This window comes from Sminthopsis crassicaudata, chromosome 3 (genome assembly GCF_048593235.1).
Source record: "Sminthopsis crassicaudata isolate SCR6 chromosome 3, ASM4859323v1, whole genome shotgun sequence".
Taxonomy (NCBI): Eukaryota; Metazoa; Chordata; class Mammalia; order Dasyuromorphia; family Dasyuridae; genus Sminthopsis; species Sminthopsis crassicaudata.
Window position 1 is genome coordinate 534,165,401 of NC_133619.1, and position 72,089 is coordinate 534,237,489.

Here is a 72,089-nt window from a genome sequence, read left to right on the forward strand (position 1 = left end):
CAATAGCAGCCTACTTAATTAACAAACAGATTTCTGTTTCTTGGCTCAAACCAAAGGCCAGAAGTTTCAACATGTTATACATACTTAGCAATGGCATAAATATACATACACTGTACATACACACACACACACACATACACACACAGATACATAAATATATGTATATATGTATACATAATTAATTAATGTATATTGCTCATTTCTTTCCTAATTTTAGAACTGTTTATTTTTTTTTTCTATTCTTGGACTATTCAAGTTTTTCTTGTAATTCTGCTGCCATGAAATGAAGGTTGTAATGATTAGAATATGATAATGCTATTACTTTATGCTATAAATTTCTGAACCTGTTGAAACAGATGTTCATATGAGAGCACAGAGAAAACTACTGCAAATTCAGAGTGAGGCACTGTAAAGAGCACTAGACTTACAGGGATAAAAATAAATTCAATTTACTTCAGTTCAGTTAAGTTGGAGAGCAATTTGAAGTACTTATTATGTGCAAGGAACTCTAAACACAAAAAGGAAACAGCCCCTGCTCTTGAGGAGCTTACATTTTATTTGGGAGGAATAATATGGATACAGATAAGAAAATTCAAAATGAACTAACAACAACTCTCAAAAGACAAACAACTTTAAAAGTTGGAAAAAAACCTATGTCTCTCTTCAAAGAACATAGATTTAGGTAGATATTACAAACATGTTCATGGCAAGTTTTTTTTTTTTTTTTTTGGTGGCAAAAAAAAAGAAAATTAAAAGGATTAGCAACAAATGAATAACATCTTAATAAATTGTGATATGTGAATATGATAGAATACTATTTTGATGTAAGAAATAAGGAAATTGATGGTTTCCAAATGACAAACACATGAAATGATGTAATGTAAAGAGTAAAAATAACTGTAATGCCTCAATTTCCCTGAATTGAAATATTTCAGTTTCCCTTCTTCATTTTCACTGAATTGTTCTGCTGCAGATTCCCTGGTGGATACCCCCCTTCCTAGCCATTAAGATTGGGAGAATTAGGGCCTCTGAGGCTCTGGCCTCTCTCTCATTCCAAAGAGTCATAAAACTCCATATGGCTTATCTCAAATCTTGGATACCACCTAATCTCAGACTTCCTGTCTCCTGATCGACCATCTTCTTGACCCTCAATCTGTCATAATTAAAAAAGATATGGTCCTTTCCTGGAATTGCAATTCATCCAGTGCTCTGCCCTGCCTTGCCTTTGTTTCTCTGATTGCTGGAGCCCTATAAAAGTCTTTGGAATTACTTGCTGATTGCTGGATGCTTTGAGACAAGAGTCCCATTCAGCCAGACTGAGGGGTCAGTATTGAGTCCTGTTTGGCCTCTAATCCAAATTCTCCACTATTAAAATATTAAAAACCCTAATCTCTTCTTGCCTTAGTATTTCAGGCATTTAAAGAACTATTTGTTCTATGATATCAATGTTGTAAAAAATGAACAATTTTTGAGAACTTATAAACTGAAGAAGAATGAAATGAGAAGATTAAGAACAACAATATATGGCACAGAGTTCTGGACATGGATTCATACTCTCCAAGCTAAATATTCACATTCCACTAAAGTAACAGCCCTAGTGCAAAATGACTACTAGGAGACAAAAAGTGAAAAGGTGAGAATGCTTCTCTGAGTGGGAGCAGTTTATTGCTAACTTGGAGGGAAAGTTCAGAAAATACATGATTGGTAACAATGGAGAATAAAATGAGTGAGCATCTTTCAGGATTTTGGTGTATAGCATTGCATTTGCTCATATGGGTAAGAATATTAGTAAATATCAAGATTGTTTTGAATTAAATGGTGAAAATGAAAATGAAATAAAAAATAAGAACTCCACAGGAAGTACCTACAGGATAATATATCCTTCTCTAAGAAGCAGTGTTAGGTTCTTACTAAGTGCTAATGAGATAATGAGATATTAGGTTCTTACTAAGAGCTAAGTCGGTACTTAACAATTCTCTAGTTCCGGCCTTTAGGGGAGTTTTACTCCTGTGAACTCCTGGGGAGGAGCTTGCATGTTTAGGAGGAGCAAGTTCATTGGTTGAAGTAATTTTTCCCAGAAGCCCTTGGGTTATCCCACACCCATTCTCTGGGAGGATAAAAGAGGGTGGCACTTGAGAGATTGAGAGTCTTGTCTGGGCCAGACCTGGGGCGGCTCTCTGGAGGAAAAAAAGGTCTCTACACGAGGTCAGAGTTGGTGGCAGTTGAGACAGCAGATCTCCTTCCAGAGAGCAATCAGCAGTCTCTGGAGACAACAGCACGTTACATATTGGCATCCACAACATGGGGCAAGGACTTTTGCTTATCCTGACAAGGACTTATTCTGAGCCCTTCAGAGGAGCTAGACCGGACCTTTGCAATTTGGCGCCTGAACAGGGACAGATACAATCCTGATTCCAGTGGAAAAACCTCCAATTCAGATTCCAGTGGAAAAGACTTTCTGACACAGAAATAACCATGAGTAACAAGGAAACTTTGTTAAAGATTAAGTGAGCATTCTAATAGACAAATAAGGAACTTAACTTGTTAAGGGCTAAACCAGCAATCTCTTATAGCTGAAATGGGGCAGATGTTAGCTAAAGACAATCCCTCGACCTCAGCCAACTCAGCCCCAGCACCAGCGGCAGCCTCAGCTCCACTCCCAATCAGGAGTGGTACTATAGAGAGTATAATTAAGATAATTGAGAAGCAGAGTTTACTTATAACCTGGGTACAGATTGCTAAACTCTTGGCTGCATTAAGACACACGTCCCCTTGGTTCTTAGAGGAAGAAAAAATAGATGTAGATAACTGGAAGCTAGTGGGATTTGAAATGCAAGAATTTCACACAAAAAAATGGGCCTTGTTCAATTTCTGCTGAGGTATTTTATATCTACAACATAGTTCAATTAGCCTTAAACTATCAAACAAATTGTAGGAGAAGGAAAAGTTTTAAAAATGAACAGAGGAGGAAGTGTGAGGAAACTGGGACACTAATACATTGTTGCTGGAGTTGTAAAGTGATCCAACCATTCTGGAGAACATTTAAGAGCTATGCACAAAAGGCTATAAAACTCTGCATAGTCTTTGATTTATTTAGCAATGTTTTATTGGGCCTGTATCCCAAAGGATCATGAAAAAGTAAAAAGAATTTATGTATGAAAAAAATGTTTGACGCATCCCTGGCAAGCATGTGGAAACTAAGTGGATACTCATCAGTTGGACAATGGCTGAATAAGTTATGGTATATTGTAATGTTCTGTTGCTCCAGAGACTGTTGATTGCTCTCTGGTAGGAGATCTGCTGTCTCAACTGCCACCAACTCTGACCTCGTGTAGAGACCCTTTTTTCCTCCAGAGAGCCGCCCCAGGTCTGGCCCAGACAAGACTCTCAATCTCTCAAGTGCCACCCTCTTTTATCCTCCCAGAGAATGGGTGTGGGATAACCCAAGGGCTTCTGGGAAAAATTACTTCAACCAATGAACTTGCTTCTCCTAAGCATGCAAGCTCCTCCCCAGGAGTTCACAGGAGTAAAACTCCCCTAAAGGCCGGAACTAGAGAATTGTTAAGTACCAACTTAGCACTTAGTAAGAACCTAATATCTCATTATCTCATTAGCACTTAGTAAGAATCTAACAAAGCAGCATTTAGATTCATTAAATCAAATTACAAAAAACTTTGAGGTACCCCCTCACACTTCTTAAAGTGGCTAAAATGACAAGAAGCTATAATGATAAATGTTGGAGGGGATGTGGGAAAACTGGTACATTAATGCATTGTTGGGGAAGTTTTAAAACTCCAGTCTGGAGAGTAATTTGGAATTATCCAAAGACTATAAATCCTTTGATCTAGTAATGTCATTACTGGGTCTATATCCCAAAGAAATCATAAAAGTGGGGAAAGGACCTACATGTGTAAAAATGTTTAAAGCATCTCTTTGCATCTCTTTTTGTGGTGGCAAAGAATTGGAAAATGAATAAATGCTCATCAATCAGAGAATGACTTAATAAGTTATGGTATATGAAAGTAAAGGGATATTGTTCTCTTTAAAAAATGATGAACAAATTACTTTTAGAAAGACTTGGAAAGATTCACAAAGAACTGATGCTCAGTAAAACAAGTAGAACCAGTAATACACTGTACATACACAGTGACAGCAAGATTTTGTGTTGACCAACTATGATAGACTTGGTTCTTCTCAGTGATTCAATGATCCAAGACAATCGCAAGAAAATTTGGTTGGAAAGTGTCTTCCACATCCAGAGAGAGAACTATGAAGAAGAAATTTAAGTCAACCCATGCTATGTTCACTTTTTTCGTCCTTTCTGTTTTATTTTTCTCTGGTGTTTTTTTTTTCTTCTTGTTCTGATTTTTCAGAATGAAGGAAAGAAAGAAAGGAAGGAATGAACAAACAAACAAAAAAATACATGTAAAACCACAAACAGGAAAAAAAAAGAGGGGGACAAGCAAAATACAGGTGAAGCTTAGAAGATATAAAATGCTTGGTTTAATAATAAAGAAGATGAAATTCAGTTTTATGCTGATAATAACAATCTCTTTTATCAGGCTCTGAAAGCTATTTAGGGGTGAGAGAAAACAGTGCATCTCAACTACTCAGTACTGATGGAGCCACATTGATTAGTGATAAGGACATTATTGAGGAGAAATTGTCTGAATACTTCAGTAATATTCTCAATATATCACCATTAATTAATTCTGAAGTCCTGACCATTTATCTCAAGTTAAATTCAAACCTTCTCTAAACAAATGTCCAATTGAAGAAGGGATTTTAATGCCATTAAGGTGTTTCACCACCTGGGGCTGAGATTTACTCAAAGTGAGCTTGGGGGAGTGAAGAGGATCCATTGCTCTTACAAAAGCTGACTCAAATTTTCTGGGTTACATGGTAAGAGAAAGTTTTCCACAGGAATTCAAGGATGGCACCATTGTTGATCTCTATAAAGGTAAAGGTAATATATTGTCCCATGACAATCACAGGGGGATTGCTGTCTTTGTCATTGCTGACAAGATTCTCGCCAGTATCCTCCTCAATAGGTTGAACCTTCACCTGGAAGATGATAGTCTCTTCAAGAGCCAGTAAAGCTTCAGAAATGGCCACGGAATAGTTGATAACATGTTTGCTGCCCAACAACTTCAGGGGAAATGCCAAAAGAAGAACCTTGATAAATCTGATCAAAACTTTTGATACTGTCAGTTGTGAGGGCTTATGGAAAATTATGTCAAAATTTGGTTGTCCAGGGAGGTTCATCAATACTATATGTATATGTAAGCTTCATTCTTGCCTAGATTCAGAATAAGGGATGATCCTTTCAGACTTTCTGAGTGACCAACAGCTTTGAGCTTGCCCCCATGTTTTTTTTGTTTTAATCACGATGTTTTCAGTGATGTTGTTAACCAGATTTAATGAGGATGAACATGGCTTCAAGATCAGCTACCATGGTGATGTCAAATGTTTCAACTTGAAAAAGCTACAAGCCTAAACTTAAGTGGACAGTCTTGTTGCATGATTTTTTGTTTGCATATAATTGTGCACTCAGTGCAACCTCTGAAGCTGAGATGCAACAAAGTATGAATCAATTATCTGCTGTTTGTGTTAATTTTAGCCTAACCAAAGGAAAAAATGGAAGAATGAAATGAGCACTATCAGGAAGAGAATGTTGTGAACAGTAATATTAATATTTTAAGAACAACTTTGAATAATTAAGTCATTTTGACTATCATAAATACCCAAATTAACTTCTCATGAAGGAAAATGCTATCTATATCAACAGAAAGAATAGAAGTATGGAATAATTTTACATATACATGGATACACATATATGCATATCCACATTATTGACCTCTCTCATTTTTATAACTATCTCCTTTAGTTTTAATGATGCTTCTCCTTCTCAGTTCTCTTTCTAATATTTATTGTTTCTTCTCAAGGTTTTTTGCTGGATCATCATTCATACCATGAACCCTAATTGTAATGTGTAATGTGATTTGAATTTCTGTTTTATGTAATCTCTCTCTCTCTCTCTCTCTCTCTCTCTCTCTCTCTCTCTCTCTCTCTCTCTCTCTCTCTCTCTCTCTCTCTCTCCTCTCCCTCTCTTCCTCTTTCCCATCCTCCATTCCTCCTCTGTTCCTTTGGGATATTCTTTCTTGGCCTCTCAGTATTTTAGTGGATCACTTTTGGCCTTTCTCCTACTTAGGGATGTATTTTTGAAAATGCTTTTCCCAGAAAGGAACACAGTAGTCCAGATAGAGTATAGTCAGGGCAGAGAATAGACTGTTACTTTGTCAATAGGAAGAAGGGCAGATTAAAATAAACAGTGCACTGTGAATGACCTCTCCACTACATTCATAGTTTGACAAGACATTATGTTTTCTTGGCACTAAAAACTGCAAGCTACCAAGGTTTCATCTTGCTGTTTATGCTGAAGAATTCTTTCAGAATTTGACCTGTTCAGTCGATCCCTTGATGCCAGGGTTGCATTTGACTATTAGTCATAACATTTTGAATAAAAGAATGCCTTTGGAATTACTCCTACTGATTTTTAATTCAGTGAGTGAAAGTTCTCTTTCCCAGGTCATTAACTTTAGTAGGAGTCATGCAAATATTTTGGAGGGCAGAATTAGAGTCACAAAATCTCAGAGATGAAAGTTATTTGAATCTAACTCCTCAAAACCTTTGTCTGAACAAAAATCTTCTCCACTTGGTATCTGACAAGGAATCATCCAGCTTTTGCTTAAAGACCTGAAGGGAAGAGTATCTCATTGTCAGCAATTCACTTCAGAAAAGCTATAATTGCCCCCATCCCCTCCATAAAATCTAAATTTGTCTCTTAAGAACTTCAACTTATCTTCTGGTTTTGTTCTCTGAGGCTAAGGGGAAAAATAAATATTTTGTTGCCTGTTCATTTACATAATTCTTCAAACATTTTGAAGACTCTTGTATTATTCTCCCAAGTGTTCTCCTACAGGCTGAATAGTCAATGTTCCTTAAATTAATGAAAATATAGCACATTCCAAATTTCCTTGTTTTGTTTTTTTTGGTTGTTTGTTTTTTATATTTTTCTGGCTATAAAATTATGTGGCTAAAAGTTCAGGGGAGATAACATACATACAGAGTTTTACAAATGTTAAAGTACTGTGCAAATGCTAATTATTTTTATTACTATTTTTATCATCTAAGACTTAAAACTCCATTTCTGACTAGGTTAAGAAGAAAAAAATAGTAACAAAATTCTTATTTCTATGTAGTCTGCCTCTCTAAATGTTGATTAAGTTTGCATTAGTTGTTGTTAAGAAATTTCTCTACTAACTCAAATGAAGCTTCAATTTTATTAAAACTTCAATATTATTTTCCATTTTTAAGCTTTTAAAATTATTTATTTATCTTGTGAATTTTAAAAATAAAGCAAGCATTTCTAAGATATAATTAAACAGAAAAAAATAAGGTGACTGTACATGGAACTCCAACTCTCTCCTACAACCCTGCCAATTCCTTTTAAATATATAATAAACTTATCATGTAGCTTTTTTATTTTTTTCTTTATCTTTTCCCTATTTGAGAGATAATTAACATTATGCACAAATATGTATGCATGTAAGTATATACAGATATATGTAAAGCAATTCTTTACATATTTCTACTTATTTCTTTCTCTGATTGCAGATATAATATCTTCCTTCCTTTGTAATTAATTTGAGTATTCATAATAGTCAAAATTGTTCAAAGTTAAGAACAAATATGATTTCATCAATGGCAACAACATTAAAGAAGATATGCTACCCCTTGCTACTGCAATTGAAGAATCATGGGACCTTTTTATTGAATCTCAGATGAAACTTCCAATTTTATATTATTCCCCATTGCAGATCTCTTAATAAGAACTAAATTCACTTTTCTATTTGTATACCCAGCATTTAGCAAAGAATTTTGCCCATAACAAAGCATTTAATAATTATTTTCATTCATCCATTTATTCTTTTAATACTTTATAATCATGGCTAATTTCTATCAAATGGATAATTTGGATCAGAATCAGTGTCAATAGTTATACTTAATGTGAAGTCTTAATATCTTAACCCCATGAATAGTTAGATAACTTCCTTCTTTAGGTATTCAACATAGCCAGACAAAAGGTTTCATGCAATACTATTGATGCAGTTAGTGGCAGTGCAGGGAGTTTAAGTGTGAGAATTCCCCTTCTGATCAGCGCAGGTTCAACTTGAAAGAATTCACAAATCCAAAATATTAGACTGTCAAAAAGGAAGTTTATTGGCACTGAAAAATCTGTACTGGCAGAGAGATAAAGGTCTTAACAGAGAAATCCTACCAGAGAAATAAACAAGGTGTTAACACTGAGAAGAGGTATCTCTTCACAATAGGCAAGGGTCCTAGTAAGCAGCTGTGCCATTTCTGACTTGTGCAAATTATGAGTTTAAAATTGCCCTTTTTTATAAGACATCAATTGAATGGAATTCCTTCAATGTTGTCACTGCCCCCAGGCCTAGATTTCCAATTGAATGAGACCACTTAAGTTTGAGGAGTGGTTCTGGACTCAACTCAATAGAGGGTATAGCTAGTCTCACCAAGATAACAGAATGAAACCACTTTATCTGGATTTCCTAAGGTGGATCTCTCCCAGAGGAGAGTTTCTCAAGAGTTCAAGAACAGCTTCTCCCCCTGACCCCCGTCAAAGCCAGAGGACAGTTTCAGGGTTCCCTCCATTATCATGAGGGTACAGAACAAAAATATTAAGCAAAAACATTCTTTATCATTATTCCAGGTGCAAATAGCATTTTGATGCTTTCCTCATATTTAATAAAGATGAAATCTTTTGTTTTGTTTTTTCAAATGGTGGGGTAATAAATGAATGCTGAAGCTACATAACCTAATAAATAATTAGCTAACAATTCACTAAACATGCTTCAGCAATCTTAATACATATAGAATGACATTAGCATCCACTCCATTAAGATGACATCAACATATTTTATTATTTTCTAAATATGCCTTTGAAAATTATTTTTAAGTATTAGAAAAGATTTTTAAAATACTTTAGATAAGGATTTAGTATCGCTGAATATTCAAGTGGGGAAATTGTTAGGATAATGTAATCTTCACATCATTATATCATCAATGTTTGTACAAGTACATGCTAAATGTTTATTAAATTGAGCCAAGTAATTTTACTATATAATTTATTTATTTTTTAAATTAAAATATCTGCTTAATTGGCTAAGACAACAGAAAAGATAATGATAAATGTTGGAAGGGATGTGGGAAAATTATTGCACTAATACATTGTTGGTGGATTTGTGAATTGGAGAGCATTCTATAGAGCAATTTAGAACTATGCCCAAAGGGCCATCAGGCTGTGCATGCATTTTGATCCAGCAATGTCTCTACTGGATCTATCCCAAAGAAGTCAGCAGAAAGGGAAAAGGACCCACATTTGCAAAATGTCTATGGCAACCCTTTTTGTACTGGCAAGAAACTAGAAGCTGAGAGGATGCCCATCACTTGGGAAATGGTTGAATAAATTATTATATGTGAATATTATGGAATATTATTGTTCAATAATAAATGCTCAACAGCATGATTTCATAAAGGCCTGGAGAGACTTACATGAACTGATGCTAAATGAAGTGAATAGAGAACATTGTAGACAGCAACAAGAGGATTATGTGATGATCAACTCTGAAGCATGTGGTTCTTTTCAACAATGAAGTGATTCAGGTCAATTCCAATGGACTTCTGATGGAGAGAGCCATCTGCACCAAGAGAGGGAACTGTGGGGACTGAATGTGGTTCACAACATATTATTTGAAGCTTTTTTGTTGTTGTTTGCTTGCTTTTTTTTCTTTATTTCTTCTTTTTTTTTTGATATGATTTTTCTTCTGCAGCATGATAAATTTGGGAATATATATAAAAGAATTGCATGTGTTTAACCTATATTGGATTACCTGCTGTCTATAAAAAGGGGGAAGGGAGGAGGGAAGGAGAAAAACTTGGAAACCAAGTTGCAAAGGTGAATGCTAAAAACTATTTTTGCATCTATCTTGAAAATTAAAAGCTATTATTAATAAAATACAATATCTGCTTGAGGATGATGACAAATATTCTTTTAAAATTGTGTTGAATTTGTACCATATTTGTATCATAAATCACTATAATTGGCTAAGTCACAATCAGAGCAGATTGTCTATTAATAATCTGAGTGGCAATAGGGAATATGAATAGGAATAGCATTGACATGTCTGGAGGTGATACCAGGATTGACATTAATTACAATATTAGAGGGACAATTACCAAATGTGTTCATAACAGAAGTGGATAGTTAATGTTATTAATTTATTTGTATTAATTAATTTATTGACCTGGTCACTGATTTCTAAGATAACAGAATTTATTACCCTGATGATTCTAGATTACCTTTAAATTTGCTCTTACCCATTATTATGCAAATAATAATAGATGACAAAGATAAAATGTATATGTGGTGCTTTAAGGTTCATATATGTTATATTATTTTATGTTTTACAATGACTATGATTTATATGCCATGATATGCTACCTTTACAGATGAAAATAGACATTACACTGCAATACTTCATGCAGAAGTTAAAAGGTTTTTATATTGCCAAAAACTAAAATGGCCTTCAATAAAATGTCAAGATAGATAAAATAGTAGAGAGAGATATGGATGAGTTCAACTACCAGGTTGCTTTTAAATTTATATGCAGCATGGTATAATGAATGACTAGATTGGAAATCAAGAGGGACTGGATTCAAATCCTCCTTTAGATGCATATTAGCCACACATCTCTAGACAAGTCACTTTGCATTTGTTAGCTTTTTCTATTTCTTTATCTCTAACTTGTTTTATGGTCCCTAATCCCATTATATAAATATCACTTTTTAAAGCAACACTTTGAATTTACATATTAACTAATCCTTTGAATTGATAATCATATTGTCTATTTTAATGCTCATAAAAATCCATTCTTTTCACTGGAAATATTTTAAACAGATTGTAAGCTTTATTTCCTGTAAAAATCAAATCCTCTTGACAATCCCCCAAAGTTATTGTGAGGATCAAATGGATAATATTTGTAAAAAGCTCTCAGCACAGTGACTGAGAAATAGTAAGAGCTTAATAAATAATTGTTTCCTTCCCCTTCTCTTCTGACACTGGACCACACATGTGACTATGGGTTAGTTATTAACCTCTCCTTTACTCAGATAACTTCCTAGAACTTATCAACTAAACTATAGATAGAAGGAGTAGAGAAGATTCTTGTTACTAAGAGTTGCTTGCACTGCAAAAATCAAAGATCCTTCTCCTAAATCATGCAACTATTGATGTAGCAATTACTGTCCTCAAAGATAGATAGATAGGTATAAATATAGGAAAGTCTTTAAGTGTGTATATATATATATATATGCCTACCTAATTTTAAATTAAATTAAAATAAATATATACACCCCCTATGTGTATATATAGTCTTTATATATGATGCAAACGTATATATTTAAATTATATATAATATATATGTATATATATATATATAATTTATGTATGCATATGAATACATATAGATCTTTTAAAAGGTCATTAAATATACATAATAAAATACACAAATATATTAAATAAAGTCTTTAAAAACTTTATATATATATATATATGTGCAGATATGAATATTTATATTTAGGTGTATATATATGTGTGTTGTCAGTTGATTGGTTCTTTTTAATTATCAAAGAGAACAAAAATAACATTATTATGTAGGGTCAAGATACAGTGTGACCAGCTGTGCCTGATCAGATCAATGATAGCTTAGAAGAGTCTACCACAGGTTGGGCACAAATAGTCCATCTGAGCATTTGGAGTGGAGATGTCTCTAAATGTATGTCTCATGTTTCTTTTGAGCTCCTATAATCTTGATTTACTAATTCAGTATAATACCTTCTTTGATGGTGATAGCATGCCAGGTAGTCCTCTGTCTCCCATGGATTCCAAACTTCTTTAGTAACACCTTGAGAGTGTCTTTATATCTCTTCTTCTGACCTCCATTTAAGTGCTTGTTTTGTGTAAGTTCTCTGTAAAATATTATATTAGGCAAATATTCCTTTGATATTTGAATATGACCAGCTCATTGGAATTGTACTCCCTATAACAGAGTTTGAATGTTTAGCAATATAACTCAAGAAAGGACTTTAATGTCTGATACTTTGTCTTTCCAGGCGATCTTCAGAATCATCCTAAGCCAATTCAAATGAAAGTGATTTTCTTTCCTTTCATGTCACTAGTAAACTGTCCAGGTTTTACCCGCATACAAAAATTAGGTCAATATAACAGATCTTCATTTGATAGTCAGTCTAATACTTCTCTTTCCTTTTTTTTTAATAATTTTATTATATTTTTATAATATTATCCCTTGTATTCATTTTTCCAAATTATCTCCCCCTCCCTCTACTCCCTCCCCCCGATGACAAGCAATCCCTTACATTTTACTTGTGTTACAATATAACCTAGATACAATACATGTGTGTAAATACCATTTTCTTGTTGCACAATAAGCATTAGATTCCGAAGGTACATGTAACCTGGGCAGACAGATATTAGTGCTAACAATTTACATTCATTTCCCAGTGTTTCTTCTCTGGGTGTAGCTACCTCTGTCCATCATTGATCAACTGGAAGTGAGTTGGCTCTTCTTTATGTTGAAGATATCCACTTCCATCAGAATACATCCTCATACAGTATTGTTTTTGAAGTGTACAGTGATCTTCTGGTTCTGCTCATTTCACTCAGCATCAGTTGATGTAAGTCTCTGCAAGCCTCTCTGTATTCCTCCTGCTGGTCATTTCTTACAGAGCAATAATATTCCATAACCTTCATATACCATAATTTACCCAACCATTCTCCAATTGATGGACATCCATTCGACTTCCAGTTTCTAGCTACAACAAAAAGAGCTGCCACAAACATTTTGGCACATACAGGTCCCTTTCCGCTCTTTAGTATTTCTTTGGGATATAAGCCCAGTAGTAGCACTGCTGGGTCAAAGGGTATGCACAGTTTGATAACTTTTTGGGCATAGTTCCAAATTGCTCTCCAGAATGGCTGGATTCTTTCACAACTCCACCAACAATGTATCAGTGTCCCAGTTTTCCCACATCCCCTCCAACATTCATCATTATTTGTTCCTGTCACCTTAGCCAATCTGACAGGTGTGTAGTGGTATCTCAGAGTTGTCTTAATTTGCATTTCTCTAATCAGTAGTGATTTGGAACACTCTTTCATGTGAGTGGATATAGTTTCAATTTCTTCATCTGAGAATTGTCTGTTCATATCCTTTGACCATTTATCAATTAGAGAATGGTTCGGTTTCTTATAAATTAGGATCAGTTCTCTATATATTTTGGAAATGAGACCTTTGTCAGAACCTTTGTTTTTAAAAATATTTTCCCAGTTTGTTACTTCCCTTCTAATCTTGTTTGCATTAGTATTGTTTGTACAGAAACTTTTTAGTTTGATGTAATTGAAATCTTCTATTTTGTGATCAATAATGATCTCTAGTTCTCCTCTGGTCATAAATTTCTTTCTCCTCCATAGGTCTGAGAAGTAGACTATCCTCTGTTCCTCTAATCTATTTATTATCTCCCTCTTTATGCCTAAATCATGGACCCATTTTGATCTTATCTTGGTATATGGTGTTAAGTGTGGATCCATATATAATTTCTGCCATATTAATTTACAGTTTTCCCAACAGGTTTTTCCAAATAATGAATTTTTATCCCTAATGTTGGTATCTTTCGGTTTGTCAAAGATTAGATTGCTATAGATGTACCCTTTTTTGTCCTTTGTATCTAATCTGTTCCACTGATCTACCGGTCAATTTCTTAGCCAATACCAAATGGTTTTGGTGACTGCTGCTATATAATATAGCTTTAGATCAGGTACACTTAGACCGCCTTCCTCTGAGTTTTTTTTTTCATTAGATCCCTTGCAATTCTCCACCTTTTATTCATCCATATGAATTTTGTTGTTATTTTTTCTAGGTCATTGAAATAGTTTCTTGGGAGTCTGATTGGTATAGCACTAAATAAATAGATTAGTTTGGGGAGTATTGTCATCATTATTATATTCGCTCGGCCTATCCAAGAGCACTGAATGTCTTTCCAGTTATTTAAATCTGACTGTATTTTTGTGGCAAGTGTTTTGTAATTTTTCTCATGTAACTCCTGACTTTTCTTTGGTAGATGGATTCCCAAATACTTTATACTCTCAACATTTGTTTGGAATGGAATTTCTCTTTGTATCTCTTGCTGTTGCATTTTGTTAGTGATATACAAAAATGCCGAGGATTTATGTGGATTTATTTTGTACCCTGCCATTTTGCTGAAATTTTGAATTATTTCTAGTAGCTTTTTAGCAGAGTCTTTGGGGTTCTCTAAGTATACCATCATGTCATCTACAAAGAGTGATAGTTTGATTTCCTCATTTCCTACTCTAATTCCTTGAATCTCTTTCTCGGCTCTTATTGCCGAGGCTAGCGTTTCTAGTACTATATTGAATAGTAATGGCGATAGTGGGAAACCTTGTTTCACTCCTGATCTTACTGGGAAAGGTTGTAGTTTATTTCTATTGCATATTATGCTTACTGAAGGTCTTAAATATATGCTCCTGATTATTCTAAGGAATAGTCCATTTATTCCTATACTCTCAAGAGTTTTTAGTAGGAATGGATGTTGGATTTTGTCAAATGCTTTTTCTGCATCTATTGAGATGATCATATGGTTCTTATTAATTTGATTATTAATATGGTCAATTATATTAATAGTTTTCCTAATATTAAACCAGCCCTGCATTCCTGGTATGAATCCTACTTGATCAAAGTGTATTATCCTGGAGATGATTTTCTGAAGTCTTTTTGCTAATATCTTATTTAAGATTTTAGCATCAATATTTATTAAGGAAATTGGTCTATAATTTTCTTTCTCAGTTTTTTGCTCTACCTGGTTTAGGTATCAGTACCATGTCTGTGTAATAAAAGGAGTTTGGTAGGACTCCTTCGTCCCCTATTTTTTCAAATAATTTATATAACATTGGGGCTAATTGTTCTTTAAATGTTTGGTAGAATTCACATGTGAATCCATCTGGCCCTGGGGATTTTTTCCTGGGGAGTTGATTAATAGCTTGTTCTATTTCTTTTTCTGAAATGGGACTATTTAAGCAATTTATTTCCTCCTCTGTTTATCTAGGAAGCCTATATTTTTGGAGGAAGTCATCCATTTCGCTTAAGTTATCAAATTTATTGGCATAAAATTGGGCAAAGTAACTCCTTATTATTTCTCTAATTTCCTCTTCATTGGTGGAAAGATCCCCCTTTTCATTTGTAAGACTAACAATTTGATTTTCCTCTTTCTTTTTTCTGATCAGATTTACCAAAGGTTTATCTACTTTATATGGCTTTTTCATAAAACCAACTCTTGGTTTTATTTATTAATTCAATAGTTTTTTTTACTTTCAATATTATTGATTTCTCCTTTTAATTTTTGTATTTCAAGTTTAATATTTGGTTGGGGGTTTTTAATTTGGTCTTTTTCTAGCCTTTTAAGTTGCAAGCCCAATTCGTTAATCTTCTCTTTCTCTATTTTCTTCAAATAAGCCTCTAAAGATATAAAATTTCCCCTTATTACTGCTTTACCTGCATCCCACAGATTTTGGTATGATGTCTCATCATTGTCATTATCTTGGGTGAAATTATTAATTGTTTCTATAATTTGCTCTTTCACCCAGTCATTCTTTAAGATGAGATTATTCAGTTTCCAATTACTTTTTGGTCTATTTATCCCTAATTTTTTAATGAATGTAGCTTTTATTGCATTGTGGTCTGAGAAGAAGGCATTTATTATTTCTGCCTTCCTACATTTAATTTTGAGATCTTTATGTCCTAATATATGGTCAATTTTTGTATAGGATCCATGAACTGCTGAGAAGAAAGTATATTCCTTTCTATTGCCATTCAGTTTTCTCCAAAGGTCTATCATACCTAGTTTTTCTAATGTTCTGTTTACTTTTTTAATTTCTTTCTTGTTGGTTTTGTGGTTTGATTTGTCTAAATCTGAGAGTGCAAGGTTGAGATCTCCCACTATTATAGTTTTACTGTCTATTTCTTCTTGCAACTCTCTTAACTTTTCCTTTAGAAAGTTAGATGCTATACCACTTGGTGCATATATGTTTAGTATCTATATGGTTTCATTATTTATGCTAGCTTTCAGCAGGATATAGTTTCCTTCCTTATCTCTTTTAATTAGATCAACTTCTGCTTTTGCTTGATCTGAGATAAGGATAGCTACCCCTGCTTTTTTGGCTTTACCTGAAGCATAATAGATTCTGCTCCAACCTTTTACCTTTACTCTGTATGTATCTCCCTGCTTTAAGTGTGTTTCCTGCAGACAACATATTGTAGGGTTCTGATTTTTGATCCAATCTGCTATCCGTCTGCGTTTGATGGGATTGTTCATCCCATTCACATTTAAAGTTAAAATTACTAATTCTGTATTTCCTGCCATCATATTATCCCCAGATTATGCTTTTTCCCTTGACCCCCCTGATCCCCCTCCCTGATATTTAATTTACAGACCCCCCTTGTGACACGCAACTCTCCCTTTTTTTTAGTATCCCTCCCCCCTTCCTCCAAGTCCCTTCACTTATTCTCCTTTTCCTTTTCCCTTTTCCTCTCCCCCCTTTTAATGAGGTGAGAGAAAATTCTCTGAAAAACCAATATGTTAATTATTTACTCTTTGAGCCTCTTCTGATGAGAGTAAGATTCACACAATGATTCTCCCCCTCACCAAATTCCCTCAGATATGGTGTATTTTCTATGCCTCTTCCTGGGATGTAGTTTCCCTCTTTTTATCACTCCCTCCCCTTTTTCTGATACTACCCCCTTCCCTTTACTACACCCCCTTTTTTTCTTTTACATCAGTAAAATCAAATTATGCATGCATACTTTTTATATACCCACAACAGAGATATAGTTCTCAAGGGTTCTGTGTACCTTTTTCTCTTTCTCTTCAGTCTTGTGGATGTAGATCAAATTTTTTGTTTAAGTCTGGTTTTTTTCTTAGAAACATATGGAATTCCTCTATTTCATTGAATGACCATCTTCTTCCATGGAAAAAGATGCTAAACTTAGCTGGGTAGTTCATTCTTGGTTGCAGTCCTTGATCTTTTGCCTTACGGAATATCAGGTTCCAGGCCCTTCTATCTTTTAATGTGGAGGCAGCCAGATCTTGAGTGACCCTTATTGTGGCACCTTGGTATTTAAATTGTTTTTTTCTAGCTGCTTGCAGGATTTTCTCCTTTGTGTGGTAATTCTGCAGCTTAGCCACTATATTCTGTGGTGTTCTTTTTTTAGGGTCTACTTCAGAAGGAGTTTGATGAATTCTTTCCACATCTACTTTCCCTTCTGTTTCTATTATCTCTGGACAGTTCTCTTTGATAATTTCCTGTAAAATAGAATCCAGGCTCTTTTATTGGTCATAGTTTTCGGGAAGTCCAATGATCCACAGATTTTCTCTCCTAGATCTATTTTCCAGGTCTATAGATTTTCCCAGTAAGTATTTGACGTTGTTCTCCAGCTTCTCATTTTTTTTTATTTTGTTTGACTGATTCTTGGGTTCTCTGTGAGTCATTCATTTCTATTTGTTCCATCTTCCTTTTAAGGAGTTATTTTCTTCTTTCACAGTTTTTAGTTCTTTTTGTAAATGCTCAATTTCATTTTTAAATGAATTATTTTGCTCTATTGAATTTTTTTCCATTTCCCTAATTTTTTTTGAGAATTATTTTCTTTTTCCAATTCAGAAATTCTATTTTCTTGAGACTTTTTTATCTTCTCCAATTCAGAAATCCTACTTTCCTGTGATTTTTTAAGCTTTTCTAATTCACAAATTTTGTTTCCCTGCATCTCTTGTGAATTCTTTATTTTTTCCAACTCCAATTTCAGGATGTTGTTATTCTCTATCATTGTTTCCCTTTCCTTTCCCCATTTTTCTTCAAAATATCTTAACTTTTTAATAGTCTCTTCTAGGAGAGAGTTATGTGATGGGGGGCAGGAATCGTTCCACTTTAGGTTGTTATCTGATGATTCTTTGCTGTTAACTTCCACGGGGTTGGATACCCACTCTTTCTCTGTGTAGAAAGAATCTATAGTTTTCCTGGCTTTTTTGTTCATATTTTAAAAATCTTTTGGGGTCTGTCCCTGGGGTAGGAAATTATTTATTTACATCTTTACCAGCTTCCTCCCAGAACGGATGGATGCAGAGGCTCTTGGGCCTGAGCTAAGATAGAGCTCTGCGAGAGAGTTCCCCACCCCCTCCCTAGAATTGCCTCAGAGGTGACTAGCACTGCTGTGCCTTGAGGGCGTTGTGTTCTAGAGGCTTCCCTGACTTTTGAGATTGAAGTAAAGAAGGCACAAAGCCCAGCCTATGCTTCCTGGTGGGGCGTGGATGTCTGCAGCAGGTGACGTGAAAAGCCCCTGTGCTCAAACTGGAAGTGTCTGCCTGAAACTGTGGCCCCTAGCTCAAAGGTTCCGCTTCTCTGGGACTTCCGGAAGTGAGTTCCGCACCTGAGTTCCACCCCCTCCAGCTAAACTAGGCAGTGTGTGTTGCCTTGGGCCGTATCCGCCCACTTGTCAATCTCTTAACTAGTCTTAGGTGGGGGCTGAGGCCACACCCCCTGGTGCCGAGATCTGCTGAGTCACCCCCAGGATCAGGGGAAAATCTAATCTATCTGAATTTTTAAAGTGTTTAGATTTCCCTTCTGAACTTCTATATTATAAGCAGAGAAGAGCTAACAGCCTGTGCCAGATTCCTTTATCTCAGTGGCTTCTCTGATCCCAGAGCCCTTCCCAGCACAATGGGTGTAGTATGCGAGCACCCAGCCGTCTGTGCTGGCCTCTCTTCTTCCTCCTCTGGGAACTGACCTTTTCTGTTGAAACTCCAGATTCTCTTCAGCTGGTAAGTCGTGCTTCCAGTCCTTGTGGTATCTATCAGTCCAGCGCTATTTCTGAGGCTGATTTATCTAATTGGTTGTAAGGGAGTGAGGACGTTCACAGAGTTGTGTGTTTCTTCTCTGCCATCTTGGCTCCGCCTCACTTCTCTTTCCTTTTGAGTCTCCCACATATTGAGCTAACTCTGGCAACGCACATATACACTTCATCATCCATGTATGCACTCCTGGAAAGTGTACTGAAAAAAATTAAGTGAACTTATCCTCAATATTAAAAAATTTGTCCATTTGCTGTAACCAATATTTCCACAAATGGATGGTGTAGTGCTGGCTGATGGCTCATCTGTGGTTTTTTTGGTGTCAATTATTAGGATAAAATTAACACTAGCAACAGAAAATTAATCCATATGTCCTTACATTTTAGCTTCAGAGGCTACATTGAATCCACAATCATCTGTGAACAGGAAGCTATACACCAACTCTCCCTCCACTTTAATCTTGGCTTGTAGTCCTTTAAAGTTAAATAATTTACCATCAAAGCAGTAGCCAACTTTGATGCTGTTTCATTCTCAGTGAAGGTATCTGACAAAAATGCTAAAAACATCATGCTTAAAAATATATGAGTACAGTCCTACTTCACTGTTTTGGTGACTGGGAAAGTTTGATTGCATTGTCCATTATCCAGAATTAGACATTCATGACATGAAATTCATGTACAATACTAATGTCTATCTCATTTAATCTCCTAACAACCTTGAGATAGATGTTATTGTTAGTCCCATTTTATGATTAAGAAGACTTAAGGGCAAGGAGGTAACAGAAAAGTTACTCTTTTTTCTTAGGTTCCTATAGCTAAAAAGTTTCTAAGGCAGATTTGCATGCAGGTTGTTCTGATTCTAAGTCCAGCACACTATTTACTGTCACCTACATACCTATGAAATACCTTTGTATATATAACTATGTGTGTATTTAGTTTGTAGCTGCAAGGAGAGGGGAGTACAGAGGAGGAAAAAAAGGAAAGAAATTAACTACTATGGAATGTTGACCCTAATCTAATATTGGTTTCTTTTTCTGTTGTTCATTTTTTGCTGAAGTTATAGGAACTGCTACATATGAAATATATCTCCCATTGTTGTCATAAACTAATAACAAATAAGAAAATAAAAATGAATTGAACATGGCTTATTCTGATAAAGAACTTTTTGACACTGAAAAAATGAGGTTATTTTTCTCATTAAAGTGTTATTCACTAACCTGGATAATAATATTTTTCAGAGAAAAAAATACCTTTATGAGAAAAAATTGACTGAAATAAACCCCAAACTCTTGCTTTTCTATATGGATAATATAGGAGATTGCCAAAAAATACTCTGCAGAATTTTTATTAATGAACTTTTGTTCTACATTTCTTTCAGGTGCATTTCTATCTGTATGTTCCCCCCAAAAATTATTAAGTGACTATTGTGTGTCAAACACTATTTCAGGTAGTCTGAAATATAATACATGATATATTTCTTGTCTTCACTGCCGACTGAAAACTTATATGGATACCTAAAAATACTATGATTGAACATATTAGGAGATTTGGTCATAGTTTTATATAATTACTATCAAGTAGTGTATACATGCATGGCATTTGAAATTTTTCAGTGTCCTTTGGCTAATTCTGATTCATTAAAATCTTTCTATAAAATAAAAAAATACAGAGACTAAAACCAATGACATCACTTCATCAAAGTGCCACAACTACTTGGTTCATGTTACTTCTTAGATGTATCTGCTGTCAACTCTAAAATCAGATTAGAGGAGTTGGAATTCTTCCTATCCAATTTGTATTATCCCCAAGCCAAATAGTTCACATAATCATGCAATTTCAGAGTTGAAATGGATGCCTAGTCCAAAATATTCATTAACAATTAGCTCTCATGCAATTACTATTAAGGAAACATTCAGATTTGTTTACAGACATTAATTGTGAGATATTCCATTATATTCCTTCTGTGTAGTCCATTCCACTTTGGACAACTAGAATTCTTTGGAAGTCCTACTTATGTCAGATTCTTTATTTTAGCCCCAATTTATACCCACCAGTATCAAGTGAAATTCTCTATTTTTAGCTCAAATAGGTTTGTATACTTATTCATACCCAACATTTTAAAGTTCCTGTCTGTGAATGCAACTTCATGACCTTTCCAAAACAAAGAGAAACATGATCCTTTCTCGTCACTAACCATTTAATATCCTGATTGAAAAAAAATAGATTTTCCTAGGGACAAATACTTTAGGATTAAAACTCCAATTCTTTTAAAAGTCCTTTAAATCACTGGCTTAAAACTTTATATATGTTTTACTTTTCTTTTTGCTTAAGAAATGCAGTATCTTGATTGTTATAAACCACCATGGCACTTTTGACACCTAAACCATTGTATAATTTGCAAAAAAAAAAAAAAAAAAAAAAAAAAAAAAAAAAGTTTTTCTTGAGATCATTGTCTCTGACAATTTGCACTAAGTGAATCCATTTCCTTGAGATAACTAATCATAAGTACCAGAATGATAGTACATAGGTAAGAACATACACATACACATACACACACACACACACACAAACAGACAAATAGATCTCTTCTTAATGATGTCCTTTCACTTAAATAAATATTCTAGGCAGAATATCAATCTTGTATTTTAAAATGAATTTGCTTTCAAATACCTTATATGCTTTTGAATTTTTGCAACTACAACATATTTGATAAACATATATTGTTTTCATTCTTATCATTCATCATTTCCACATTCATACAACATATAGCAGAATACTACCAGCAATGGGTGGCACAATGGATAAAAATGCTGATCCTGAAATCTAAAAGACCTGTGTTCATATCTTGTCTGTAATACTTAATAGCTATATGTATCAAGAAAATTCAGTTAACCTCTGTCTGCCTCAGTTCCCTAAACTGTAAAACAGAGATAATAATTGCACTTACATCAGGGGGTTGTTATGAGGATCAAATGAGATAATATTTACAAAATACTGGTTACACTGAAACATAGTGGTCACAATATACATGTATGTTTGCTTTCCTTTCATTCTAGGCTCATAATAGATGTACTACAAATATTGCTTTAGATTTTTATAGCAGCAAAAGTCAAAATAGCTTATGACTGGAACTGAAACAGGATGGCTACCAATTCCCAACACTCTTTTTCATGGAGGATTATATAGAGTCAGAAGTCAAAGTGACCTTAGAAACCATTTAGTCCAATGAATAACCAATTATCTTTGGTTTCAGATTTTAAAGTAATTAACTTCTTTCCTAGTTAATACATTTAGTTCAGCCACCTCATTTCACAAATGAGGGAAATGAGTCTCAAAAAAAATTAAACTTGTCAAAACCCAGGGGAGTTTTGTATTTCCATTGATCCACATTCTCTAGTCTCATGCTGAAACCTTATCAAAGATATATTATTCTAACTGAACACGTCAGTGAGTAAGATTTTTATTTCATTTTATAGAGCAATGTACCATCATTTACAGTATGGATTCTGAACTAGAATCCACAAGGAGACTGAATATATTTCAGTGAGTCAATGAACTTCAAAAGTAAAAATATATATATATATATATATATATATATATATATATATATATATATATATATATATATGCATTTTTCACTAATCTCTGTTTCCTTTGTAATTCTATGATTTTCAATTAGAAACATTATTCTTAAGAATTGGTCATCAGCTTTACTAGCTTGTAAAAGTGCCCATGACCCACAATAAAGGTTAAAATAATTTGTTATAAGAGAATACTAAACAGACAAGAATTATTGGCACTGTACGCACACTAAAGTAGGAAAATGTCTTTATCAAATTCCCATAATCCCCAGCCCTAAATGTCTCCATTGAGAGCTATAATGATGAGAAATAAATGTCAGGAAAAAAGGCCCATGTATACTTTAAGAACTCTGGATCCAATCACCATGTATATGGCCTCCTTCTATACAGATTATAGCCCTACTACACATTGATAGACTGTCAGAACTTGCCATGACTAAAAGAAAAAAAAAAAAAAAAGCAACTAGCATCTGTCTGCCACCTTGTAACTTAAATTAAGCTAAAATGATTTTTGTAAAAAAAAAAAAAGCTAATCTATGACTCATTTAAGCCCAACGTCTTTATAGTTTGGTAGGGCCTGAAACAGTTTGTGTTCCCTGGTACCATGTTAGAAAACTCAATGTCATCTCTGATGATGAGGTGAAGTAAGATTTAAATGGATATAATTTTATCAGTAATGGCAAAACTATTGGAAATATGAAGTTGTTAAATCTGTTTTAGAAAAAAGAAGATGCCAAAAGGCAAGTTCAAAAGTTAGTATAGAGAGGGGGTAGAGCCAAGAGGGTGGAAAGGACACAAGCTTCATTCTGCTCCCCCTTTTACCCTTACTTACTAATTACCTAATTCAGCATCAGAAATATCCCTTGACTGGTAAAATCCACAAGTATTGGGAGTACAAGAGATTACCAGCCAAAGAGAATCTGGAAGATCACCGGAAAAGGTCTATGTTGATGAGGCAGAGAGGCAGAACAAGGAAGTTAGCATACTGAGCCGACCATAATTTTTACAATGTCCAATAATCTTCAGATTATCCAATGTCCAATAATCTTCAGATTATTTCTCCTAGATCTATTTTCCAGATTTGTTGTTTGTTCGAGGATATATTTAACCTTTTTTCTATTTTTTCATTTTTTGGTTTTGCTTGACTGATTCTTGATGTCTCAATGAATCATGCATTTATCTTTGTTCAGTTCTAATTTTTATTGAGTTATTTTCTTCATTTTTAACTTCTTTTTGTATATGTTCAATTGAGTTTTTAAATGTGTTGTTTTGGTCTATGGACTAAATTATATGTTTCCCTTATTTTTCTGTATTCCTTTCTATTTAGCTTTCTCTATTCCTTTTCCCTTTCCCTCTCCCACTTTTTAATGAGGTGAGAGAAATTTCTCTGTAAACCAAATATTTCTAATATTTTCTTTTTGAGCCAAATTTGATGAGAATGAGATTCACACAATATTCCCCCCCCTCCATTAGTTCCCTCATATGATAGTGGCTTTGAACTTGCTACCAGAAACAAGTGATGTTATCCAAATTCCTTTACCCCTCTGGTCTTTCATTTCCTCATTTGTGAATTGAAATGGTTGTCTAAATGATAACTGAAGTTTTTTGTTTTTTTGTTTTTTTTCCTTCCCCATCATAGAATAATTCAATAAAACATGTGTCAGAGTTGAAAATTTGATAAGTTCTAGTTCTGGAATACCTTCCATAGAATTCTCTTCAATTTAGTTGCAAGATGACGAGATAAGTCAGGGCAGTTCCTATGATCTTGTGATGAAGGGAGCCATCTGTCCCCAAAAACAGTACAGTGAGAACTGAATATGGATCACAACATAGTATTTTCGCTCTTATTTGTTGATTGATTGCTTTTTTGTTGTCTTGCTCATTTTTATAATTTTTAACTGATTTTTCTTGTATAACATGATAATTGTGGAAATATGTGTAGAATAATTGTACATATTTAACATATATTGCATTATTTCCCCATCTAGGGAAATCTAAGTTTTGCAAAGTTTTCCAAGGGCGAATCTTAAAAATTATTGATTCATATTGTAGCGAGCTGTCGTTTCCAGAAGCTGCCGGATCGCTCTCTGGGAAGAGATCTGCTGTGTTTACTCAAATCTCTCAGACAGATTCTTCTTCCTGTAGAGAACCGTTGTCTCCAAGCAGTTGCCGTTAACTCTTGTCCAGAGAAGTGACTTCCCTTCCTGCAGAGAGCCCCGTCAGGCCTGATGTAATGCAGAGACTTCTTGAATGCTGGCTCTGAATCTCCTCCAGCTCTTGTCCTTCCCCAGGCAGACTACTCTCCAGGCCCAATGTTGCCTCTTTTATCCTCCCAGAGAATGGGTGTGGGATAATGCAAGGGCTTCTGGGAAGAACCACTTCAACCAATGAGCTTGCTCCTTCTAGGATTCCTAAGGTGTAAACTCCCTTTACAGGTCTGAGCCAGAGAACTGTCAAGTCAACCTGAGTTCTCACCTTGTAATTGTCCAGACAACCTGAATTCTCACCTTGTCACTGTCCAGACAACCTGAGTTCTCACCTGGTAATCCTAACATCATATATTTTGAAAATAAAAAGCTTTAATAATAAAAAACACCAACATTGTAGGAAGATCAACTATGACAGCCTTAGTTAGCTCTTCTCAGTAAAATAATGATCCAAGACAATTCTAAAAGACTCAAAATAGAAAATGTTCTTCATGTCAACAGCAAGAAAAAACTTGGGTTTTTTTTGTGATTTCCACTTTATTCTTCTGATTCTTCTTTTATAATATGAATAATATAGAAATATATTTAATATGATGGTACATATGTAATTTGTATCAAATTGCTTGCTGTCTTCGGGAAGGAAATGGGGGAAAAAGAAAAAAATTAAACTCAAAATTGTACAAAAATGAATGTTGAAAACTATTTCTACATAAAATAGCATTAAGTTAAAAAAGGATTGTATTGTAAGATATGGAGTGATATAGCATGAACAATAGAGATAGCTTTACAGTAATACTTTCTATTTAAATAAATTGTTCATTATTTTTACTTTGCAACAGTAAGCATTTAATACATATTTTTACAATCATTTACTTCATTAATTTGTTACCATTTCACTAAATCTATTTTAAGGAGTTTTCTTCAGATAATTTCTGTGTTTCCTTTTCCAAACTTTCTTGCAAAGTTAGCATTTCCTGTTAGGATTTTTACAAGGTGCTAAGTCACTGGAATGAATAGAGACAATTGATTTGATCCTACAAGGAGATGTTCTTGAGCCAGAACTTGAAACAAGGTACTTAGTAGAAGTTAGGAGACAATGATTAAATCTAACTTAGCATTGATTTAATCCTACAACAAATAATGGTTTCCTAGTGATGAAATGATGGGTGTATACTCAGTGTGCACCATATAAGCAAGAAACTCTCAGGGCCAAGCAGACAAAATCCCACAATCCTAGTCTTGGAGGCAGAATCTGATTCATTCCCAAGTCTACCTTCGTGCTAGCTAGAGACTTTAGATTCAGATTGAAGTTGGCTGAAGACATTCTGACAGGAAAAGATTCAAGACTTTGAAGGACACAATATAGGATCCAGATTTTAACTCCTGGCTGCCTTTTGGAATTATTGGAAATGAAACTGAAACTAAGGCTGGCTCCAGAAGCTCCCTCAAGAAACCTGCCCCCCAAGAGAATTATTACGATTTAGAGACAACAGAACACCACAATTTCCTTTCCTCATTTATCTTCTTATTCTCTTTTAAGATTCTTTTTTAATTCTTCTAAGAGAGCCTTTTGAGATAGGGACTGATTTATATCATTCTTTGTGGTTTCATCTGAAGAAGATTTACCTTTGGTATCCTCAGGTCTTTTCTCTATCTCCATAAAAGCTATCTATGGTCAGAGTTCTTTTTGCTTTTTTGCTCATTTTAGGGTAATTCTAAATTAATTCTAAAATTCAGAGTAATACTATGATTGGTTCATTACCCATCACCCAATTTTATGAGAATACTTTGATTTTTTAGAAACATGCAAGATATTGTAGTTATGTGAACAAATCCTAGTAATTTAGAAAGAATGAGGAAGCATGGTTTAGTGGACAGTGTTGAAATTATAATAAATAGGGGCTGAACTAAAATCTAGCATCTGTTAGCCATTTGTTATGTTGCACTAGGTAAATTACCCGAAGTCTTTGGGTATCATTATTGGATTTGATAACCTTTCAGTCTTTTCTAGCTTTAAATCTATGGTTCTATAACTATTTTGATTTCATTTAAATGTGCTGGCTTCATGAAGATAGCATCTTCATTGTTATTGTTATACCAGGGGATTTTCTTGAATTCACTATATTCACAGTGAATATGAATGAGAATGTAAACTCTGCATAAAATCAGTATATGAAGCACACATTTAGCTTGTAAAATTATCATCTAGCTGAATAGCCTGCACTTAAATGTCATGAAGTAATGAAGTTGATGCCTACTGGTTAAGACTCAAAACTTCTCTGACGTTGCTTAGCAGAGTAATTAGGTAGAATGTAGAAAGACAAAATGATCTTGTAAATGGAGTACTGAGAAGTGAAAAAGAAATTTAATTAAACTTGGCATTTATGATATCACAGCAGCTCATTATTGTTTATTATAAATTGCCATAAATGTTGACACTAGAAGGATAGGAATTTATTGTACAATTGTATAAAATATATTTTATTTGGCATTAATTAGGAATGGGATAGCTTTAAAGAGAATAAAAGCCTACCTAAAATATCCTTTCATTCAATATAATATTCTTAAAGTTTCTAACTTTTCTTAACTTGCATTAAAATTGTTGCTTTCTACCGTGTTGTATTGAAAGGGGGAGTAGGTATATCCCTCTTCATTTAGCATTGAATTTGTCCATTGGTCAATTAATAAATGTTTCAGATATTTTCCAGCTACTTGACTTAATGCTGAAAGACAGCAAAGTATGGTGGTCCTAGCAAGATGGAAATCTAGGTTCAAGTACATTTGTGTAAAATACTTTTTTTGTGAAACATATGGCAAGTCAATCAGCCTGGATTCTACTGCTAAGTGAAATGAGCAGAACTACAAGATCATTATATACAACAACAAGCATGGTCAATGATGGTCAACAATGAGATGATTCAAACTAGTTCCAGTTGTTCAATGATAAAGAGAGAGGACTGTGGGAACTGAGTGTGGCTCACAACATAACATTTTCATTTTTTCTGTTGATGTTTCCTTGCATTTTATTTTTTTCTCAGGTTTATTTCCTTTCTTTACCCAATTTTTCTTGTTCAGGAAGACAACTATAAATAAGTACATATAGATATTGGATATAACATATATTTTAACATATTTAACATGTATTAGACAACCTGCCATCTAGGGGAGGAGCTGGAAGGAAGGAGAAAAAAATTTGGAATAGAAAGTTTTGCAAGGGTCAATGCTGAAAAAAATTACACATGCACAAGTTTTGTAAAGAAAAAAAGCTTTAATAAAAAATTTTAAAATAAAAAAACAAAATAAAGAAGGTTGTTTGAAAAATAAAACCAATGCAGACAAGATTAGAAAGAAACAGAAAACTTGGAAAAATATTTATATCCGAAGGATCTGTTAAAAGGCCTTATAGCCACATTCCAATTGATAAATTGTTAAATGATATGACAGACAATTTTCAGATGAAGAAAATAAAACCATTTCTAGTTGTATGAAAGAATGCTCTAAATCACTATAGATCAGAGAAATGCAAAGTAGAATAACTCTAAGGTACCCGCTACATACCTCTCAGATTGGCTAAGATCAGAGGAAAAGGTGATGATAAATGTTGAAGGGGATGTGGGAAAACTGGAACACTAATATTGTTGGTTGAACTGTGAACTGATCCAACAATTCTGGAGAGCAATATGGAATTATGTCCAAAGGGCTATTAAACTATGTGTACCCCTTTATCCAGCAGTGTTTCTACTGGACCTGTATCTCAAAGAGATCATTTTAAAAAGGGGAAAAATCTACATTTGCAAAAATGTTTGAAACAGCCCTTTTTATAATGGCAAGGAATTGGAAACTGTATGAATACCCACCAGTTGGATCATGGCTGAATAAGTTAGGTATATGAATATTATGGAATATTATTGTTGCATAAGAAATGATCATCAGAATGATTTTATAAAGAGTTGGATAGACTTATGTGAAGTAATGCTAAGTGACATGGGTAGAAAACTAAGAGAACACTGTATACAGCAATAACGAGACTATATGATGATCTATTATGATGGACATGACTCTTCAATAGCAAAGTGATTCAGAGCAGTTCCAGTTGAGTTGTAATGGAAAGAGTCATCTGCATTCAGAAGGAGAACTGTGAGGACTGGATATGGATGACAACATAGTATTTTCACTTTTTTGTTGTTGTTGTTATTTACTTGCTTTTTGTTTTCTTTCTCATTTTTCCCTTTTGGTCTAATTTTTCTTACGCAGCAAGATATTTGGGAACGTATGTATAGAAGAATTGCACATGCTTAATGTATATTGGATTGCTTGCTATCTAGGAGAGGGGTGTGGGGAAGTGAGGAAGAAAAAGTTTGGAACTCAGTGTTTTGCAAAGATGAATGTTGTGAATTATCTATGCATGTATTTTTAAAATAAAAAGCTATTATTTTTTAAAAATAAATTTGTATCAGATTTTTTCCAGTTAAAAATCAGGAAAAGTACTTCATTAGAGGCCCCAGGCAGGTTATGCTCAGGGTTCTAAGTTTCATGCTTTAATGTTTCCTATGGATATTTAGCTTCAAAGACTTCTAAAGCATAGTACTTTCATTCAATAAAACTTTATTGAGATGCCCTTAAAAGACCTCTGCAGTTTTGCTTTGAAGCTTATTTCCTTTCCTTTATGCTTTCACAATCAGTCTTTTTTTTTATTTGTTGTTGTCAGTGCATTCAATTTTTGAAATACTGCCTTATCAGTGGTTCTTTCCTGGACCATTTATATTTTCCCAGCAAGAATTGTTCTTAAGAACCCAAGGTCAATGTGACCTTTTTATAAAAGAACAGTTATCTATCCTTTTGTAAAAACACTTAACAGAATCAGACCTTTCATCATCTGGATAATTTTTTTTAATCTGCCAGATTTGTAACAGCAGGCAGTTTTTAAAACATTCATTTATTGATGGCTGTATGTCTAAGGCTAAGATTTGAGCATGTAAGAGAAAATGAATTCTTCTTCATTTGAAATTAATGTGTAAAAATGTATTTAAACAAAAATGTATAAAATCAAATACAAAAAGGGAGGTGGTACAATGTATAGAGTACTTGATTTGGAGTCAGAAACACTCAAGTTCAAGTCTGACTTGAGGCACTTATCAATTAAGTGACTGAGCAATTGTATATGCCTTATTTTCCTCATGTGTAAAATTGGGATAATAATAGCATTTACATCCCAGGATTGTTATGAGGGTTTACATAAGAAATACTTTTAAAGTGTTTGCTAAGCCTTAAAATATTATATAAATGCTAGCTATTATTATTAACATTATACTTAATTATAAAAGAAGACTCAAATGTAAATGAAATTCATCTAATTCTAATGACTAATCTTGGCAAAAACATTATATGTCGGGAGAAGAGATGAACACTATGAGGAAGGGGAGCACTGAAGAGAGAGCAAAGAAAATGTCAAAGGCTTGGCTTATTTCAGAAGTTTATTGAAGGCCAGCCCTGCATACTACGCATGTTTTTTACTAAGCAGTTTTTTCCTCATATTTTCAAGAAATATAGATTTTGAAACGAAGCCAGTGTTTTATTAGTCACATAATTTTCTTCACTTTCTATGATTTGAAAACAAATTACAATACATTTTAAAGTAGATGGTTATTTCCAGAAGCAGCAGGGGTGTATATGTAAAATCTATGAACCATGTACATGTTTATAAACCTAATAATAGAGTTAAACTCTTAAACCCTTACAAATGATGCCTAGAAATGTCCTATCAAATATTCTTGCTTTTTTTTTTCTTCTAATAGATTTGAGAGACTTGCACAGATTATATTTCTCTTCTCCTCTCTCCCATAATGATTGTTGTTAGCCATATTCCACAAAGAAATCATTCTATTTATTTCTATTTGGGGTCCCAAGACAGCATGTCACATGAGAGTTATGGGTTTAGGCTCAGTAAAACTGGATTTAAATCTAACTTCTGATCCTTATTAGCTTTGTGACCATGGATAAATACTTTAGTTTCTTGTGTATCTTAAGTAAATGCCTAGGAATTATCTCCTAAGTTATATAGGGGTTTAGTTTCACATAGCAGAAGAAAGTCTTATACCAGTTTTCATACTGCCAAAATCACAACTACTTCATATATTCATGTATGGGGTCAACCCTAGGAAAAGACTACTATCAGAACCATTATTCCAAAGTTGATGAAAACGAGCACCTGAACCAAGATACATCAAAGAATTGGCTGACTTAAATATATATTTGGCTTGGTCATCACAAATGTCTTCACTAGGTTAAGGCAGTGGAATAGGCAATATGTAAAAAAGTAATTTGCATTGTAATTTCAGAGCTTTGAGTGATGCATTAGCATGAGTCAAAAACTATGCAAAAATTGCTATTGCCTTCCTAATTATTTCTTTTTTTCCTTCAGTAGTATTCCAAATTAGTATTTTAATTTTGCCAAAGATTAAAACAATCCATGATGTGCAGTTACATTTTAGCAAAAGAAGCCAGATGGAAAATGTGCCCTAATAAACAATAAAATTATTCTCTGCATCTTTGGTTTTGCATCAGACCTCAGCTCATTCGTGGAAGTAAATGCTAGTCTATGAGCTGAGTAGAATTTTTAAAAGAAGAAAAAAGAATATATAGAGTTTGGCCAGAAAAAAATTAGGACTGGATTGGACATTCTGCTCCACATTTGCCTCCTGGGACCTTTCATTAAACATAGCATATGTCCTTTTCTAATTCCCCATCCTTCAAACAGTAAAGAGCAATCCCTCAGCTAGCTTTCATTCTTGTCACATAAAGTCCAATAGCCAAGGGCAAAATTATGAAGACAAGATGAGCAGCAATTCTGTGTTTTGCAGATCACACAAATTTAAATGGATTTTTGCCATTATTTCTCCCATTATGCTGCATTAATAGTGTATTATATACGATGTTTCTCGACATATGAGCAGTTATAGCAACAATACTGGCACCAAATCACTCATTATCATGTTTGTCTTTTGCTAAAGTGAGAAATAAACTCTAAGGAGAATTTAGAAGGAGGATATGGGAGGATAATAAAAACTTGCAAATAAAACGCAGTCTACCAATCTGTCAAACTGCTCATTTGTTCATATCTTGATATCAAGCATAAAAATATGGTAAATAATCTAAGAAAGAGAATTTAACATGGAGCATTTTGAAGTGACAAAGGATAGAGAAATTAGAAGTTATGATTCCAAGTATCAATGCAATGTATTTTTTATTAGTTTCTCGGCATTTGCTTTTTCAGATTGTATTTTACCAAGTGAACCAGTGGGAAATTATGATTGTATACAAACTTTTTGCAGACATTTGAAATTTCAAAAACTTTTTTTTAGCCTGGAGGAAAATGATTTTATTGGTTTGGGAAACTCCTAGTGTAAAATTTCCCTCCATTAGTACAGTTTGATAAATCATCTATGACTTACCATATTGGCAAAGTTATCTGAGACACTGAGAGGTAAATTGATTTGCCCTTAGTCATGCAATTAGTATTTGTCAGAGTCAGGATGAAGCAGGGTCTTCCTGGCTCAAGGTCAGCTATGCTATTCATTTTTCCATACTGCCTCTCACCAAAAATTTCTTCAGTAACTTCCATAATATCCTACAAACTTTTTTTAGACTATAATGAAAACTGAGTAAGTTACAAATTTAGTTTGTGGTCCCTAAGTATGCATCAGTCCCAGTTACTCACTAAAGCATAACATTCTCTTCTGTGACTAAGAAGAACATCATTACTCCTTGATATGTTTGGCTATTCATATATCTGCTGTTGGGAATTATCTGTGTTCTAGCCTGTGAGTCCCAAAGAAAAAAAAATGCTGCAATAAGGACCAAACTCTTTCATTTGAAACATTGACATTGCTTCTACAATATTGGTACTGACATGGAAGACATATGAACAGGAACCAGGTGGGTGCTTTGCCATGGAACATAGAGATAGAGTCTTGCTGTCTTTGCCTGACTCTGGAGCTGACTTACTGTACAGCCATAGACAATTAAATTAACTGCTCTGTTCCTTGGAGCTTTGGTGTGGAAAATGCAGAATTTGAAAAATGTTTTCAAGAATGTACTCATAATATTGTTACATAAAACAGGCCATGACAGAACTTATTCTCTCATCAAATCTTCAATTTACTTAGGCATTTTGGAGGGATTTATACAATTTTTAAAAGTTGGAAGCATGTTTCTCTGAACTTATTGAAATAATGTTAATATCTACTGTTAGACCTTTCCACTCCTCTCTACCACCCCATTTCTTCAAAGTGCTCTCTGTTCCTGTTTTTATCCAATCTGCAAGTACACTGGAATGGAGGGCCTAGGTTCAAATTCTGGCTTTCCTACTTTCTGCCTACATCATCTTGGGAAGTCATTTTTTTTCCACAAAGACTTCCCCATCTGTAAAATGAGGAGATTCAATTAATACCTTAGAACCTAATGCCTTAAGATACTTCCATGACATGTCATGACTCCATCAGTGCTTTATAATCATTTTATAACTCCATTGTTTAAGGTTTCTCTCATTCTTCATTTTTGGAGAATAAATTTCTTTTCCAAGTTTCAATAACAATTAAGAGAATGAACAGTAATTTACACTTTGGGAAAGAGTGGAAGCTTAGCCTACATGCAAATAATAAAATGATGATCTTATTCTGGGTAGTCAGATATTAAGAAATTAAGTCATCACACATTTCTATAAACATCTTGTGTCTGATGAACCCTATTTTCTTTCATCAGTAAGTCCCCAAAATTTGCTCCTTCGAAACATTTTCTTGGTTTTCCATTGCACTTTCCCTATGTCTTGAGTTCAAAATTAATCAAGTCCCTCATTTTCTTTCAGGTTTATCTCAAGCATAATCTTCTGAATGAAGTCGTTCTTGATATCCTAGTTGCCAATCTTCTCCCTTTCTTACTCCTGTGTGTTTAACTACTTTGTATGTATGGATGTATGTGTGGGTGACTATGTATGTGTGTGTGTGTATATATACACATATACACACACTACACCATATACATACAGTAACCCACACATGTATCACATATATATTCACGTATTCATGCATTCAAGATAGTTAAATATACATCATTAAGTATATATATATATGTATATATATATATATGTGTGTGTGTGTGTATATATAGAGAGAGAGATAAGAGAAATATTTTATATTTCTGATGTATATATTTATATACATCATATATATGTACGGGAGATATCTAGGTGACATATTGAATAGAACCCTGAGCCTGAAGTTAGAAAGACCTAAGTTAAAATTTTAGTTTTATTTACTTCCTGGCCATATGGACCTGGAAAATTCACTTAAACACTGTATGTTCCAGTTGCTTCGTATATAAAATTGGCATAATAATAGCACCTAACTCCCAAGGTTGTTGTGAGAATTAAATGAGAGAATAGTTGTAAAGCGCTTAGTAACAGCGCTTGGAATATACAAGTTCAAAAGAAATGTTAGTTATTTTTATTATTGTTGTTATAATCATATTTATTGCCTTAAATATTAGAAAAGAGCTCCCTGAGAGTGCAGATTATTTCATTTATTCAGTGTTTATGCTTGTAAATTAATTGATTTAATGATTATCACATAGCCATCTAACTTTGCCAGTGGAAAAGATTAGATTCCTTTAAATCTGTCTGTTTCCTTAAAAAAGACAACAGTATCCTATTTTTAAAATTTTGAAAAAATTTTCTACTAAGGAAAATAGAAATACATACAGAGAATTAACATCAAACAAAGGAAAAAAAATTGAAGTTTGCTGAATTTGTAGTAATTAATCCTGGCCCTACATGTGAATGAATTGGAACTATGTCTTAGTCTAATCTATTTTCGTTCATGCACTCTATCATGCACATATATACATATATGCACACATAGATGTCTATATATACATCCAAATGTATATACATCCATATGTATATGTGTGCACACATATATAGTTTGTTTTCAGTCATACCTAGCCCTTTATCTCACCATTTGAGGCTTTCTTGGCCACTAAAGTGGTTTGCCATTTCTTCCTCCAATTTGGTTTACAGATGAGGAAACTGAGACTCATTGAGATAAAAAATTTTCCAGGTTCATACAGCTAACAAGTATCTATGAACAGACTTGAACTCATGAAGATAATCCTTCCTGTTTCCTGGCCTGGCATTCTATCCATTGCACCACCTAATTTTCCTTATGTATGTGTGTTTATATAATTGCATACACACTTATCACATAAATATGAATGTATGCATGTTATATACATGTGTGTAAATGTGTATTTTGTGTGTATTCATTCAATATTTAACTAGTTATAGTTTTTTTAATCCTCTAATTTCATTAACTATGAGCCAGTTAAAGTTTTGTACTTGCTTCCTGGTTTGCTACTAAGAAAACACTAAGAACAATTCTATTTTGTAGAGTACTGTAAATGTTAGTTATAGCAATAAAATAAAAACAATAAATAAATGTTATCAAATGAGAAATATCTTCATCTGAAGATAATATGACAATAAATGTCAAGTTAGAAATATCTCAGTTTGAAGATAATATGATAGTTTAGTTAGATAACATTAAAGAATCAATAAACTGATTAAGATAACATTAATAAAGAAGCAGAACCAAAAATAAATCCACAAAAACAATTATTTCTGAGCATTAAAAACAGCAACCAGGAAAAAAAAAGATTTAAAGAGAAATTCAATTTGAAATATGAAACATAAATAACTGGTTAACATCCCAAATATATATATATATATATATATATATATATATATATATATATATATATATATATATATATATATATATATATATATATATATATATATATAGTAAATATATATTCACAACTGCAAAAGTCTTCAAGAAATAGAAGAATGCTTTAATATTTCTAGAGAAAGTCAATTTTAACGGAGAAGCCACATCTAAATATTTATACTCACATACTAACTTCAGATTTAAATCCATCCACCCAATACAAATGTAGGAATATATTTTAATTGTTTTAATTTTATTTTTAATTTATGGAATAAAACATCAAAGATAGTAAGTACATGATACTAAAAATGTAGCACAATAAAAAAGTTGATTGCCCATGAAACTATAAATTTATTATCACTTCCTGCTCCTTTCAAATATAAAACAAAATTATTATGTATATTTATTTTTCTTCCCTTTTTTCCTGTCCTGGAGATGTCTATTGTAAGACCCAAATAGATGCATACATGTATACATAAAATTAATCAATATATACTTCTATTTAGCAGTTCTTTCTCTGGATGCAGATAGTATATTTCTTCCCATGTCCTTTATAAATAATTTGGGACTGTTTGCTGATATTTATATCCCTGGTGTTTAGCACAGTGTTCAAAACTTAATAAATCCACTATTTATCCTGTCACCATAGGAAAGAAATTTCTAGAAATTATCTCATTATTTTATACCATGTATGTTAATAATTTCCATATGGAAAGGAAAAGCTGTCACAAAAATTTTAAAGGACATGTAATATTATATCTTCTATAATCAAGCTTATAAGAAAAACTCATTACTAAATGAGAGTTTTATATTATGTAAAATAACAGATTTCTATTATGTAAAATTTTAAAACTTTTACACACAAAAAAACAATGCAGTAGGACAAGAAGAAAAGTAACAGTTTATGAAAATATGTTTAAAGCCAACATTTTAATAAGTCTAAAATTCAAAATCTATGTGGAATTTATACAAATCTTTAAGACCAATATTTAATCTAGATAGATAAATATGTATGTCTACTGTTAAAATCAAATATATATATATATGCATATGTAAAATTAATCAATATGTACTTCTATTTATCAGTTCTTTCTCTGGATGCAGATAGCTACTTTCTTCACATGTCCTTTATAGATAATTTGGACCCAAAGTTATGGACAATCAGTTTTCCAAAAGAAGAAATAGGATCTATCAGAAAATAATGAAAATGCTCTTAATCATCTAAATCTGAAATCTAAAAATCATATAAATTCAAACAATACTGAGCTAGCTATTCCTAGCTATCATGCAAAGATATCCTTTAAAAAAGAGAAGCGTACTAATACCCTGGTGATGTATGAAGTAGTCCAGCTATTCTTTGAAATGATTCTGAATTATTCAAGAAAAATCACTAAGATGTTCATATCTTCCAACCCTGTTATGCTATAATGGAGTTTATAAGTGAAAATAATAAAAGAAGGATCTCACTATATAAAGGTCTTAAAATAGCAGCACTAGTATAAGAAAAATGTGAATCAAATTATTCAACCAACAATTAGGAAATTATTGAAGACATTACAATATAGAAAAATAATTTAATATTATTGTTATAAAAATACCAAAAATAAAGAAAAATAATAAAATTTTGACTAAAATTGAAGATAACAGAGCAATGGAATAATATAAACAATGATGTAAATGAAGACAGCAAAAATGTAAACAAAATTTGTGGAAAACTATGATTAAATTAATTTGGACCCAAAAGTATGGATAACACTGAAGAAAACAATATCTTAAAAAAACAGAATAGGTCAAATGGTAAAAAAGAGGCACAAAATTATAATTATTGGAGGAGATATTAGAAACTTGAGACACTGATGCACTGTGAATGGAGTTGTGATCTGATTCAACCATTATATAGAGCAATTTGGAACTATATCCAAAAGACCTAAAAATACCAGTTGACTTAGCAATACAACTAATAAGTCTGTATCCCAAATTAATTTTTAAAGGAAACATATTTATATGTACAAAAATTTTTAATAACATCTTTTTTTTCTGGTAATGAAATATTGAAAATTGAGAGGATGTCCATCAATTGGGGGATGAGAACATATAAGAAATGTTGACAAGATGCTCTCAGAAAAACCTGGGGAAACTTATATGAAACGAATCAGTGAAATGAATAGAAGCAGCAGACGGTTATTCACAGCAACAGCAATAATGTTAGATGATCAGTTGTAACTGTATTAGATATTCTAGTAATGCAGCGATCCAAGACAACCATGAAGGTTTTATGTTGAAAAATGTTATCCATCCCAGAGAAAGAACTGATAGAATCTGAGTATAGAGTGAAGCATACTTTTCTTTTTGAGTTCTGGTTTTGCTTTTGGTCTGTTTTCTTTTACAGCATGATGACTATAGAAATGTGTTTTATATGACTATACTTATATAATGTATATTTGCTTTCTCAATAGGGTAAGGAGGAGAATGAGAATTTAAAGTAAAAAAATTTTATTTTTTTTCTTTGTTATTGGAGTAATTTTCTTTATTTTGATACACATTGCTTTTTGATTATGTTGGTAGAGAAAAGTCATAGGAAAAGGGAAACACCATGGGAGAGATAAAAACCAGAAAAAAAGAAGTAAACATAGCATGTGTTGATTTATATTTAGTCTCCTTAAATCTTTTTCTGGGTGCAGATGGCATTTTCTGTCCAAAGTCTATTGGGATTGCTTGGAATCACCAAACCACTGAGAAAAACCAAGTCTTTCATAGTTGGTCATCACACATTCTTACTGTTATTATGTATAATGTATGATTATTTCACTCAGCATGAGTTCATGTAAATCTCTCTAGGCCTTTATATAATGAGCTTGTTCATCATTGTTTTAAAAAATGATAATATTCCATTTCCTTCATATACCACAACTTGTTCAGCCATTCCCCAATTAATGAACTTCCACACTTTTCCAATTCTTTGCTACCACAAAAAGAGATGATACAAACATTTTTGCACATGTGGGTCCTTTTCCTTCCTTTTTGATTTCCTTAGGATAATGTCACTGCTAGATCAGAAGGTATACGCAGTTTTATACTCCTTTTGCATAAGAATTCAAAAATTTTATTTTTTTAATATTTAAAAATTTTTACAATTAATTTTATAATTATAATTTTTGACAGTGCATATGCATGGGTAATTTTTTACAACATTTTCCCTTGCAATCACTTCTATTCCGAATTTTCCTTCCTTCCCTCCACCCCCCCCCCCCCAGATGACAGGCAGTCCCATACATGTTAAATGTGTTATAGTATATCCTAGATACAATATATGTGTGCAGAACCGAATTTCTTGTTGCACAGGAAAAATTGGATTCAGAAGGTAAAAATAACCTGGGAAGAAAAACAAAAATGCAAACAGTTTACACTCATTTCCCAGTGTTCCTTCTCTGGGTGTTGCTGATTCTGTCCATCATTTATCAATTGGAACTGAATTAGATCTTCTTTTTGTTGAAGATATCCACTTCAATCAGAATACATCTTCATACAGTATTGTTATTGAAGTGTATAATGATCTCCTGGTTCTGCTCATATCACTCATCATCAGTTCATGTAAGTCTCTCCAACCCTCTCTGTATTCATCCTGCTGATCATTTCTTACAGAATAATAATATTCCATAACATTCATATAGCATAATTTACCCATCCATTCTCCAAATGATGGGTATCCATTCATTCTCCAGTTTCTAGCCACTGCAAAAAGGGCTGCCACAAACATTTTGGCACATACAGGTCCCTTTCCCTTCTTTAGTATTTCTTTGGGATATAAGCCCAGTATCAGCACTGCTGGATCAAAGGGTATGTACAGTTTGATAACTTTTGGGGCATAATTCCAGATTGCTTTCCAGAATGGTTGGATTCTTTCACAACTCAACCAACAATGCATCAGTGTCCCAGTTTTCCGACAGCCCCTCCAACATTCATCGTTATTTGTTCCTGTCATCTTAGCCAATTTGACAGGTGTGTAATGGTATCTCACAGTTGTCTTAATTTGCATTTTTCTGATCAATAGTGATTTGGAACACTCTTTCATATGAGTAGAAATAGTATCAATTTCATCATCTGAAAATTGTCTGTTCATATCCTTTGACCATTTATCAACTGGAAAATGGCATGATTTCTAATAAATTTGAGTCAGTTCTGTATATATTTTGGAAATGAGGCCTTTATCAGAACCTCTAACTATAAAAATATTTTCCCAGTTTGTTACTTCCCTTCTAATCTTGTTTGCATTAGTTTTGTTTATACAAAAGCTTTTTAATTTGATGTAATCAAAATTTTCTATTTTGTGATCAATGTTGATTTCTTTTGTTCACAAATTCCTTCCTCCTCCACAAGTCTGAGGTAAACTATCCTATGTTCCTCTAATTTGTTTATGATCTCCTTCTTTATGCCTAAATCATGGACCCATTTTGATCTTATCTTGGTATGTGGTATTAAGTGTGGGTCCATGCCTAGTTTCTGCCACATTAATTTCCATTTTTCCTAGAAGCTTTTGTCAAATAATGAATTCTTATCCCAAAAGTTGTGATTTTTGGGTTTGTCAAACACTAGATTGCTATTTTTATTCACTATCTTGTCCTATGTACCTAATCTGTTCCACTGATCAACTAGTCTATTTCTTAGCCAATACCAAATGGTTTTGGTGACCGCTGCTTTATAATATAGTTTTAGATCAGGTACATCTTCATTTGATTTTTTTTTCATTAATTCCTTTGAAATTCTTGATCTTTTGTTCTTCCATATGAATTTTGTTGGTTTAAATATCAGTACCATGTCTGTATCATAAAAGGAATTTGGTAGTACTCCTTCATTTTCTATTTTTTCAAATTGTTTATATAACATTGGAGTTAGTTGTCCTTTAAATGTTTGGTAGAATTCACATGTAAATCCATGTGGCCCTGGGAATTTTTTCCTGTGGAGTTGATTAATAGCTGGTTCTATTTCTTTTTCTGAAATGGGACTATTTAAGCAATTTATCTCTTCCTCTGTTAATCTAGGAAGCCTATATTTTTGGAGGAAGTCATTCATTTCACTTAAGTTATCAAATTTATTGGCATAAAGTTGGGTAAAGTAACTCCTTATTATTTCTCTAATTTCCTCTTCATTGGTGGGAAGTACCACCTTTTCATTTTTAAGATTAACAATTTTATTTTCCTCTTTCCTTTCTCTGATCAGATTTACCAAAAAGTTATCTATTTTATTGTTTTTTTTTTTTTTTTCATAGAGCCAACTCCTAGTTTTATTTATTAATTCAATAGATTTTTTACAAAGAGTGGCCAGGTACGGGAGTGCTCTGGGAAATTGTTCCCCAAGGGATGTGACTCAGGTCTGCATGGCCCAGCTGCAGGGGCATGCCCTGCTAAGAACCCCTCTGTGCAGATTAACGACTGCCCTGAGGTAAGAGTCTGAGCAGTAAAAGTGTCACTGCTCCAATCCAAAACTGGCTGTGGGGCTGTGGGTATTAACAGCTTACCTGCTGAATAGCCCTGCTCAGACTGGAAGTGTCTCTGCCCTGGAAGCACAGTTGCCCTATGGAAGTTCTGTTGACCCAGACTGAGCCCCACACTGTGCAGATTAGAGGCTGCCCCGGGCTGCAACCCCCTGCCATGTAGATTGGCAGTTGCCCTGGATATGCTTCAGCGAGTCACTTCCAGTTTTTGAGAGGGAGTACAGTTCTGGTGTTTTTAAAGTTACCCTGTACCTCTGGCTCTAATCTCTCTACTGGTCCCCTGCTTTACAATCAAGGCAAAGCAGTCTGCCTAGGGCAGGGTTGTTTCCACTGCTCTTCTAGCCACAGAGGTTACCCCTGTCCCTGGTCCGCTCAGGATGCCAGACTTTTCCTATATCCCTGCCTGCTGCTGGTCTGTTCCTGCCCCTTAGGACAAACCTGCTCTGGAGGTCTTCCAGATTATCTTTGGCTGGTAAATCATTGCACCTTTAATCTTCATGAATTTCACCAGTCAAACACTATTTTTGAGGCTAAATTCAAAAATTTGTAGTGAGGGCAAGAGAGGAGCTTAAAGAGTGTGTGCCTTCTCTGCCATCTTGGTTCTGCCCCCAGGTATTCTCAAATTCAAAAAATTTAAAATACATATGTGTAATTGAGGAAAAGTAAAATAAGTAATTCTTTAAAGGATGTCATGCATTCATCATATAATATTTTTTAGTTATTCAAGAAAATGTGATGTCATTGAGGGCAGAGATTATTTCAATTTAGTTTGCAATCACAGTAACCAGCAGTGCTTGGAACATAGCATTTATTTAATCACTTGTTACTGATTAATTGTTTTTTTAATAAAAAAACAGACCAAAATGGTAAATTATAAGAGAAGAAATTTATGTATGATATCAATTGCCATATATATATATATGTTTTCCTTCATTCTTTTCTTATAAGATTATTTGTGGTAGATGAGTGAGAGGAAGCACTGCCAGCTAGGAAATTCATGATATATCAAGACAAAATGTTTCAATAAAATTTAATACAAAGTTTACCCTTTCAAATGTAAGATTTTAAGGAGAATATGAAAATTTCACACAAGTGATATTCAAATAAAAAGTCAGTCCAAAAATGTTTAACTATCTTATTTAAAAGTCACACTGAGTCCAGTCAGATACTTTTATCTGAATACACTTGATTTGATTGAGAGTCAGCCTGCTACATAATTTCATTTTCAACACTCTTAAAGTACCCTGTCTGCTCTAGTGATTTCATATTATAATGTATAGTGTGCTAACAATAATTACAAGAACTTATAACCTCTCTCAAAGGAATGGAACGAGGTTTTGTAATGTGGGAATTCAGTGAAATCCATTTTACTCAGGTATGCTTGAGAAGCCACAAGAAACTCAAAGTTGGCATATAGATTTACTTCTGGTCTTCCAGGAAATTCTTCCAGCTCAGTGGATTGTAAGCATCATCATAAGTTCTGGAGACAGTCAGCCAGGAAATTCTGAAAGTTGATGACTATGCTTCCTCTAGAAGTGTACACACAGGTAAGAGCTAAAATTCCAAAAACATCTGAAGGCTTAATAAATTCTTTTTTAAAATGCTCTGCAGGAGACAATATGAGCCATTTTGCTGAGGCAATATAATGTCATTCAATATTAATATGAAGAAGAAACCCAAAGTCAAAGAGCAAAAGCTAAAAGGAAGCCCTTTAGTTAGAGTTTCATAAGAAAAATAGGATAAATGACTTCTTAAAAATGTTTCTTGTGTTATTCCATTGTTCAATTATTCAAGGCTTTTCAATAACTATCTTTATACCTATCTCTAATCCTCATTAATTGTTTCTTTACATGGATCTTTTACTCTGAGGAAGATAGATCTCTTTAACTTTAACCTAATTCAAGAGACACATCTTACTATAGCACTTCATTCCATGACTAAACGTAAGAATTTTTCTCCCTGTGACCCTTTTTCAAAAGCCTTGTTTAGTATCACTCTATTCTACCTCAGTTATTTTCTCCTTTGCATTAAACATTTTTTACACTCATATACACTTGTTTCTATGCTGTTCTATAATTGTTCCAATCTTTTTTTTAATTGGATTACAAGGTAGGAACTTTTTTCATTTCTTTTGTATTCCCAAAAAGATAGTATTGTATTTACTTCAGTACATTACTTCAGAAAACATACAAATATATTTACATCCACAAAACACATAACGGATCATGAACAAGTTGTTTTACCCTACAAATATATTTCCCTGAATGGCTCTTCTATGAAAAGACAATGTTTTCTAGAGTCTTGATTCTTATTCAATTGAATTCAGTTTGATTCATATTTATTTAGCACTCATTAAATATAAAGTTCTATGCTATGTTCTGGGGAAGATCCAAAAATAAGTAAGACAAGGTCTCTGATAGTCTAGATAGATAGTCTAACAGAAGGATCCAGAATCTATAAAAATAATTTTAAAATATTAAAAAAGACATAGAAAAGGAACAAAGGATAGACTAAGGCCTAATGAGGAAGGGTTTGAGGATTAAAAATTTATTTGAAGACAATATGGTATTTTAGTTTGTTTTGAATATTATATTATACATACACATATATAATACATATATGTTTACATGCATACATACACCTATATACATATGTATAAAATTGTTGATAATTGGGTAAAATTCTAGGTATAGTAAATGTTATGAACAAATGCTTGGATTTGACAGAGTCTGGGACTAACGCAAGTTACAATAAGAAACTTGTTTTGATTTTAGGGAATCATGTTCCATGACTGGACTTAATATGGGAGATTCTGTTTGGCCTTGAATCTCAACTTAAGAAATTTAGGCTTTTCTCTATAAGCAATAAGGAGCCATTAAAGATTTGTGAGCAGATAAATTATGAGGTCAAATTCTGACAGCTTAAATGATAGATTTAAATTAGATTACTCTGAAGGCAGGGGGATTGCTTAGGAGGAAGCTAGAAGATCACCCATAAATTAACTATTAAATGATTTTTATATTTACCTGAGGGCCATTTGGAGGAAGCAATATTGTGACTTTTTTCCTTAATAACTGAAGTGTTTCCAAATATTATATTACTATTAGCATGATAAATAAAGATTTATTGACTGACTAATGTAAATCAATTAATAAAACATTATAAAGTCTACCAGGTGCCACATTTTGTATTAATTACTGGAAATACCAATACAAAAAAATGAAACAATTCCCCTACTGTTACAAAGTTTACATTCCAACAGGGGGAGATAATATCTTTTAAATGCATAAGTATACACATATATGTATATATACATGTACATATATATGCATGTATATAAAAGAAAATGAAAAGGGGGAAGGCTATAATTGATGCTTGTTTTTTTTTTTCAACTAAAGGTCTTCCACTAATAAATTGTTTATTATGTTTAGCTCTAAATTGCCAACTATTAGAACCTACAAGTCAACTTAAATCTCTTCTATTATACTGCTCACCCTGTTTCACCCTACTTTGATAGCCACTAGAAATAACATCAAAGAATCTTCTTCTTAGTGGACCATGAAATTAAAGCTCAGTAAACTGAAACAACCAATAGGCCCCTTTGTTGGGAAAAGACCAATCTGTAGAGTCAGTAAATGCAATGGGGAAAATATGTCTCTAGGAAGCAGTTTAAATCTGATGTCACAAGGGAATTATGTCACTGAGATTTTTTCAAATGAAGGTAGAATAAGGAGGTGGGATTGGGCCCAAGGACCCTCAGACAACAACAACAAAAAAAGGGCATAGTAAATTCCCCACCTAATTAATCTGAAACCTCTCCACAATAGAACCTTGAAATTTTGCCTGTGTTTTACCATTCTTTGTTTTCCAGATTCTAAACAATCAGTAATAATATATATCCACTTTTTCCCTTACAAAGATGAAGGGTAGAAAGGAAATCTAGCCTTGTCTCTCCTACTTACCTAAGGAGGAATCACCTATTGTTTAGTGCATGAAATTTGTATTTCATCAACCTGTTATCAAGGTCTTTCACAATTGTATTCACCAATATTTATTGAGCACTTACTATATACCAAAATTCTCCTAAATACCCGGGATACAAATATGGAAACTACACATGCAAATAGGTATTCATCCCAGATTACATTAATTTATCATAGTTTATTTGATTTTACTTATTTACATACATTTCATATTTCCTTTAAAGACTATAAACTAGATTAAGATAAGGGTACCATTTTATCTAAATTGCATCTCCCATACTTATTAACACATTGTTTTACCCAACATGTATGTTGTGTCAGAATTAAAAAAAAACACAATTCTGGCTGAATTGAATATATATTTTGTATTGCCATGAGAACTATGAGATTAAAGCTTCCATATAAGTGAGAAATAACATGAATTGAAGTAAGTTATTATTGATTCATTGGTCTCTGGGACTCTTAACCTATCAAATACACTACATATTAATTGTCTGAGATGATTAGATCAAATTTCAACTATTGGTTTTGCTTCAAACCTTTTCATTTTTGTCTCATGTGAATACAGTATGCAAAAGTAAATGGAGTAGTCAATCTTACCTAATGTCAGAAAAGAAAATTATAATAATGGAAGTGTTTCCAACAATCATACTACAGATTTAATTTCTATTCCTAGAAGCCACGGTTGAAAGAGGAAGAAAAATACTATTTGGTACATTAAGAAAGCTGAAGAGGAGCATGATGAGTATAAGTGGGCTAGATATTATAAATTCAGAAGTTCAATGTTCCAAGGCAGGAATGGAAGGTCTAAATAAGAATTTGAAGCTAGAAAACAACTGAGATAAAATCATCTGATTTTACCAAACACTAAAGCTTATGTCGTAGATCTGAGTTCAAATCTCATCTCTGAGATAACCATGTTACTGGAAAAGGGCTTTAATTATTTTTAAAATGAAAGGACTAGAATAAATGAACTCTTAACATGCACAGTCATATACTTCTAGTAACATTCTACCCCAGTGTATAATTTTGATGGAATTGAACTTGTCTTTCTAAAGTGTATATCAAGACATCCAAACTTCAGACAGAACCAATACAGCTGGAAAGATTTTGTATATATACCCACAGGAACATTATGCCAGATGTCTAATGACCAATGTAGCTGAATGTCAACAAATTATTTTTTTTTTCCAGAACTGGCCACTATAAAGTTACTTGTGCAGGACAGATCTACAATGTTGAATAGGAAATATTTACTAAGTACTTCAGTGGAGGGAACCCCTTCACAGAGGTACCCCTGAAGTATTTGCTTACTACCAGTCCTAGAGCCTCTGTGTGTGTGTGTGTGTGTGTGTGTGTATCTGTGTGTCTATGTGTGTGTGTATCTGCATGTATCCGTGTCTAGGAGAGACAGAGAATAAGTGAGAAAAAAAAGTTTTGTAAGTGAAAATGATAGGTCTCGATTAGTATAAATAAATCATCTCTTGAGGTCATCATATGTATTTAAATTCACACTAATTGAAGTCATAAGTATGTGGAACAGATTCTTTGTTCCATCTCAATGAAAATATGAAGTGAGAATTCAAATGATGTAATGACTTCAGGGATTCATTACTTCCACTAATCAGGACTAGCTATAATTATTAATTTATGAGACTTTCAGGATCCTCTCTTTAAGAAATAACGTCTTATTAGAAAATCATAAGAGACTAAAGATGAGTTAACATGGGATTTAATGAAATAGTACAGATATGAAGAGACCAGAAACTTTTCTCAGAAAGAAAATTATGGGATTTAAAGTTGGAAAAAAATCAGGGGGATCAATAATTAGCTTCCTATCAACTAAAATTCTAGTTGGGACTCCACAATAAAACCACTTAACTGAATTCAATTTTTAGGGTTGAATTCTGAATTCATTTAACTTTAAACAACCATTTATTTCAGTTAGGTGACAGGCAATAACCTGTTTAACTGAACTTTTCATTTTTCCATCAGCCGTTTTACATTTAACAAAAACTTCAGCCTGAAGCTAAATAAAATCCTTGCTGTGACACTTCATCAATCAATTAATATTTATTAAGCACCCACTGCATGCACAGTTCTGTACCAAGCACTAATTTCATACATGACTTCAGACCTTGAAACAAGACAGGAGCAACAGAATAGCAATGAAGTCAATGACTTTATTTGGGACTGTTATAAACCTAGAATGTATTCAACTTTAAAAACCATAGATTGTTTCCTTCCCCTTTTATGCTCAAAATTTTAGCTTGATTCTCCAAGACTTCTGTAATATAATACCACCCTATCTTTTGGAATAGTTTTCTGTTTTTCCTATTTCTATTCTAACCTTTGCACTCATGGCACACTTATATATCCCATGTTTTTCATCATGTCTAAGGTCACAATGCTTAGCTTACTCTCCTGTTTGTTATGTCTTTTATTTTAATTCCTACCTTTTTTGAAGATCTGAGCAATGGAAAGCTGAACAATCTTCCTTGATCTATACATTTGAAAATTATCTTCTCTCTTACAATTCATAAAGCACTTTGCACATTTGGTAGGTCCTTATGTTAATTGAATTACATTTATGAATACTTTTCCAGTAATAACATGTGATTGTGGATCATAGGATATGTTTTCATGAGCATCAGTGACAGAAAAGGAAAGAGAAAGAAATAGAAAAAAAGTATAAGTGGTTGGAAACAAATTATAGTTTACACAAAAAAGCTGGTATAAAAGACAATAATTTCAAGGGCATATAAGAAAAAAAAACACCAAATAAATAAAAGAACAAAACAAAAACAAAACAGAGTAAGTGATAAAATATGGTCCGAATATTGGGGTAACTATCCATAAGAGACTAATAGAATCCGAAGTAGTCCAATGGTTCTTTAATTAGATCTTCTATGGTCAAACTCTCAAAGGCCATATACAGGAAAACAACAAGATAAAAAGGACTACGATCTTCATTGGTGAAGAGAGTACAATGTTAATAAGATCATGGTTCTAATATACTAAAAACTCCAAAATAATATTCTCTCACTGTATAGTAAGCTCTATATAGAAAGAAATTATTTCATATGCCAATTTTGCATCCCAGCTACAGTACTGCTCAACATGGATCTCTGTATTTAATGGTTGCTTACAATGAAGTAAATTCTTGAATTGCAGCTTACTTCTGGCTAGAATTTCATTTTTAACTTTGGATACATAGTACCTAGCATAATACCTGATACATAAGACATACATTTAAAATGATAAATTAATCATTACAATGTTTTTTTTTTCTTTTTCCCTGAACTTCCATTGTATTGACAAGAGCACTATGATCTCTTAGTCACCCAGGATTATACCTCTAGTGTCATATTTAACTTCCTCCACATAGTGAATCAATTTTGTCATTTTAACTTTTATATCACCCATGCATTTCTATTTTTTCTGCTCACATTGCCATTTTGGACCTTATCACCTGACCACTGAACAATTTCAGCCTTTTAAAATTTGTTCTTTTATCATCAAGACTCCACATTTCAAAGTATTCTAAAGTCAACTGCTAAAATCATTTTTCTCAAGTATAGATCTGACCATCTAAATTCCATACCTACTTGAAAACTTCCAGTGGTTTACTATTACTTCTCAATATCAATATAAAGACTCTTGCCATTTAAATTGCTTTAAGATCTATGCACTTCTTACCATCTCAGTTTCAACTCTATTTACCTCATATCTCATTAATATAATGATGTATTTGCTATTCATCCTTATGAAGTTGCATTTCCCATCACTATTCATTCTCATCACCATTCTTCAGGCCATCCTGAATACTTAGAATGCTCTTTGTTTTCATCTCCACTTTTTTGAATTCATCTGGCTTCCTTCAAATGTCAGATCAAATGCTACCTTGTGCAGAAAGCCATTCCCAGCCTCGGGGTGTCAGAGCCTTTCCATCCACTTTGTATGCTTCTTTACCTGTTATCTGCATATTAAATTGTAAGTTTCTTGAAATGTGTGACTGTTCTTGATTTTCTTTATTACACTAACACTTCATACTACATTTGGTAAATATTAAGCTCTTAATGAAAAGCCTTTTTAACTGATGGATTTTATGTTTTATGTGATGTATTCAAAGTGATTGTGTCTTGGCAAATCCTTCAACAAATTACCTGTTACTGATGAATATTCCTAATTTTTCTGAGGGAATTGAGTAGTCATGAAGAAATTCTTTTACTTGATGGCTCAACACTTAGTTGTTAATAGACCAAGGATGTAAACTGTATGCAGTGAAGTGTGAGAAATGCTAGTGGGTCATTTGGCTTACGTGATTTAAAATATTATTGTCAATAGCTAAAGCTTTTTCACAGTTATTTACATCTAGATTGGGTATCCAGGCAATAGACATTACATTGTTCTGAAGAATTTGGCTTTTAATAATGATATATTCCTTTAAATACTTTAAGAAATAACCAAAATATTATTTTCTAATATAGAAGCACATCAATGATGATAATGAATTATAAAGAGTTTCAAAGATTTTTGGCACTCACTTTATTGAAGTACAGTATTAATAAAGTCAGGATCATAAGTGTTTATCCTACATCCTTATAAGCCCCACAAAATCAGGGAATCTATTTTGCCTGAGTTTTGCACACCTCTGCAGCACTCCACTCCACTACCCTATAAAATGCAATTCATTCCATTTAAGAGGGGGTCTTTTTTTTTTCTTTCCCTTTATAGGTATTGTCATAAGACCATATTAATAATAAAGTTATGCTATGAAAGTTTTTTTTTCTATCTTGTGCATGATTCTGTTCTTGTTCCTACCTGGTTCTGGTGATTTCAAATGTTTATCTATGTATATGTTGTCTTCCTTGGGAAAATGTAAGTTCCTTGAGGTCAGGGATTGCTTCATTTTATTTTCTTAAAATAACCCATTACCTAAGACAGTACCTGGCAACTATCAGGTGCTTGATAAATGAACAATTGATGGACTTAATTTGAGTAATATGTTATTCCTGTCTTAATCCAGTACCAACAGGGTACTTGAAGTATTCAAAACCATAGTCACACTATAAGGATCTGTCTCCTGCAACAATGAAAAAAAATTAAGGCACAATATACTTTCCTCAGGCTGGCTATGTCAATTGAATGACCTTCACCTTTGCTTTACAATTTGTATTTCAAAGAACAAGATAGCACATTGCAGCTCATGCTGCTTATACTTTGCCAAATAATATTTTGTGTTGATCGTCAAAGCATGTCTGTGAGATAAATGCTATAATTATTCTCATTTTTATAGGTAAGGAAACTTGAAGAAAGAGGATTTAATTAATTTTACAAGGATCACATCGCTAGTAAATTTCTGAGGAAGGATTTGAACTCAGATCTTCCTTAACTTCAAGTTTATCACTTAATGTTTGCATCATGTGGCAATCTGGAAAATTGAAAACAAATTATTAAAGGTATAAAAATAGAATAAAAAATAAAATTTTATATAAAGAAATGGAAAGAGCAGTGGAACAAGTGAGCTAGAGTGTGATCTTAGCTTTGCTATTGAATAGCTATTTGAATAAAGTCATGTCACTTACCCTCCATAACACTCAGTTATCAGACAAGCTGATCTTTTAGATTACCTGCTGCCCCAAATGGTATAAATTTGGAGTGGCTTGTATCCAAAATTACCACAGAATTAGGCTCATTATTTTGGCCCAAACGTGAAAAATTGGAACTATGAGCCAAAGTGGCAGAGAGGGAAATTTAGGCTTGGCATCTAGAAAACATTTCTTAATAACTCCAGGTATCTCAAAATGGAAAGGCTTATGTGGAGAAATAGTACATTCCCTCTCACTGAAGACATTCAAATGTCTTAGGTATGATATAGTGGAGATTTCTTTATCATGTGAAATATAGACTGAATTGTCTATGAGGTCTCTTCCAATTCTCAAATTATGTGACATAGATGGAATTCATGTTTCAGGGATGAAGAATGAGTTTCATTTCCTTTGTGGCCCTGAAGCATTAGAGGTATATCATAATGAAACGGGTTACCTTAGGTGTTCCTCATCATTGAATGACAAAAATAAAAGGCTACATGACAACATAATAGTGATATTGATGAAGTTGTTCCCTGGAAATGATTTGTGTTTTATAAATCTTATATCCCTGAGATTCTATAATTCTGGGAAGGGCAGGGCTTATGATTCATATTGGTAATGGATTCAGTACTTTTCAATACTTAATGATACCATTTTTTGTTACTCTAAAGCACAATTCAAAATTAACATGCCACAGTGGAAGTACAAGTGAAATAATAGTTGGTGTAAATACCAACTGTGTTATTTACTTTCTAGATGAAGGGTTTTTTATCTTTTTTGTGTCATGGAATCATTCAGCAGTCTAGTAAAACCTGTGGATTTTATAAAATTCATAACTGAAGAAAAGGATAAATTTTAGTTTTCTATTTAAGGTCTCTATTAAATTTCTATATAATTTCATGGACCATCTGAAATTATGCAAAGACCCTTCTGCATCTATGAAGTACACCTTAAGAATCTCTAGTCTAAGTTATCATTAGTAAATTATTTAACCTCTCTGAACCACAATTTACTCACTTATAAAATGAAATTATTGAACTAGATATGCTCATATGTATGTTAGAGATAATCCTGTGATCCCACCATCCTGATATATCCTACTTTGTCAGAAAGATTGAGGTCATATCCCTGTTGCTCTCTCTATTCCTTTTTTTAAATCTTTTCTATGTATTTATCTGTAATTTCCTTCCAGTTTCAAATGATGAAATGGCCCTCTTAATTACTGAGACAGTCATTGAATTATTTTCCCTCCTTCATTATCCCTTTCTACTGACTCTCTTTTCCTAATAAAAAAAAAAAATCAATCCCTTTATTATCCTAAAATACAGACTAAACTCAATGAATCTTGCTTATTGCCGTAATCATTATATTCCATCTCTTTTTAAATTTTCAAACTGCACGCAGCTTTCTCAGCACCAGTTTTAAAACCAAGACTTGATTTGTACCACTGTTGCATTAGTATTCCATGGCCACAGGCCAGGATATCCTCCTTCCTGAGAAGCCAATTGGGGAAATAATAACACATTTCAATAATTTTAAAGGCTTATGCTGGGGGTGGAGGTGGAAAGAACTACTTTTTTTCTGTTGCATAAAGGCCTAATCAGATATTGGATTCATCTTCTTTCAGGTAAATACTCAATCACTATAAATATATCGCAAACATTTCATATCTCTCATGTTGTTAGAAAGCAATGCATTTCAAGTAATACAATTCCTTGGTATTGCAAATCTTTTCTAAAAGGAGTATTCAAAGCATTCCAAAGGAAAAAAAAGGCATTTCAATTTAGGGAGAATTGAACTATTTCTTATTGTGAATATAGCATTCTGAGTAGGCAAGGAACTCAGCTTCCAGGTGAACCTGTGCCAGGAAATGAATAAATAAAGGACATACATACATCTAAAACTATCTGGAAACATTCCATTTGTATCAGGTATCTTCCTAGATACTTTGTTATTAAAAAATGGAGCAGGAAGTCTTTTTTTTTCCATATAATGGCATGTATTTACCATGGATGTGACTTCTATAAGGTAGGACACCCCATCCCCAAAACACACACATATCTACATAGGCAAGCAGTCAAGAGAATGATGAGTCAGCTATAGATTAGAAAAGATAAATCTTTTCTTCTGAGAATGGATAAAAGAAAACATTCCCATTGGGCCAGATTGAGGGGAGGGAAAAGATTAGAAGAGAGGAATAGAAAAATCATCAGGGATAGGAACTTAATCTTCTCAACAAAGTAGACTTGCATGAATTGGGCAAGATGCCTGATTGGTATAACTATCGCAGATGCACAAGAATAGATGACTCACCCTTGGTTGAAGGGATCATATGGTGTCACATTCAACACGACACAACATCAAAGCAACCATGTCCAGAATGGCAACGTGACCACTCACTAATCTCTGTTGCTCTTGTAATGGCTTCAAAAAGTGTTTAATTTAGTGAAGCACTTTAATAGGACTTGTTAAGTCCCACAAATGACTGGATTCAATAGAAGGTATTGGAAAAATTCCTCCATTGGTCATAATCCCCAGGGGAAAAAGCCTTTAACAGTCCTGTTTTCCCCAGACACTGACATAGTGAAGATGCAGAAATCAGTACAGAAATCCTATGCTACAGCCTTTGGGGTTCTATAACATGGTGTCCATGTGGAGAACTTTCTAAGGTCTTGTTCCTTAGGTTATCCCTTGATGGATAATCAGTAGGATGTGCTGATCCTGTACGTAGAGAACTATCAGTCCACCAAGCACAGCAACACTCTTAGGGAACCAGATCTTCATAGGTCCCAAAGGATTTTTAGGTTAGTTAAAGAGACAAGGTATTAGGACTTGAATTGGAAGACTCAGTTTCTGGCACAGACAGAATCTCTTTGTAGAAGAAATAGCATCAGGCAGATTAAGATAAGTATGATTTTGACAGGGCCATTTCAATTTAACAACAAAAGCCTCCTTTGTACTACACATCTACTTATAACAATCTTATTGCATCATCCAGTTCGTAATGTTATGTTTAGAGACAGGATGATTAAATGTTCCTGTATTATTTATTCATAACAACTAGGACGTGATAATAGATTTTGCTTTTCAAAAGCAGAATGCTTAAGTGGCCACTTTGGGCAATTTATAGCTCTGGAAGCCTAATGGTCATTTCTTTTAGGAACTTCACTCCTCACTTATGGATCCCCATTAAGAAATTATTGTAACAGTAATTCATCTTTGTGAAGCCAAATATACAAAACTTTCTACTTAAGACACCTTAAAAAGGATAAAAGATGGCCTTCTTCTGGAATGTGTAATTAATTCAAAGTAAGCCCCATGAGCCTTCTGGAAGTCTTTGCAAAGAGTGTCTCCACATTGGCTCCTTTGGATACTGTCCTCAGCAGCCCCAATTGCTGCTGATTAAGGATTATGTTTCTATTTAACCTCTGTAATGTCCTTGTTTTCTTCATGTGGAAAACTGCCAAACTCCTGCTCCCTTGATGAAGGAAATCAAGCTCTGGGAATAGCAATATAAACCAGGGACTTTCTTACTGCCCTTAACATTCCCATAGCTTCTCGTTCTTGATCCCAATCTGATGTCCTATAGTTTTATACTCTGGAGGATATACCTCTCTGGATAGAAGACTAAATTTAGCCTTTTGATTCCTGCCTGCATACTGTCACTTTTCATCCTCATCATTGTTTCCCCTTTTTTCTTGTGCTGTACTATCTCTATTACTACCTCAGCTTTTAGTACATATTTTTTTTAAAAAATGTAAGCTCTGACTCTACTTACTGAATGATGTGGGATACTTCACATGCAGTCTTCCTGACAAGTCAGTTTTTGCAGAATAGTCAACAAAACCAGAGATTGATGAACACCATGCCTTCTTTACCTTCCCTGGAAACCTCCTCCAGCCCTGCCTGAGCTAATTATTCTACATTAATAGAGGTTAGTTCTCTTCCATTCTCCACATATCATTGAGAGTAACTTTTGTCACAGATTACCACAATTCCTCATCTAGCCATCTGATAACCTAATCATTGGTATTTGCATTATATACCCCCCAATTCAAATTGGGAATGGATCTGCAATTTTATATTGTTCCAAATACCAATTAAACCAATTTTAAATGGTCATCTACTCTATTTCAATTCTGATATTAGGATGAAATGAAGTATTCTTATGTCTTGACAATAAATAAAAGATTTACTTTGATGGAACATAGAAAGGATACTCAACAAGGATACAGCTATAAACTTGGGTGTACCACAAAAATTCATTCACTTCCAATATCCACATCAAAATATATTTAGTCAGCAACGTATAATTTGGTGACCACTAACACTTATGGATATTTTCCAAATCTCAAAGATATCATTCCCAAATGTGTTGACCTTTTATGCCCTTGGATGAATAGTAAATCTTGCCAAGAGAGGAAGTTGAACAGTAAGTAATTCAAGCCAACCTTAGATTCTCTCCAGCTTCTCCTCCTCCCCATGGAGACCAAGTGATCTGGATTTTAGTGGGGGGGGGGGGAGAAATCTTATACTAACCTACATAGAGTGAAGAGTAGATAAGCATTAGCCCAACACAACTTGAAAGACTGCCAAAAAACTTCATCAATAAATCCAATAGCCTATTTGCAATATTATCTGATATCTCTGAAACATTTAACCCTACTAATAACTAGATTTGTTTTGATATTCTTTCCTTTCTTAGCTACTTTCACTTTGTTCTATTGTGCTTCTTTTATTTTTCATCCTCATTTTTCTACTTAAAGTTTCTATAATTCCCTTTTTTTTTTCTTTTTTTCCCTGCTCAGTAATTTTATCTATCCCCATGGATTCAATTATCATCTGCTGTAGCGAGCTGTCGTCTCCAGAAGCTGCCAGATCACTCTCTGGGAAGAGATCTGCTGTGTCTACTCAAATCTCCCACTCAGACAGATTCTTCTTCCTGTAGGGAACCGTTGTCTCCAGGCAGTTGCTGTTAACTCTTGTCCAGAGAAGTGACTTCCCTTCCTGCAGAGAGCTGTGTCAAGCCAGATGTAGTGCAGAGTCTTCTCCTTGAATCTCCTCCAGCTCTTATCCTTCTCCAGGCAGACTGACTTTCCAGGCCCACTGTTGTCTCTTTTATCCTCCCAGAGAATGGGCGTGGGATAATGCAAGGGCTTCTGGGAAGAACCACTTCAGCCAATGAGCTTGCTCCTTCTATCAAGTCAACCTGAGTTCTCACCTTGTAATTGTCCAGACAACCTGAATTCTCACCTTGTCACTGTCCAGACAACCTGAGTTCTCACCTAGTAATCCTAACATCTCCCCCTTTCTTTTGATTTAGAACATAGGACAGTCATGACCTTGAAACATAAATCTATCAATATGGGAAGTATTACAGATAATTACATAAATGACCTTGAAACATAAATCCATCAATATGGGAAGTATTACAGATAATTACATAAATTACATAAGCACATAGTAACATAGTAACACATGCTAGAAGTATATAACATAATCAAATAATCATAAATTGAAAATTTATAAATGTCCATAAGTCCATTGTCCATTAGTCTCATCTTGTGTGAGGAAGTCCAATGATTCCTGCTGGTTTTAAAGTTCTTTAACAGTCTTCTTATTATCCATGCTCTTTCAGTGTCAGATGTTTCTTAGATTTTCTCCTTTATTTTGAGATCTTTCTCTTTTTCTGTCTCTCTCTGATGGACAAGGCGAATATGACTCGTTGGCACCCATCTGATTCCTTCTCCTGCTGAAGAAATACAAGCAAACCCTCTCTCCCAGGCAGTTAACCTATCTAATTTCCTTCTATTTACCACTTTCTAATCTCTTCTCATCATCTGGCAATTACATTGGAGTTGTTTGCACTGGACACAGCCCTGTTGGTTTAAAAGGCCTGTATTCTCCCCAAGTGTAATCCATTTTTGCAATCTGATTGCCTTTTGGCTGATTTATCTGGTAATCCCTTTCTGCCATGTGATTGCTTTTCTGCTGGTTGATCAAATCAGAGTCCTGACCTTCTAAAGGCTCTTTGGGTGTAACATCAGCTGCCATCATGCCCCAAGTCTTTTTTGCCTGGGGCCCTGGACCTGGGCCCCTCATCCCATTTCCCTGAATTATTCTACACTCTGATGCCCAATGGAGTCCTCTGTTGCATTTTGGACATGGGGTTTTAGGTCTTCTTTCACCCTGTCTTCTCACTGTATCTCCATACCTACACTGAGCTCTTAGATGCCCAATTTTTCCACATTGAAAACATCGCCGAGTTTCTCTAGAAGGCCCTTGCCAGGAGGGACCCTGTCTTTCCACGTTCATCATTGTCCGGGTGTAAAAAGCATTTGTTCCCACTAAAGCACAGCGTCTTATGATCTCCTCTAAAGGAGCATCTTTGTCTAATCCCCATATAATTCTTTTGCAAATCTCATTGGCATTTTCCTTAGCCAGATGTCTGGTCATTATTTCTGTAGCTGCATTTTCTCCAATAGTTCTTTTGACAGCAGTTTGCAAACGTCCCACAAAATCTGCAAAAGGTTCATTGGGACCTTGCTGTATTTTATTGAAAGCCTCTCCACGATCTTTCTGTCCAGGGAGGACACCCCAAGCTTTTATTGCAGCCTTAGCAATTTGTTCATATATTGTCATGGTATAATTAGTCTGTTCTGAATTCTCTCCATACCGACCTTCACCAGCCAAGTGCTCAAAAGTGAATTGTGTGTTAACTCCTATTTCCAAATTGCATCTGACTTGAATTTTACATAATTCATGAAATTCCGCAAGCCATAATAAATTTTCTCCAGGTTCCAGGCATATCCTTGCTATGGATTTCCAATCATTTGGGGTTAGGACTTCATAAGACAAACCATCTAGTAACATTTTGACATAAGCTGATGTAGCCCCATAAAGGGTACAACCTTTTTTCAAATCCTTAATTTTATTCAAATCTAAAGGTGCATATCTTCTCCTTTTTTGACCTACAGAGTCAATATTTTCAATCACAGGATATGCATGTATAAAATCACTTATATCCTGTCCTTCTCTCTTAGCTTTAACCAATGCTTTTTCTAATCTTGTCATAGGCTTAGGCTGCTTCACAGGTGATTCTGTTTGTGTTTCTGCCTCTTCCCCTCCTTCTTCCTCCACCTCTGAAGGTGGGGTTGATGTGGGCCCGTCAATAATCTGTTCTCTAGGCAGGGTTGAAGCTTCTTCAAGAGAATCATACCATAATTCCTCATTTAAATCCTCTTGCTCTAGGGCAAGATCTTGATCTTTCCTTTTTTCCTCACACTTCCTCCTCTGTTGATTTTTAAAACTTTTCCTTCTCCTACAACTTGCTTGATAGTTTAAGGCTAATTGAACTATGTTGTAGATATAAAATACTTCTGCAGAAATTGAACGAGGCCCATTTTTTGCATGAAATTCTTTCATTTCAAATCCCACTAGCTTCCATTTGTCTACATCTATCTTTTCTTCCTCTAAGAACCAAGGGGATGTGCGTCTTAACACAGCCAAAAGTTTAGCAATCTGTACCCAGGTTACAAGTAAACTCTGCTCCTCAATTATCTTGATTATACTCTCTATAGTACCACTCCTGAATGGGGGTGGAGCTGAGGTTGCTTCTGGGGCTGGGGTTGAGTCGGCTGAGGTCCAAGGATTGAATTTAGCTAACATGTGCCCCATTTCAGCTATAAGAGATTGCTGGTTTAGCCCTTAACAAGTTAAGTTCCTTAGTATTAGCACGCTCACTTAATCTTTAACAAAGTTTCCTCGTTACTCACGGTTCTGGGTCAGAGAGACTGAGATCTGGATGGGAGGCTTTTCCACTCGAATCAGGACCGTGTCCGGGCACCAAATTGCGAAGGTCTGGTCTAGCTCCTCTTGTCAGGATAAGCAAAAGTCCTTGCCCCACGTGTGGACGCCAATTGTAGCGAGCTGTCGTCTCCAGAAGCTGCCAGATCACTCTATGGGAAGAGATCTGCTGTGTCTACTCAAATCTCCCACTCAGACAGATTCTTCTTCCTGTAGGGAACCGTTGTCTCCAGGCAGTTGCTGTTAACTCTTGTCCAGAGAAGTGACTTCCCTTCCTTCAGAGAACTGTGTCAAGCCAGATGTAGTGCAGAGTCTTCTCCTTGAATCTCCTCCAGCTCTTATCCTTCTCCAGGCAGACTGACTTTCCAGGCCCACTGTTGTCTCTTTTATCCTCCCAGAGAATGGGCGTGGGATAATGCAAGGGCTTCTGGGAAGAACCACTTCAGCCAATGAGCTTGCTCCTTCTATCAAGTCAACCTGAGTTCTCACCTTGTAATTGTCCAGACAACCTGAATTCTCACCTTGCCACTGTCCAGACAACCTGAGTTCTCACCTAGTAATCCTAACAATCTGCATACATGAGGTCCCATATCTCTATATCTATTACTGTCCATATTTCCAACAACATACCAATACCTCAAATTCAACATAAAAATTGAATCCAGGATATTCCCCTAGAAAACTTTTTTTTTATTTTTCAAATGTTCATGTTTCTCTCAAATCCACACTCTATCCTTCCAAACCAATGATACATAAAACATTAAAATTAATCTCTGATTTTTCTTTTTTCCTTCCTCTATATTCAATCACTTCCTAGGTTTCATAAATTCAACCTCCTCAATATCTCTCTGGTTCATGCTCTTCTTTCCATCCTCATTTTAGTTTAGGACTTAATCCTCTTATCTGAATGATTGTAATAGATTCCTAACTGGTCTCCCTGTTTCCAAGTCTATTCTCTTTCCAATACATCTTTCACTCAGCTATCATCTGTGCAATTCTCCTTATGGTACAAAATGATGATATTAGTCCTTTATTAAAAATTACTGTAGCTCCCAATTACCTGCCAAATTAAATATAAATTATTTATCATGGCATACAAAGTTTCCCTTAATGATGATCCAATCTGTTTATCTCATGACTCCTCTTCATATATCATCTAGCCCTTCAGTCACCCACTGAGGACATACTGACATTTTGCTAGCTTGCATAATATATGCTTGTTGTCTCTTTTCATCTTGGGGGTGGAGAAGGGAGCAAAATAATCAGATCATTACCTTTGCCTCTAAAAAGGGCATGAACAATGACTATCTTCTATATTAATTCACTATGCTTGTGATTCTTCAAGCCAAAACTCTTCCCTGTTTACCACTCTTTTATAACTACTTTTTTGCTTTATTATAATGTAAATTTCCTCAAAGGCAAGGACCTTATAGCATATATATTTATATATCCCTAGCACTTATCACAGTACATTATAAGTGATTAATATTTTTCATTGATTGGTTCATGCTGTGTCTTCACATAGATATTATTTTCCAATCCAAACAGTTTACTCAGTCCAGTTATATATCCCATTTTTCTCATCTCTGACCTCACATTGAACATCATGCTTTGGAATCCCTCATGTCACCTCTACATGTTAGGTTTCATCCTTTAAATTTCACCTCAGGTTCCACCTGCAACACAAAGCCTTTCCTGGTTCTATTTCTATCCTCTTTTTACTCATTAGACTATTTCTTCTATCAAACTTATTGACATGCAGTTATAATCTTCTTATTAAGAACTGTGCTTTATTTCTAGAATACTCATTACCTAGCACAATGTCATGAACATAATAAATATTTGTTGAATTAACTTGAATTAAAACTTGTAATAGCTGCAGGGAATGATTACATCGTTATTTGGTCCATTTCAACCTTTATCCAAGGTCATGTTGAAAAAAAGCAAATTCTCTGATCTGAAAGCTCTTTGGGCTTTCTTTACAAAGTTAATAATCCAGAAAATGCCCCTTTGGACCTACTTCTGAGGCCACTTTTTCACCAGTTCCTATTCTCACCCTCCCTGAGTTTCAGTTAACTGGTTTTAGAAACCCTAAAATTCACTATCAAGAGTTCAGCTAGATACCAGAGTCTAACAAAGCAGTTCTCTGAGGAATAGTAGGTAGGAAATTGCTCTCTTTTTAGCTTCATTTCTATTTCCATCTTCAAGGAATTTTTAAGAGTTGAGTCATTATTTTCCCCTTATCTACTCTCACAGATACATCTGTTACTCATCATTTTGAATTGCCTCCATTGAAACAGGAGGTTCAATACTGTCAACAACGGGAGGTGGGGGGGGGGAACATGGCATTCTGGGCAAGTGCCAGATTTGAGAATAGAGCAGATTTGTAACCAGGAGGAAGTGATGTGGACCAAGTATACATTAACATAAAGTTTCTAGAAATGGTTCATAAAAATCAGGATGCCTTTTGCAAACTAGCCCAAATCCAGCTAATCCTTGGTTAGCAATGGATGTAAAGGAATGCAGTGAGTCTATGGAATATATGCGGCTTCTGAAAATCCCATAAAGGTGATGAAGCACTTCTCTGGAAAATAGTTTAGTGCTTTGTAAGTGAGTGGTGAATTAACTCACTGGTTTAGGATGACTGGGGGAGGGAGACAGTAATGCTACTTCTCATTTTAAGCTTGATCTCAGAATTATGATGCATGAAACAAGAGGACTGGTAAGAGTGAGCACAAAGATGAATACCTGCTCCACCACTGAAGGTCTGCAATTGATACAGGAAAAATGACAGACATACCAGAATGGATCCAAGGCTTATAAGTTATTCAGCCAACGACTGCAGCAGATATAGATTTTGGATTAATTCTCCAAGAGGATGATGTTGAGGAAATGAAAGACTAAAACATCAAATGAAGGGACTAAAATGGGATACAAGTGAAGGGAAGCATATTTAAGGAGGGAATGCAGTGATTGAATATCAAGCTCACTCCACAAGGTGACAAACTGGTTGAAAAGTGAACAATTAAATCAATCAACTGAATATTTTGTTTGGGTTTTTTCCAACTACTCAGTTTGACTGCATTTTCATTAAATTGATTGATGGTTTCTATTGAATTGAGTGAGATGTTTTGGCATTATACAAATATAGCTTCAAAGGATCTGAACAAATCTCCTTTGAAAACAGTCTCTACCATTGGCTGTTTTAAAGTGAAGAGGTTATTCTTTTGACCTCTCTTTCTCTGCTTTCTCTGCAGCCTTTTTATCTTGCCTCTCAAACATTAAAGATAGATATGCCAAAAATAGCTAACTGTATTTATTTATTAAGCAACAATGACTGTTAGGGCTGGGCTCTGGGGACACAGATACAATACACAGAGTGGGGAAATAACAAACATTTATTAAGCTCCCACTATATGCAAGGCACTATGCTAAATAAGTGTTTTGTAAATATATTATTTGAATTAAATTAATCCCTAATCACAAGTAGTTTATATTATAATAAAGGGACAACAAATATACATACAAGTAGTAGATACAGGGAAATTAAATATAAGGGAATTTGAAAGGAGGCAGCTAGGTGACTCAATGGATAGAGCATAAGTCCTGAAATCAGGAAGGCCTGAGTTAGAATCCATCCTCAGACATTTATTATCTGTGTGACCCTGGGTGAGCTGTATTAATTTTGTTTGCCCTATTCCACTGGAGAACCTTTCCAAACCATTCTAGTATCTTTGCAAAAAAAAAAAAGAAAAAAAGAAAAAAAAAGGAAAGAAAAGAAAACAGACAGTATTGTGCTTTAGTCCACAGGGTGATGAAGGTTCAGATATGACTATACAGTAACAACAATTTGAAAGAAACAGGGAAGGCTTCATGTTGTAAGCTGAATTTAAACTGCCTCTTGAAGGAAGAGGGAACTTTTATGAAGGAGGATATAAAGCAAGAATGCATTTCAGGTGTGTAGAGGTGGGATTTGGGAATGGCAAATAGTTCAGACACGTAGAAGGGAAATGAAATGTCAAGTGTGGAGAATGAACTGGATGGTGCTGAAGACCATTTAACCTGATCTCAAAACAACTCAAGTTCAAATCCATCCTCAGACATTTGGTAGAAAAAGTCACAACCAAGTCAATCTTTTTTTCTCTATCAATAAAATAGGAATAATAATAGCATGCCTCCCAGTATTCTTTATGATGATCAAAAGTAATATTACTATAAAAACTTTTGCAAACCTTAAAGCAAGACTTACATAAATGTTATTAATAAAGATGAAAAACTGTTACAAACAACTTGTTTAAAGCTTTCTGGTTATCTGATCTGGTTTTTCATCCAAGACAGTTCAAGTTTATATTATATTGGAATCAATTCTAAGAATTATGGAGTGGCATGGTGATTTTCTACAATTATTTGAAGAGGTATCATTTAGAAGTTAAACTTAATCTGTTTGACTTCCAAGAGCAAAACTAGGAAAAGTGAAAGTTACAAAGAGACCCATCTACAGTTGATATAGGAAAGCACAAATAAAATTTTCTAAAAACCAAAGCTTCCAAAAAGTGTAGTGAAATACTTTGGGAAACGTTTTCTTCTCTATTCACAGAGTTCATCAAACAATGAGTAGATAATCTCACATATGTTGTAGGGATTCTTTAAGCCCTATTTTTGCTATATGGTCTCTGAGGGTCCTAACAGTGATTAAAATTATGTGACTTTTCTGTTGTGAGGCTAAAAAAATAAGGAAAGGGAAAAATCAGCTTGGTGAATGGAGTAAACTATTGAGATAGCAGGTAGAAAAGTTTAGGAAGGCCTTGAAAGCCAAGCTGAGTAAGTTAGCTTTTATACAGACAATAGGAAATAGGAGGCAGCCAGATCTTGAGTGGCCCTTATTGTGGCACCCTGATGTTTGAATTGTTTTTTTCCTAGCTGCTTGCAATATTTTTTCCTTAGTTTGGTAGTTTTGCAGCTTAGCCACAATGTTCCATGGAGTTCTTTTTTGAGGGTCTTTTTCAAAAGGTGTTTGATGAATTCTTTTAACGCCTATTTTCCCTTCTATTTCTATTATCTCTGGACAGTTCTCTTTGATAATTTCCTGTAAAATAGAATCTAGGCTCTTTATTTCATCATAGTTTTCAGGAAGTTCAATGATCATCAGATTATCTCTCCTAGATCTATTTTTCCAGATCTATAGATTTTTCCCATTAAGTATTTGATGTTATTCTCCAGCTTTTCATTATTTTTTTTGTTTTGTTTGACTGATTCTTGGTTTCTCAATGAATCATTTATTTCTATTTGTTCAGTCCTGATTTTTAATGAGTTATTTTCTTCCTTCACATTTTTTAGTTCTTTTTGTATATGTCCAATTGAGTTTTTAAATGAATTATTTTGCTCTGTTGAATTTTTTTTCCATTTCAGTATTTTTTTTAGTGATTTATTTTCTTTTTCCAATTCACAAATCCTGCTTTCTTGGGAATTTTATCTTTTCCAATTCAGAAATCCTACTTTCCTGTGATTTTTTAACCTTTTCTAATTCACAAATTGTGTTTCCCTGCACCTCCTCTGAATTCTTTATTTTTTCCAACTCAAATTTTAGGACATTGTTATTCTCTATCATAGCTTCTCTTTCTTTTCCCATTTTTCTTCAAACTCTCTTAAATTTTTAATAGTCTCTTCTAGGAGAAGAGTTATGTGATGGAGGCAGGTATCGTTCCCCTTTAGGGTGTTATCTGGAGACTGTCTGCTGTTAGCCTCCTCGGGGTTGGCTACCCTCTCTTTCTCTGTGTAGAAGGTGTCAATTGTTCTATTTAGCTTCTTACTCATTGTTAAAACTCTATGGGGGGGGGTCTGCCCTTGGGTAGGAAATTATCAGCTTCCTCCCAGACCAGATAGATGCAGTAGTCCTGTGTCTGGGCTAAGAGAGAGCTCTGGGATAGAGTTCCCCTCCCCCCTACCCGGAAATGCCTCAGAGGTAGTTAGCACTGCTGCAGCTTCAAGGAGTGCCCAGTGAGAAATCCCACTGTGTGGCCTAGGGATTGCCGTGAGGTTTAAGGCTGAACAATGAAAGTGTCACAAACCCCAGCCAAAGCCTCCCATGGGGCCGTGGATATCAGCAGCTGTCGAGAAAAGCCCCTGCACTCAAACCGGAAGTCTCTTTCTGGAATCACAGTTGCTGTTGCAGGGGTTCTACTGCTGCTGGAGTTTTGTTATTGGGAGAATTCCACTGCCTTAGGCTAAGCCCCGCACTATGTAGATTAGAAGATGCCTCAGGCTGTGTCCCTGCTGTTCAGGCTCTCAACTACCCCCAGTACAAGCCCTGGGAAGCAGAAGGCGTCTGCACAGCCGTGCAGAGATCTATTAGGTCACTTCTGGATTGGAGTGGTTCTAGGATCTGGCTTTATATTTTAAAGTGGCTTGATTTCTCTTCTGAGCTGCTGTTTTATAAGCAGAGAAGAGCTATCTTCCTGTGTCAGATTCCTCTATCTCAGTGGCTTCTCTGATCCCAGAGTTCTCCCCAGCCTGTTTGGCATAATGTGCTAGCACCCTGTCCGTGCTGATCTTTTTTTCCTCTCCTTGGGACCAACCTTTTCTGTTGAAATTTCAGAATCTCTTCAGCTGGTAAGTTGTGTTTCTAATTCTTGTGGGTTTTTTTCAGTCCAGTGTTATTTTTGAGACTGATTTAACTAGTTGATATTGAGGAAAGAAGGGAGCTTACAAATTCGGGTGTATCTTCTCGGCCATCTTGGCTCTACCTTGTAAGTTAGCTTTTATAAAGACAATAGGAACCTAAGTAACTTGCATCACTAAATAATAATATAACCAACGTGTAAGTGTATTGTACTCTCCTATGCTTCAGTATGATGTACCTGAAAAATATGACCACAAAACATCTGTTTAAAAAGAAGTCATAATAACTTAAATATGAATTGGTGACTGAGTTTAGTCTTGCTTACCAGGAGACTGATGACATATAAGAGTGAAGAAAGAAGTTCTACATCCACCAAAAACATGATAATGATGCTTATACAGGAACACTTGTATTCAGTTTGATTCCTGTTCCAGACATAGAGGTAGCACCTTCATAACTCTCTGTCTCTCTTTCTATATATAGATAGATATAGATATAGATATTTATCTTTAGATAGAGACAGAGATATAGAGATAATTTTGAGACTTATACTTGTAAAGAAAATAGAAATTAATAGATACTATAGCTACTATAACAAAAATTTCAATCACTTATGTCAATGAAACATCTGGTTGATAAATATTTCACTGCTCATATGTATGTTTTGGCATAAAGTAGACACAGACTTGTTTGCCTTCTTACTTCTTTTCCTGTCTTCTTTTAAAAACACTAAAAAATGTGTTTTTTTCTTCCTCATAAGGAATTTACTTTTTTTTTTCCCTCAGATGTTTTAGATTGTAATTTCACCAAGCTCAATATCACATTGGCCTTCAGGCATTCTATTAAGAATATGTATTGTATGGTGGTATTTACTATTATATCTAGCACTTTCTATCTTTGCCATTCCTTTATATACCATTAATATATACTAGAATGACTCATGAAACAATTTTCCATATACTTCCCACCACAGAGGAATTATTTTGTGTGTCAACTATCTGCCAAATTGTCTCCAGATATTACACAGCAGGATGATGTAGGAAGCAAGATAAGGAAACAAAGAGAAAAATAAGTTAATTATCTTAGACATCGCAATGACACCCTTTATTCATAATTTTTCTCATATAAATCATGGTTTAGTATATTTCTATTCTTGAGTATTTGGCCAATAGTTTGCACATACAAAAAATAATAAAGTCCTTTTAAGAAAGTCTTTTCCGGGAAAAAAAAGCAACTTCTGGGAAAATATATTTTGGAAAAATTTATTTTATACCACTCTGAGATTAAAATTTATAGACAATGGATTCAAATAAATAAGGACAAGATTCATTCTCTAATAATTTATAATGCATGAATGAACATTAAAAGAAAAATAAATACAAGTAATCAAACATGAAAAAATGCTCAAAACACTGCTACTAAGAGAAATGCAATTAAGTCATCATCATTGACAAAAATACCCCCCAAATTTTTAAAAATGGCTATTGTTAGAAGGGTTGTGGGTAGACTGACATACTGATATACTGTAGAAAGAGCTTTACACTGATCTAAGCATTTTGGAGAGCAATTTTGAATTATTTCCCCTGAATCAGTAATATATTCATATAGTTTAATTATACCATAATGAAGATATGTTCCTAAAAGGACAAAATCGATTGCACAAAAGTACCTCCAGCAGAATTTTTATTGGAGAAATGAATTGGTAACAAAGCAGGCAATCATCAACTGAGCAAGGAATGAAGAAATTTGTTATACTTGCATGCCATAAACATATTATTGTATTATAAGAAATTATAAATGTAATGAATTTGTGAAAAAAAAAACTTAGATGATTTCTATAAATTGATTCAAAGAAAAGTGAACAGAACTAGAAAAAGGTTTTATAATGGCTTCAGTAATATAAAGGAAAATAATTTTATAGGATTTAAGAATTCTGATCAATAAAGTTACTTTCTAAATGATGAAACTTACTTCCTATCTCTTAACAAAGGGTTGATAAGCTAGAGTCACAAAATGAAATATATGTTTTAAGACAAAAAATATATGTATTCGTTCTGACTGTACATAATTGTTAGAATGGAAGACACATTTTGGGAGAGAAGAGAGTTAACTGAAGAGTGAGAGTGATTGCAGAAACAAAAAGTGTTAAGGGATATCACTGGAATATTATTTAAAAAAAAGAAGGGAACTAAATGGCATTCAGAAGGGATACAGATAAGCAAGATAATTTTATTTTGATAGTGTTACTTTTTAAAATGTGCATAATAAAAGTTTGCACCTTTATGTGAAATTGTTATAGTGCAAGGCATGTAGTAAGTACTAATTGAATTTTTTTTCTTTGTTTTTTTGTTGTTGAGTTATTTCGGTCATATCTAACTCTGGAATTGGATTAAATCTCTATGTTGAAGAAATCCACTTCCATCAGAATACATTCTCATATAGTATTGCTGTTGAAGTGTATAATGATCCATTAAAGTTTCCATAGAAAAGATACTTCTGTGGTTTGCCATTTCCATTTCCTGGTCACTTCTATAGATATACAGAAAACTGAGGCAAACAGCAATAAGTGTCTTTCATAGAGTCACACAGGCAATAAGTAACAATAGGTCAGATTTGAACTAATGAGTTTTCTTGATTCTAGGCAAGACATTTTATTCATTTCACCACCTGGCTACCCCATAGGATTGCTATATTATCATTATTTTATATGATATTCTTTCTTTTTAATGTATTGAAATGCTCCGCTATATACTTAGTTAAAATTGTTTTTAGAGGAAAAATCAATCATTATAAACTTTTCTCAAACTGGAACCTTCACCTAGAGACATATTATAAAGGGTTTCAATAGCAAATAGAGTAGTGTGTATTTGATTCTAGGTTCAATACCGAGCCCCAAGAGATGTTTAGGGAATTTATAAAGTGAAACACATGGTTTTAGAATAGTGATCAGGCAACTAAGAGAAGGATGTATTTGAGTAGGGAAAATTTAGAAACAGAAGAATAATTCAATGGCTATTTCAAAAGTCCCAGCAAAACTGATACCTTCACTTGGTTTAACCATGTTAATGGAGACAAGGGATTGTGAGTTATGTGGGACTATTGCAATAATTCAAGCATGAGATAATGAGACCTTGTACTAGCTTGGTGGTAATGTCAGAGGCGAGAAGGAGACATATTAAAAATGTTGCAGAAATCAATATATTTTTGTTGCCTTGGCAACATATTGGTTATGGGGAGTGAGAGAAAATGAGAATTCAAAGATAACTCCTCAATTGTGAAACTCTGAACTGGGAGGAGGATGTTACCCAAAAGTGTAATAGGAAGGGCAGGGGTAGTATTTAAGGGGAAATAATGAGTTCTGTTTTAGAAATACTGAGTTTAAGATGTCTGCTAGAGATATCCAGTTCAAAATTTCTGCAGATGAGAAATGAAAGATTAGCAGGGGAAAAAATGGAGCCAGAAACATAGATTTGAGAATCCTTAGTGTAGATGTCCAATTATTATTCTGTCCTTTCTTAAAGAGGATCATGAAATCAGTGAGGTGATACCATGACATGTGAGTGAATTGGATTTAAGTGTGGGAGGACTGTGCAAAGTTACCAGCCTTATATTCCCCTGCAGAGCCATCTGGGTCCAGTAGCAAGATATAGATCAACATGACTGATGATGGACTTAGATGCAATGGGAGACCTTAGCCACTTTAAGCTAAAGTCTTCAAGAGATCTCATTTTGACTGAGACTGCACTCATTCAGTGAGACTATGTAGCAATGCATTTTATTTAATTTTTTTTCATTTTTTTCCTTTTTGATCTGATTTTTCTTGTGCAGCAAGATAATTGTATAAATATGAATGTATATATTGAAGTGATATTTATTTTTACCATGTTTGAAATATATTGGATTCCTTGCTAACTAGAGAGGGGGTGGAGGGAAGGGGGGAAAAATTGAAACACTATTTTGCAAGAGTCAATGTTGAAAAATTATCCATGCATATATTTTGAAAATATAAAACTTTAATAAAAAAGACTATATAGCAATTGAGGAAAGAAACTTCTCTTTAATTAAATTTAAAAAAAATCCATAAGTAAATAAATAAATGAAGGAATTTGGGAGGAGAAGGTCCTCAGGATGGCCAAACGAGAAATGATTGATATTTACATTCTATCTGAGTCAATGAGGACCCAAATATAGACCAAATGGGTTTAGGGCTAGGATTGATTGGTAGCCAATTACATCAGACTGGTTTTGGAGTAAGGCCTAGTCCTTAAGAAAAAAAATCTAGCCCTCCTTGAGTTGTCCAGTAGTCAATTGCTTATAGTGTATTTAAATTCAGAGATTTTTTCTTGAGAATCCCTTACTCAAGAAGTTCCCTATTGCCTCTATGATAAAATGAAAACATGCAAAATGCTTATGTTCTAAGCAATCTGGCCTACGGGTCTCTCACATGATATCTCTTCTGTCTCTATGACTCATACAAAGTTTTTGCCAAGCCTGAAAGTTCTTTTTTTCCTACTGGCATGCCAACATTCCTTTTTTAGTGCAATTCAGGTGCCATTTCTTATCAATTTTTTTTTTTCTGATCCTCTCAATTTTTAATGTTCTCTCATCTATTAAAAACCTTTTGAATTTCTTCCCTTTAAGTTTTATAAACTTATCTGAATACTCTTTTCCACCAGCAATAATATGATATTCTTGAGGAGCAAGGACTATTTCTTTTTTGACTTTGTATTCCCAATGCCTGCCCCAGTGCCACAATAAATGAATTCTAAATTGTTCAATGTAATAGAGATAAAGTGAATAACCTAAATTTGTTGAGTCTAAGAAATGACATACCATACCTCTGTTGATGGCACCACCATCCTTCTGTTCACTCTCATATGCGCATTCATTTAGGTGCCAATTTGTATCAATTACACTTGCACATAGTTTTCATATATATCTTTACTTATCCAGTTCCACTACCATTGCTCTAATTCAGATATAACAAGATAGTCTCTTTGCCTTCAGTCTTAATGTAGCTGAAAAGATGATATTCCTATTATACAGGAATAAATATATTGTTTCCTGGCCTATAATTCTTTAGTGGTCCCTTACTTCCTAAAAGATAAAAATATAAACTTCTAATTCTGTTAAAGACTTTTATAATTCCGCTCAAGCTTAGTCTCTCTCTCTCTCTCTCTCTCTCTCTTTCTCTCTCTCTCTCTCTCTCTCTCTCTCTCTCTCTCTCTCTTTCTCTCTCTCTTTGCCTCTGTTTCTGTCTGGCTTTGGCTCTGTCTGTCTGTCTGTCTCTCTGTGTCTCTCTCTGTGTCCTTCTGTCTCTGTCTCTGTGTCTGTCTGTCTGTCTCTATTTCTGTCTGTCTGTCTGTCTCTATATCTCCCTTGTGACTCTGTTTCTCTGTGTGTGTATCTCCACAGATTTCAAATTCAAATCCTTTGAATCTTAGCTTTCCCCATGACATTCATTGTTGCCTCACACTTATTCACATATCTTGCCTATAAGATTCTAAACACTTGAAGCCAAAGAAACTCTTTTTTTCATTATAATATGAACCATTGAATTCAATTATTTCTTTGCAGTTTTTTTCAGTACATTACTGCTCGTTAATTTTTGTTGTACCACATGATTACAATGAAATGATGCAGGCTACATCAGATAGAACATTCTCTGTTGCTGGTTGTCTAGCTTCTTATGTGACTGTCACAGTGCTACAGAGATATGTCATACTATAACTGTAGAAAATCTGAAAGGAAACGTGATTTTTAAAAAAGAAAGAAAGAAAAACTGCATTAAATGTTTGGAAAAAATTATTAAATAGTATTTCACTTTTTAAAATTATGTTTCAAAATAATATTTTAATATGTTTTCTTTTTATCTTTTTTGCCATTAGGGAGAATAACAAAAAGTCTACTAACAACCCAAAGCCTCTAGCACAGGGACAAACACCCTGCACTAAGCAAATATCAAGAAAAGAATGGATTGAAAGTGACAAATGCCTTCAGCCAAAAGTCCAAAGGGAACATTCATTTTGAAATTTTGCATAGTAGCCAAGGCCAAGGAAAAGATACAAAGAAAGAAACACCAAAATTAATTCAGAAAATTAAGATCAGGGCTTCAGTTTAGGCTAAGATAATTGAACTACCTATATTTTTCTGTCACTGTGAATTAAGTTATTTTTCAGATGGGAGTAATTGCTTGACCATTCTCATGTAGGTTGGGGAAACATCAGTGAGATAATGACATCATCAGTAGATCCTATAAAAGAGCTACAAGTTAAACAGATTTCACTCTGCCTTGAAACAGTTCACCAACTAAGTTTGACAGCAGTGATAGAGGAAAAAATAAATCCCCTCAGCAAGCAGATTCATAACCAGCACAGAATAACTGGGACTCTGCTCCAGGATACAGATATATGGTAGAATGAGTTCTTATAACAGGCAGCAGAGTTGATGGAGGACTTTAAGGCACACTCTCATGGGAAGGAGAGCCTTCCCCTTTCCCATTTGTCAGTACCCTGGAGAAAGGAAGCACTCAATGCAAAAGGATCCCATTGCCATCACAAACTCTTATTAAAGTTGCTTTCACCTGATGGAATAACTCCACCCTAATGGGTGAACCGCTCATAAACTGGAACTGGAACTTAATAAACCAGGTCAAAATCAAATAGTAAGTAAATTGTATATATATATATATATATATATATATATATATAAAATCCCTTATGTTATACTTAAGGAAACAGGAGCATAAAAGTATAAAACAAGTTTTGTGCGATCATAAAGGAAGTGAGTAATTTATTCATAATTTAAACACAACTTTTAAAACTAAATTTGATGATTTTTCCACTACACTGCCCTATTAGGTTAAATAAAGCATTGTTTTATTCTGATTACAACAATTATTGTTTGAAAAATTTTGGAACTTCAATTTTATATTTCTACATATACATATTTCTGCAA